The sequence below is a fragment of the Astatotilapia calliptera genome, chromosome 10 (genome assembly GCF_900246225.1).
Source record: "Astatotilapia calliptera chromosome 10, fAstCal1.2, whole genome shotgun sequence".
NCBI lineage: Eukaryota > Metazoa > Chordata > Actinopteri > Cichliformes > Cichlidae > Astatotilapia > Astatotilapia calliptera.
Genome location: NC_039311.1, coordinates 6,393,365 through 6,456,552, shown reverse-complemented (window position 1 = coordinate 6,456,552; position 63,188 = coordinate 6,393,365). Strand labels below are relative to the sequence as shown.

The following is a 63,188-nucleotide window of genomic DNA, read 5'->3' as shown; positions in this document are numbered from 1 at the left end:
GAAACACAGGGCTTAAATACATAGAGGGAGCAATCAGGGAATGGGCAACAGGAGGGAAAAACAGCTGGGGCAAATCAGGCCTAACGAGACAAAGGAAGCAAAACCAGACGCATTTACATGAGACACGGTCTTTCAAAGTAAAACAGGAAACATAACACAGACTGAACTTACAGACACTGGCTGTTTCCCAAGTAAGAGACTGCACGCTTGAAGTACGCGCACTACACGTACTACGTACGGTGCGTACTATAAGTACGAGAAGTGCAGAAGTGAGAGGCCTGTGAAATGGGACGCTTCGTCGCGCTGTTCAGGTTGCCTAGCAACCATGATACGAACCGCGAGACACGTTACATACAGCTTTGTTTGACAGAAATGAAGGAGAAAAATGTTTTGTTGGTCATTCATTTTTGTCATGACATCACTTTAGTTGAGTATCTGAGGCTGAGACCACGGGACTGTAAAACATGATTGTTGGGCTTCATTTCTGTGCTGAACAGTCATTTAAGATTAGTTAGTAAATAACAATTAGTCAATGTTGTTCATGAGACTAAAGTCAACTCACTGTGGCAATGTAAATATAATATGGCCAATATTATAGTATTGTCAGATTATTATGATATATATATATATATATATATATATATATATATATATATATATATATATATATATATATATATATATATATATGTATATATAGTCACTGACTTTCAGCTTGTTGTGTTTGTGGATATATGACTGACTTTAATTATTAAGCATTCGCACATAAATGAGTGACGTCATATTCAGTACTTTTGACAGTTCACTCTTCGGCCGCTCCATCTTATTAGGGAAATTCCACATACATGTCAGTTTCAAAACTCAACCCCATCATTTAATTTGTTTTTGATTGAAATTGAATATTACTTAAATTCTCTTAAATTAACTTCCAATATAAAAGGTTTATCATTGATTGAAATTCATTCAGAAATGTTTAACGAATGAGCTGTCACAACTTTCAAGTACAAAGTTGTTATGAAGTCTGTCACATTCCTCCCCTCTTTTTTTCTTTTCTATCCTTTATTTATTTATCCTTCTTATTTCATTGTACTGTATATTGTTACTCTTATTTGCCTTGTATGTCTACTGTACAAACTGAACTGGAATGACTGACTGTTCGCTTTATAATTTCAATAAAGTTTAGAAAAAAAAAACAAGAAAAACCTCTTCGGCCGCTCCCTTCTGCTGTATTTTGCGGCAAAATTATCCACACCCATCGCCGCGCTATGAATTGTGGGATATATGGGACCATGAAGCGTGCACCAGACCACGCTTGATATTTGGGGAAATCGACGGCGCATTTGGAGTATGCATTTGAAGTATGCATTTGAAGTACACTTCGAATTGGGACAGCCGTCGTCACGTGGCGGTGACGTAACCACACTTAAAATGCGTACTTCAAGCGTGCAGACCCTGAATTGGGACACAGCCATTGTTCTCTAAACATTTAGGTCAAACATAGTTCCATCATCTTTTGTTGCTTGACGTTGAGAGTCCTTACAGTATTCAGGTATTGTGCACAACATTACAGCAATTGACACAGACTTAAAAAAAAGAGAAAAAACTGTTTTAAGTAGACACTTTGATGTACTCTGGATAGCAATCTCCTTCATCTTTGTCATTTGGAAGAATTAATAATTCAAAATCCATATAAATCCACCTTGATGTGACCTTACCAAAGACCATCTTCAATCAGCCTCTCAGTATCTGTAAAGGCCACATAGCTGTATGTAGTCTTGTTGCTCTGATCATTGTCAAGGATTTCAACTCTGCCATGTTGGAATACACCAGCACAGAAGTAGGTGGTCCCAAGATCAATTCCAACTGCTGCCCCTTTGGACAGGAATGTTCTGACACAGTTAAAAAGCTCACAAGATGTATTATTCCAGCAGGGGCTGATAAAGGCCTTTAATGCAAACAAGCCATTCCATATTGGAAAAATTCTGTAAGTAGTAGTGTTAGATTTTTTATTTCTATTTTCTGTTTTAACCCTCTCGAGGCAGGCGTTGCAGATTTGCAACAGTTAAAAACTAACAACCTGATTACCTCAGATACATGTTTTATGAGTTTTTTTTACTCAGAAGTACCACTGCAGGACTTGATTGTGCATTAGCAACAAAAAGTTTAATTTGAGCCTGAGAGGGTTAACAGCAAACACTAATATAAGTTCATTTTGGAATATTTATTTCAATGGGAATCTGTTGATTTCCTTGAATTTTCAACAATGACAGCCATTGTCACCTCTAAGGTGATTGCTGGGATAATTGAATAGGTAAGTGTCTGATGTTCTTGGATTTGAGCCATCTGAGGGATTTTTATCGTTTTTACTTAATGAAGTAGATTTCATGCAGGCTTGTCTTTTCTGTATGGAGCCCCACAAAGAACATTGGAGAAAAAAAAATGCATTCGAGATCTCACAAAATGTTTGCGAGATCTCGCAAAACTTCAAACTGGTGGGTAACATACGTCTCCGAAAATGTCGGAGCACTTTTGCAAATATGTGATGTCTTGATAAACCGAGCAGATATTTGAAGTTCACACAGCTACATTTTCGGCTGAAAATATCTTGAAAGTTTATTTTGTGACCCAGAAAGAATAATATTAAAACTAAGTAGATGCTGCCATGTTGGAAACTGGAATTGGCTGGGCCACGCTATGAATTCCGGGAAAGGTTGGGCCATGAAGGATACACCTGACACATCCTTCAAATTGAAATGAAATGAAGGACGCATTTGTCAGCCGCGTTTGGAGCAGCCTTAGAATTGGGAGAACCTTCATCGCCTGGCTGTGATGTAATCGGTCTACAAATGCAGCCTCTGAAGGATGCAGTCTAGGTTTTGGGACAAAGCTAAAGTTACATTACAAGATTTTATGATAGCATAATGTGCATAATAGCATTAAAAAGAAAGTAGCAAAATTAATCCAATATAAAAATATGTAATCTTTGCTGTGGGTGCTCTAAGGAAATCACAGGAATAACATTGCAATAGAAAGAAAGAACTAACAGCATCTATGGGTCTGAGTGGTTCCTGTATAAATCCAAAAATGCATGCAGGAACTGAGGGGATCAAATGACTGGAAAACTCACAAAGAAAAACTAGTTTAGGCATGAAAATGAGACAGTGTTATCATGGAGGTTGTAGTGATCAGGCGGAGAACTGCTGTGCCAGCTGCCATCTTAATGAGAGTGATCCCACACAGCTAGGTGAGCACCTCACTTGCAGTAGCTCCACCCCTAGCACACCTGCCCACAGAGAAAAAAATAAAAATAAAAATAAAAACAAAATACAAGGACAAAGCCAGCTCCAGTTTGCTTTGTGGGTCTATAAGATGGATTTGTTTTAAACCACTGTGTTGCATTACCTTTAATGTCTATGGCATGGTCTAATCTCTGTAATAGAATACTATGGCTAACAGTACTGAATGCTGCACTGAGGCCCATTAATAGAGATAGGCCGATCATATCTGAAGCAAGACTGAAGCAATAATTATTGGTAAGACTTCTTTGAACAGTCTTATAGGAATGGAATCGAATAGACATGTCGATGGTTTGAAATGATTACCGAATTTAACTCAGAAAGATCAATCGCACAATTTAATTTAAGGACAAAACCACAAACTCTAAATTGACAGTGTAAAATTCTAGTGAAACATATATATTTTAAATGTTAAATTCCTGGAAAACATGGACCAGTATTCTTGAAGAAGTTTCTACTTATGCAAAGTGGTTGCTGTCTGCTTTTGCCTTTTTCACCAGGTATTATAGTTGACCTCACAAATAAGGTTACATTAGATAGGGCATCACAGTTTCTCCACCTCATCCTACTTTTTCCATAAAACAAAAACCCCTAGTGGACACCATACATTTTTTTTCTTGTGCATGGTTGAAAGTTACATACTCACATGAAGATCATGCAAATGAAACAGAAATAGTGGAATAAAAAAAAAAGAAAGACAAATTGGATGCTCTAAAATTCGTATTTGTCAAAAATTCGATGCAAATATTCTATGATGCAAAATTTTAATGCTTTTTCAATTTTCAACAAACATTATGTTTAATCACACCAATTCATTGCAATGAAAAATGTATTTTAATAACATACAAATACTTTAACTTTATATTTATATGCACACCATAGATCTTTTATTAGTTTAAACCCATACAGAAACAGAAAATCAGTCAAATTTAATGAATCATATGTGACATGTGAAAACTTACAGGCATCCTTAAGTCAGCAGGATCTGATGACAAGATATGATTGAAATACACGCTTTAAGCTTTGATTCTATATGTTTAACAAAAGTAATGCATTAACTGTTCAGGAAATGCAGGCATTTTTATAAATAGTCTTCCATTTTCAGTGACTCCAAATTAAAAGGACAAACTAACACCTTTTTCAGTGTAAGGATTCTGCTTGATACTTAGATAACGATCTTTGGCAGATAACAACTGCTGCATTTCCTCTCTTGAGATACTCTACTAGGCCACCTTTAGTTGCTGCTTGTTTGTAGGTCTGTCTGGTTTCATGTCTGGCTTTAATAACTGAAAACCCTGCTCTATTGGTAAATGGGGCACCTGTGCACACTACTTTATACAACTTACCTAATTCAGCTATTCAAACGAGCACTTTTTTCTGTGCTTTTTCTATATACAGTGGTGTGAAAAGGTGTATGGCACCTTCCTGATTTCCTATTTTTTTGTATGTTTCTCACCAAACAAATTTAAATATGAGACAAAGATAACACAAATAAACACAAAATGTAGTTTCAAAATGAAGGTGTTTATTATTAAGGGGGAAAAAAATCCAAACTTACATGACCCTGTGTAAAAAAAAATGATTGCGCGCCCCCATTATAACATAAAAAAAAAACTGTGGGGCATCACATCTTTGGAAACCTGAGTTCAATTTCTCTAGCCACATCCAGGCCTGATTACTGCCATGCCTGTTCTCGGGCAAGATACTGTGGGCCAAGAAACTAGCCCCAAATTGCTGTCAGATGCATCCATTGGAGTATGAATGCATGTCGATGTTAGAAGGCACTTAGAGAAAAGTGCTTGTGCCAGTGGGTGTGAAAGAGTGAATTAGCCAAGCTGTGTAAAGCGCTTTGTCTGGTCAGAGTAGAAAAGAACCAGTACATTTACCATCCAAAAGAAAAAGTCTTTTGTCCATCTTCTTCCGATTATCTGGGGCCGGGTCGCGGGGGCAGTAGCCCAAGCAAACAAGCCTAGACCTCCCTCTCCCCAGCCACTTCCTCCAGCTTGTCTGGGGAAACAAGAAGGCATTCCCAGGCCACCCGAGAGATATAATCTCTCCAGGGTGTCCTGACCCAGAGTTGGGACTCCACCCTTTTCCGAGCCCAAATAAATCCAGTCCATTTCCCATTTACAGTATTTACACCTGCATTCAATTTAGAATCACCAGTTAACCTAGTATGACTGTGAACCGTGAACCCCTCTATGTCGCTACACTGTTGTTAAGTTAATGAGGATATTTAGGCAACACTGAACCCCATGCTGAGTTTTACAGAGTGAATGATTTGTAAATTATGTGTTCTATCCAGTTAACTTTTTTGTCTTTCAGGATTTAACATACTTGATGACTGACCCTAAGACCATTCCTCTCCTGTTGTTCTTTTAAGAGTGGGTAAGAGGCATTTAATTTCTGTGTTCACATACAAGTGAACAGAATGTGATAAATGTTTTAAGTTACTGCTTGATATAACATTTTAAGCAACCTGACTTATATGACACATAGTAAAACCTCCCCAAAAGAAATTCACACAGGTTTGTTTCCACTTCTATATATAGTTAGTGAGTACAAGTATGTTTCTGCATTTGCTTTTAAATTATTCTTCCATTTTCTTCTGGAGACTGTAATGGCACCTAATTACTGCAATACCACATTTTTGATCTGACTAAATTCAGTAAATGTTTGTGTCGAGTCTACAGTGGAAAACATCATAAAACCATGAGGGCTATGGCTTTCATTTTCCCCTCGGTACCCACCTGACACAAGTTTCCAACTCAAACATCTTTTGCTTTAGAAAGTAGCCATTTCCTCTTAGTAAGCCACAGATTGGTGGCAAGTTGTTAATCTTGTTGATGTGTGAGTTAAAACTGCAGTGGCAATTCAACCTGAAGTTTAGTAACTGTGTTCAAACCACAGTTACTAATGTTAGGTACTAGCTGGCTACTTGGTTGATAAAGCATCTCTACTGTTTCCAGAGTTACTAATTCCAGAATTAACATAATTTTGGAAAATAAGGAAGGATAATTTTGTCTCAGGTCTTTTACTATAAATGGTAACTGGACTGATCCTTATATAGTGCTCTTCTACTCTATTTAAATACTCAAAGCACTTTTTACAACATGTCATTTTCACACTTTCTATGTAACATTCATGCTCTGATGAACCACAGCCATCCACAAGATAGATAGTTGTAAATTCAACATTCAACTCATGTTTGGCAGCAAAACTACAAACAGGAATAAAATGCAATCATGGTCAGCTTCCACTTCTACTGTAAGGAGTCACATGAGAATCTCTCAAATCAAAAAGTTAGGGGAAACCACAGAGCTGTGATGTCATGGAAGGTCCCATAGTAGAGTACATATAGATGAGTGATGAGGAAGTGCACCAGAGTCAGTGTGTTTCTTCGTGACAGAGATGGAACTAAAACTTGTGCTTAGCGTCTTTGTGCTGTACATTGAGGGTGAGTGTTTGACTTTTTACACTCTTTGGCAGTGTTCGATCTGATAAGTGCTGAAATAGGATCGTAACCTACATGACTGGAAAAAGCAGATGAACACAGTGAGGATGACTATGCCTTGGAGTAAACAACTTCCTTCTGAGGCTGTTTGTGATCTTTTACATTTAGATGATTTATTATATAGAGAAAATTATGGTACAATTACAAGCTCTCATATTTCACACAGAAAGTGCTTCAATTTTCAGTAAAAGACTCTGTTTCATTAGTTATGCATTAGAGGAATTTGCATTTGGATTTCTGTTTGCTCATGTTCACATCAACTGAACCTAGAAAGTTGGGATGCTGCATAAATTGTAAATATAAACTGAATGCAGTAATTTGGAAATCTGCTAAACCCATATTGTATGCACAGTAGAACATAGAAAACATATCAATTGTTTATACTGAAACTTTGTACAATTTCATAAAAATAATAAGCTCATTTTGAATTTGATGGGAGCAACATTACTTAGGAACACTTCCTATCACTGTGTTTGTGTTTGCCATAAATGCAGGTTAAAGCTCTATCGTGCAATACATTAGTCTCTATGCGTAGCACATCTGGTAAGACACCATTAGTGCTATTAAAAGCATGTAAAACAGCTTGGCTTGATAGGAGGAGGTCTGGGTGAACTGGCCTACCAGGATCCTGACCTTTCACCTGTTGAGAACATGTAGCATATCGTGAAACAAAAAATACAACAAAGAAGTCCCAGGAGTAGCTATAATCCTGTCATAAAAGAACAGGATAACATTCCTCCCCCAAAGTCCAGTAACTGCTCCCTTAAGTCCTCCTATGTTTATGGACAGCTCTTAAGAGAGTTGTATTTTTTTTTTTATTAAAATGATAGATTTTCTCAGTTTTAATATGTTATTGTTTTTGTTCTGTTGTAAATAAGATGAGGGTTTGTGGCGTCAAATTGTTGCATTGTGTTTTATTCACATGTTACAGTACCCTGGCATTGTTGGAACTGGGGTTGTATGTTGAACCAGTTCACAACTTCTCAACTCTGTTAAATGACTGACATAAAATGAAAGTTCTTTAGGACAGTTTCTTCTATGACATAGAGTATATATGTAGACTGACCCTTTAATAGTTGTCAGTAATGGAATGATACAGATGAAAACCTTATAATGAGACAAAATAGACAAAGGAGACTGGCTTTAGCTTTGCATAAGAGCAAACAACGTAACATACACAGTATACAATGTATATATTTTAGTTAGCATTAAGAACTTACTGAGAAATTACATTTTCTGTATTGATCAGGCAATACAAATAAAATTAAAAAAGAAACAGAGACAACCAAAGCCTTGAGGGACATAAAAATGACTGTACTGATGAAAAGTCATCAATACAAATATTGGTGGTTGTCAGTTGATGTAATGGCATGACTAGCACACAAACTGCAAAAATAGCTTTATGACCTCTGCAGTGGTGTCAGTGTGCCCCCAACAAATGTGTTTTCCGTGTGTTATTTGAAACCCACAGAAAAGAAAAAGCCCCCAAAGGCCCCATGAACAACCTACAGCAAATATATATTTTTTCCTCACACCCGCCCTACTTTCTCTTTCACCTTGAAAGCACTGACCACATTACTTCCTGTTAGAACAGAAATGCATCAGATGTATAACAGGGGGGCTGCTTATTTTGTAGCTGCAATGAACAGCATTTTTTTCCTGTCACACCTCCTCCACACACCTACTGTATATATACACAGTGACAGGCCAGTGGCAGAGGTGGTGGCAGATGAGTCAGACTGTGAAAAGTTTAACTGAACTGTTTAAAACTTAACTTGGACATCTGTATGTGTGCCACTGACTTTTTAATTTCAGCAGATGGTTGCTCACTTGTTTTTACCATGTTAGGAAATGTGTTATGCACATTTCGTTCTCAAAGAAACTTTAACAAAGTCAAACTTCCTTTTATTTTATTGCAGTTTCACTTGCAGTATTGCAGCATGTGACGGTCATGGAAGGTGAGAACCTCAGCTTAAGCTGTCCTGTTACCAATGCTGACAAGACCAATGTGGACTGGAAAAACCCTGAAGGATTTGTTATGTTCTTCAATCACAATCAAGGTGAAAATGGCATATTCAGTCACAGTAATGAATGTAAAAACAAAAACTTAAAAAGTGGCAAATGTTTGGGCCAAAATTCAAACAACCTTTGGTGAAAGGCAAACATTAAATAACTTTAAATAAATTGTTTCCAGCCTTAAAGGACAAACGCTACAGAATCGACACACTGTCTGAGTCAAAATTCTCCATCAGTGTTTCCAGCGTCAAATTTAACGATGGAGGCAATTACACATGTTCTCATTATGGAGACCAAATAACAGAGAAGATAGTGGAGGTGACAGTGTTGGGTAAATATTATCTTACGTCTTTCTTTTTACTTTCTTTTCACATCTTTACTAGCGATGGGATCAGACTTTGACAGTTATACTAATTACCAAAACAATTACCACTGTGTTGATCTTGTTTCATAAAACTTTGTCTTTTGTGATTCTTTTGAAGGTTATCCCAAAATGTCAAAAACAAAGCATGAAGGAAAGACTGTCATAAAATGCACTGCTGTGGGGAACCACTTTGCTCCTCAGATTTCTTGGAAAATCGACGATGGGTCAGAATTTCTTGGTAAGTTGGAAGAAAGTGAGAATGATAGTTTGAGGTGTTAGTTAGAAAAATTGCCCTTCAATCAGGATTTTTCCCAGTGGATTTTCCAAAAAGCTGAATTGAGGTGACTACACAAGGGGATGCCATTTTGATATCATTCCCTTGCTGATTACTCATATTTATGTATCATAAAATGTTTTATGATACATAATTGGCAAACAAATGTTTGCTAATTTCTATACATAGATAAAAATAAAAAAAGTTACATGTATATTGTGAACTCAATTCAATTCAATTAAGAGCAGTTAACTAGGAATAAGCACAAAAAGTGAATTTATTTGATACTAGGAAAGGTTGATTCTTTTTGATAATAAATGCAATGTATTCTTCCTAAAACTTAACTACTGTGCTTAAAACCACAGCAGTTAAGAGTGGATGGATGGGTTAGGGTTAGGTTAACATGGGTGTTAACACTTACGTTGCGGAATTTAGACATTTGTAGGTGTATTAAAATTAGTGACAGCAACCAGTGAGTGGGCTCATGTGATGATGATAGCATGACCCACACTTTCTGGAATCTTTGCTACTATGATGAGACTGAACAACGTTCAAATGTTTTTAAAAAAAAAGACTTTAAACAAGGGGGATTTTGAATTTTATTTTGAATTCCACAGAAGAGTAGTTTCCGTTACAAAGGGTTGATTTGATCAAGTGTTGCATTTGTGATGGTGTAAGTTGATGCAATCGATGCTAATGACATCTATCCCATTTTACAGCTCGTAACCAATTCCAACAGGAAGCTAAAAAATACATCTCCACTGGGATGATTGAAATTCTCTCAGTAGAGAAAAGAGTTACTGTGAAGTGTCTTGTTCGTCACCCTGCATTGAAATCAAAACATCTGATGAACTTTGTAAAAATTAGACGAGGCTGTGAGTATATTTCATTCATTTAGTTTTTCAACACCACCACATTATAGCAACAGTTTTAAACATTAAAAGAGTAAAATCATCCATTTTATTATCCATGACTTGTGTACAGTGAATAACTTCTACATAAAATGTTCAATTTGAGGAACAGTGACTGTGTAGTTGTGTCGTCACAGAACAGGGAAAGCACTGGGGTTTTTAACTCATGAACTGCGCCACAAAACAGTCCATAGAACCAGACTGTGAAACTGTCTGACCAAAAATAAAAACAAAAAAAATGGCAAATCCACGTAATTTCCCCATTCTGTGTTGTTAAAAAAATCTAGTTTCCTCTATTCTAATAAAAATGAAGTGTGATTTGCAGATAGTTTTCATGACATCATGAATTTTAACTTTCTCTGAACTGAGTGTTGTTTCTACTCAGTAGTAACACAAGTCCAATTTCTGTCACAGCAAAAGGATCCCACCACACATCCACAGTCAGTCCACATACTGTTAAAGAATCAACAAAAGTGCCAGGGACAACAACCATGTGGATCAGACATAATAGAACAGCAGTGTACTCCACCACAAGAAATGAGAACAAGCCCTTATCAGAGAGCTCAACGGTTCCCTCCAGTCTGCAGGCTTCCACCAGTGACCCAGAGATGTCTATCACTAGATCTCCTCAGATCCCTGTTACAGGCCCTACAGACCCACATCTCAGCACTAGTGGTGAGTGGAAACTGTCTGCATTTTTATTTGTTTTTTATGCCCCGTGGATTTCAAGAAACATAAGGTTTCATATTAGATAACACACCTTAGGATGAGCTTAGGGACACAAAAGAAAGTAGTGGAGAAATGGAAGTTTTAAAAAGAAATACATTTTATTTAGTTCACAATGAATAAAACCCCATTTTACATTTTAAGTTATGCCATACATCATATTTTAAATGAAACTTAAATCCCTCGATCTGCTAAAAAGGAAAGTGAACTTTAGTGGAGAAATTAGCCTACAATACATCTCTTTGTTACTGCTTAGTATTGTGTGTTTAGCATATTACACTAACTGTGAGCCTATGGGGTGGAAACAAGAGTGATCACATACAGTGTCTAAAAGGTCTCTTAACCACTACTGTGGTTGATATAACACCAGATGTGTTTCCTGCAATGGAGAGCTTGAGCTATATGAAACTCTGTCATGTTAGATGTATTCACTGATTGGGAGGCTGCAGCTCTGTGGGCAAACAAAAACTGTTCCGAGAGCATATCTGCTCTGATCGTCAGATATGCTCCAAAAAAAGCAGTTTACGTCTTCTGTCTTCAGTGTTTCAAACCTTGAACACTACTGACATGTAATTGGTTAGAAATGCACTATATATGTGTGAATTTACTCACACAGTAAATTCAGTGTAATATTAAAATTTAAGCAGAATGTGTGCAAAACAGTTATTTGTCTTCCATTTTCGCATGTTACCTGAGCTTTATATATTCAGAAAATTACTGTAAAAAAAAAACAAACACTAAAAATTAATTTAAAAAAAAGTCCTATCGTGTTCAAACAGGGTAAGCAATGACACCATTGAGGCAGTAGGCCCAACAGGTTCTTCAAATATGTGTGTTTGATGCCACCTATTGGTTACTCTGGAAAACTACAAAAAAATGGTTCCATTTGAAAAACATAATAGACCTGGACTGTAGTAGCTTCATAGAGTCTGTGTTAATTATTGTACCTCTTTTCTTTACTACACCTTTAAAGGCTGGACATATTCCCCTGAAACCACAGAGAACATCACCATTGATAACATGGACAGTAACACAACAGGTACATTTACACTCAGCTTGAATAGTTAAAATAACAGTTCCTCTTCTCTGAGAATCACAGAGAACACCATGTGTTTTAAAATCCTTAAGGTTCGGGGTTTTCTCTATTTCCAGGGAATTTTGACTTAAACATGCATAGAAAAGACCAAGAAAATTCATCATTGCTGGTCTTGCTAGTGACATGCCTGATCTGTGGCCTTCTAGTGGTCGTCATTTTTTTTGCTATCAAGCTGAGGAGAGCACACATTGCCTGGAAAAGAGGTAAGCAGGTCACGTTTTCTGTTTGATGTCAGACTAAAGTTGCTGTTATTTACAATTTTACTTGACTATAGTCTGGCTAAAAATCATACATTCTTGCAGCAAGTGTGTTGTACTTTCAGGAATTGTGATCTAAATGTATTTTTATTTATCTTACAAAAGATTTGACAGTTTTTATTGTTACAGAAAATGAAGACTCTAATCCATCAGAGGAGAGCAGTAAATCTAAATCAAGCCATGAAGAAAAGACCTCACAAGCACAACGGAGAAGAGGTACAAAACCTTTTAATTAGATGGTTGTTTGCATCTATGACTGTATTATACCTTCTGTTTAAATGTGAATATTATAAAATGTAGCATTTGCTAAAACATGACTAGGGTCATGTTGGCAGCTTAGAGAAACAGCACACTTGTCAACCAGAGGATAAAGTTCACTTACTTAGGGAACTCAAACTCAAAAATCCAATTAACCTTTACATATTTTGAATCCCAGTTAATGGTCAGGGAGTGCTTTCATTGACACATTTTGCCCAGTACACTGTAAAAACTGCCTTATCCTATCTTAAAAGAGAAAATGGGATATTTATTGGTATTCTTTATTGTTACAGGCCTCTTCAATACAGCCTTCACACAGTATGTTGTTGAAGAACCAGCAAAGACGATGACTTCAGTGCAAAACACAGCTGTGATCACAGCAACAACTTCTCAACATCAAACTACAGCACAAACTTTAGCCAAATGTGATGCGAAGGAGACATCGCTATAACTGTCTTGAAAACACAGTTTTCATGATATCAGCAATTTTCCATTTTTTTCTGCACTTGCATGGCAGAATACAGGGCAATCATTCACTTATTATTGTTAGGAATATGTGCTTACTTATGGTAGGTAGAACCTACCTTTGATCTTCAGCAGCATCAGTTCTTGGTGCCATGAATGCCACAAGATGTTGAAAAAAACGACTTAAAGTATCTACATTATGTTGACATTATTCATCACATCATTTGTCTACTGTACTTTTATCCTTGTTTTCATTCTGTTACATTGCTACAGCTACCGAAGTCCACTGAACTCACTGTTATGTTCATGAGGGTTAGATTTCCTGTGTGTAATGGTCAGTAGAAGATCTCATAAACATATGTGAACATTATATGTAACGCACCTGACCTGTATTTACAATAGTAGATAGCACTGCTGCTATATGACTGGCGGATGACCAGCATCAGCAAGAATAAGCATGTCTGCAGGTGTTCCTAATGAACTGTTTGAATGTCTACACAGGATCAAATGTGGCAACATAATATCTGTAATATATACTGTGTGAATATAGCATATATGTTGCCTTGTATGTATATATTTTGTATGTTTGGGTTGAACATGTAGCAATAAATTATATTTTGCTATAATATATTGTTTTTGAGCATAGATAACAGGCTATGGGAAACATTCATATCATATACATATTATCAGCACTCTGTGGCTTTGTCTCTGAAAACGTGTCGAGCATTAATACGGTAATATAACACTAAGGTCTATATGCATATTTTAAAAAATAGCTCCATAATATATCAATTATGTATGAACTTAAAGAGCGTTATGTAGCTTACAAAAAACAGAAGCCAAATCAAGCACCGAACATGACTGACATACTTAACGGTAAAATCTAAAAAAAAAAGAAGAGAGAGATGATTTGCCTTCTACACTTCACACAAAGCTTCCATCTTATGGCATGCGGGTATTCACAACCATTATGAAGCAGTCACAATAAAGCAGGAAGTGGGATGGATTGTGTCTCGCGTCATCGGTTCACCAAAGCCTCATTGGTGAACCGATGAGGAAAGACTCAGTGACTGCGCCGATTGGATGCTGTGCCGGTGATATAAAGGGTTCGGCTAAAGGTTCAACCTCCTTTCGCTTCTCATACCGGCAGGGTTGAGTCACCGTGGCGCTAGTCCATTCCAGCCCAACAATACCCACAGTCAACCTCAGTTCAGTAACTCGGTAAGTCATTCTGAAATACATTGGTGTTAACAAAAAGTTCTAGTATATTAGTTGAATTTGCTGGCAGGATTTGCTTTATGTATGACTGATGTGCATGTTCACTGGGGAATGCTGAATTTTCTCCTCGTGTTAAATGCTTGACGGTTATTTTATTAACAAATATGTATCGCATAGTGAATTATGAAGGTGAAAGTATTCATATCATTGTTATCGAGGCGTAATCATCGACTCAAATGCTGCATTAAGGCTATATAATGGCGGAGGGGGAGGGGGGGTGGAGAAATCCTGACGCGTTCGAGAATGTTCTCGAACAACTGTTAAGCTACCCGGATACCCAGAATATACAGGCTTCCGGTTTTTGTTTTTTTTGTTGTTTTTTTTTTACTCTAGAGCAAAAGTAAAAGGTTTTGTAAATCTTTTCAGATTTAATTCTTTAAATATTTTCTTGTGCTTTAGACACATTTTAATACAATAGTTTTAGTATCAAAGCACTCTAGCTTTTAGATTTCCGGTTGTACCAGTTTGCTGTGCACGTGATTTATGACTGACGCATGGCTATTGCTTGGCCATGAGCCATGCTCTTTCAAGGCGGGTTCCTTCATTTTTTTTCTGTAAGTGGGTGGGTTGTTGGAATTGGGGTTTGTTAGCCCAATAACGTTGTTAAAATGCTTAATGTTTTATGGCCAAGGGGAAAATAAAAGCTCTTAATCAAATTTATATAATCAATATAAATTTAAAAGACAACTCTAAATTAAACTTGAAGGATAATTAAAGCAAATCAACTAAAACCATATGTTTTTGTTGTACATTCTAGTTCTATTAGTCTAAATTGCCTTAAATTGAATAATTGGGTAAAATGTAGTTGTTCAATTGAATTTGACATTAAGCATGTTATAAAGGATTGAAGTAAAAAAGTTACAGGTAACTAGAAGACCAATATAAATGTAACACTGTTCTTGCATTTCTTTAGGAAACATGTCAAAGGGACCAGCAGTTGGTATTGATCTTGGGACCACCTACTCCTGTGTTGGTGTGTTCCAGCATGGCAAAGTTGAAATTATTGCCAATGACCAGGGCAACAGGACCACACCCAGTTATGTGGCCTTCACAGATACCGAGAGGTTGATCGGCGACGCAGCCAAGAATCAGGTTGCCATGAACCCCACAAACACAGTCTTCGGTAAGGGTTAAAATTTTACTTAACAGTAAAAGTCAATTTGGTTGATGAATACCAATTTTTTTTCAAGGTAGGACACCTTGAAAAAATTGGTATTCATCAACCAAATTAAGTTAACGCCTCAGTTTTACCACCCATGAGCTTGTCTTGAAGCAACTCATCTCTGTTAAAGACCAGTCTTGAGCCTTGTGGATTTGAGGGAAGAATGATATGACTATTGCAGAAGTGTATTGCATCTTTTTAAAAAAAATAACTAAATATAACTTTCTCTTTCAGATGCCAAACGCCTTATTGGCCGGAGGTTTGACGATACAGTTGTGCAATCAGACATGAAGCACTGGCCATTTAATGTCATCAATGACAATAGTCGCCCTAAAGTTCAAGTTGAGTACAAGGGTGAATCAAAATCATTCTACCCAGAGGAGATTTCCTCCATGGTGCTGACAAAGATGAAGGAGATTGCTGAAGCCTACCTCGGAAAAGTATGCTCTGAATTTTCCTTTGTGGAATAGTCGCAAGTTTTCACATGACTCATCAATTTAATGTCCATATTTTTTTTTTTTTTTACATTTCAGACTGTCAACAACGCTGTAATCACAGTGCCCGCTTACTTCAATGACTCTCAGCGTCAGGCCACAAAGGATGCTGGCACTATCTCTGGCCTGAATGTTCTGCGCATCATCAATGAGCCCACTGCAGCTGCCATTGCTTATGGGTTGGACAAAAAGGTAAATGGGTAAAAATTTATTCTGGATTATACTACTTTTTTGTTAACTGTCTGTTCTTAAGCACTATCAAATCTGTTCTCAGGTTGGATCAGAGAGGAATGTTCTCATATTTGATCTTGGTGGTGGCACCTTCGATGTATCCATCTTGACCATTGAGGATGGTATCTTTGAGGTCAAATCCACTGCTGGTGATACTCATCTTGGTGGGGAGGACTTTGATAACCGCATGGTCAACCACTTCATTGCAGAGTTCAAGCGCAAGTACAAAAAGGACATCAGTGACAACAAGAGGGCTGTCCGTCGTCTGCGCACTGCTTGCGAGAGGGCAAAGCGCACCCTGTCTTCCAGCACACAGGCCAGTATTGAAATCGACTCTTTGTATGAAGGAGTTGACTTCTACACCTCCATCACAAGGGCTCGATTTGAGGAGCTCAATGCTGACCTCTTCCGTGGCACCCTGGATCCTGTGGAGAAGTCACTCCGCGATGCCAAGATGGATAAAGGGCAGATTCATGACATTGTATTGGTTGGTGGCTCCACCCGTATCCCGAAGATCCAGAAACTTCTCCAGGATTTCTTCAATGGAAAGGAGCTCAACAAGAGCATTAATCCAGATGAAGCTGTGGCCTATGGAGCTGGTAAGTTTTCAGAGGAGAAAAAAGCTACTGATGATAGCTGCCCTATTATAATCGGAATTTAGTTATCTTGAAATAATTTTTTTTGTTTTTAGCTGTCCAGGCTGCCATCCTGTCTGGTGACAAGTCTGAGAATGTGCAAGACCTTCTCCTTCTGGATGTCACACCTTTGTCTCTGGGTATCGAGACTGCTGGAGGTGTTATGACTGTCCTGATTAAACGTAACACCACAATTCCTACCAAGCAGACCCAAACCTTCACCACTTACTCTGATAACCAGCCTGGTGTGCTCATCCAGGTAAGTGTAGCCTTATTTATCTTGGCCTTTTAATTGAAGTTATGTTAATTTCTGCCATTCACATTCCACTAGAGATTGAGACTCATGTTGTCAGACATTAGCATTTGTGTAGATGTGGAGTGGAAAAATTATTGGCTGACCTCTATTTCAACAGGTTTATGAGGGTGAGCGTGCCATGACAAAGGACAACAATTTGCTGGGCAAATTTGAGCTAACTGGAATCCCTCCTGCTCCTCGAGGCGTTCCCCAGATTGAAGTGACATTTGACATTGATGCCAATGGCATCATGAATGTCTCTGCTGTTGATAAGAGCACTGGCAAGGAAAACAAGATTACCATCACCAATGACAAAGGTGGGTTTTGATTGATGACAGTTTTGATTGATGACATCAAAATTCTGGCACAACTTGTGACTCTTTGCTGTCCTTCTAGGTCGGCTCAGCAAGGAGGATATTGAACGCATGGTTCAGGAAGCAGAGAAGTACAAGGCAGAAGATGATGTTCAACGTGACAAAGTGTCTGCTAAGAACGGCCTGGAGTCATATGCTTTCAACATGAAGTCCACTGTGGAGGATGAGAAGCTGGCCGGCAAGATCAGCGATGATGACAAGCAGAAGATCTTGGACAAGTGCAATGAGGTCATCAGCTGGCTGGATAAGAACCAGGTAACCCCACCCCCAAGCACACACCAGAAAAAAATCACAATAGTATCAATTGCTATGAAGGGCTTATACAATATCTATATTTTGTAGACTGCTGAGAAGGACGAGTATGAGCATCAACAGAAGGAGCTGGAGAAGGTGTGCAACCCTATCATTACCAAGCTGTACCAGAGTGCTGGAGGTATGCCTGGAGGAATGCCAGAGGGCATGCCTGGTGGCTTCCCTGGAGCCGGTGGTGCCGCTCCTGGTGGTGGATCCTCTGGACCAACCATTGAGGAGGTCGACTAAACATTCAGCTATACCAGCTGCTACCTGACGTGTTTTCTAATAAAGTAACCCTCCTAGAACAAGTAAAATGCAGGAGTGAAATTTAATGACCTAAAAACAGGGTTCAGAGATGTCATTTATGGCCATTGTTTGCAACACAGGTGCAAGGGAACAACTTGTAGTTGGCATGATTGAGCAGAGTCTTCAAATGTCAAAGTGTTTTGTGTATGGAGATGTAACTGCCTTGACAATAAATTAATCTTGCAACCCTTATGTGTTGTACATTAACTTCTAACTTGAAACTGGAAGCTCTTAATTTATCTCAAAGTAGGATCTGTAAATATCTTGGGGTGGGGTGGGCACTGTCTTAATGCTCTATTGACTAATTTGTGAAATTCTCAGGATTCTTTGTCAAATGTGAAATGAAACTAGAAATTCCTATGGCTTACCTGTAGGTAGGTTCAAAGTAAACAGGGAAAGTATCCTCCCTGTTACTTTACCACTATGGAACATGAATCTACAGAATGGGCTCAACATTTCTAACAAATACACTCCAGCTTTTTTTTTTTTTTTTTTTTTTTTTTTTTAAGTTTTAAGTGACAATTTATTAAATGGTAAAAGGAGGAAAATAAGCATTTTGTATAACAAATTTACTAAAACAATGTTTTAACCCTTGGATGCACAGCCTACGAATATCTACACTCTTCCACAAATGGGGTCAAAAATAACCCCAAATAAAATCAGTGTTTTGCTGTAAACTTAGTACTTCAAAATCTTTAAAATGAAGAGTTGTAATATTTTTATATTTGAGGTATTCCTCATGAGGCACTTTGCATTTTTATTAATTTTAAGGAACTGCAGTTTTTGTATCGCTTGTATCACTTTTGTATGCTTGTTCGGCATATACTGCAGAAGCTGGGTCCTTCCCTCTGAAAGGCACAAGTTGTTCATCCACTGTAACACAATCACGTGAGGATGAATTTGTGCCTGCAGTTGACCAGGAACAGGCCCCATATGTAGCAGAAAGCTGCCATGTGGTTTGTTTAGGCTCTGGTCCTCTTGTCATCAAAGTGCAAGAAACTGCAAATATCTTCAAATCTTTGAATTGACATAGTGGCCTTGTGCAATGGGTTATGCAAAGAACTCTCAAAAAACACAGACTGGTACATCCCAGTTCTTCTCACTTCCTGCAAGAATGGCCAATCAAATGAAGTCCATTAGCTTATGTTTGATTACATTTTTCCACTCTTTTCCCCTGTCTGTGGCTACTCTTTGTGCCTGCATGTCAGCACCTCTTCTATTAGGCTACGTTCACATTGCAGGCGAAAGCGCATCAAATCCGACTGTTTTGACCCTATGTGACCCATATCCGATCATGGTAGGACAGTGTGAACGGCACAAATCCGATCTGAGTCACTTTCGTATTTGGTACTGAATCGCAGGCACGTGCAGAGCGGGGGGCTGGAGGGGCTTGAGCACCCGCCCCTTTCCTGATGGGTGCCCAAAGTGCCCTTTTGTTGAGGAAACTTTTAAAAAATGTTTAATTTTTTTATGTGTGCGTGCGTGCGGAGTCCTGTCTGTGCCCCTCAACAATAATATATACTATAATCACAGTTTTGCTAAATAAAAGGATCTGGCTTGCATCAGTCACATGATCACATTTAACCAATGATCGCCCTTGACGGCAGAACGCGCTGGTTATGAGACGGGAAAGAGCTCACAAAAAGCACGCGCATTTTTTGCGGTCCAGAGCCGTAGGAGAAACACAAGTTAACTCAGAGATACAGACTGATGCGACAAAACCAGTAAGTAGGTGTACAGCGTACACTGTAGTGTGTAGCACACAGGAGTGTTAGCTTATTACGTACACGTTGGTAAGCTGTCTTGTGGCAACTGACGAACTGAAACAAACGAGCGTGCTGTGTGTGCAACAGCGCGACAAACATTACCTGTCCTTTTATTAACTGCACAAGTAGTGCTGGTCATAGCTGCTGGCTACCTGTGTAAGGCTGTCATGGGTCTGTAGCTCTGTCAGCGTTTTAGGGAACATATTTAGTTTTAAAGTAAGTTACAGAGCTTTTCCTGTCTTTCTGGAGGGATTATATTTCACTAAAAACGATCTAATATGCATGTCCACATAATTATGCATTATTATAATATTTTAAAAAACACACGCTGTATTTTAAAGAACATACATTAAGAAGCAGATTATATTAGATTTATATTTTAAATAAGACAAAATTTGGATTTTACAGCAGTGAAATTATTGTATGTCTACAGTTTAAAAATGTAATAAGCTTTGCCCCTGCACAGAGTGGATAGTGAAACAAATGGAATCATCATAATGACATTATTTCATATTTATTACTTCCCCCTCCTCTTTGCTTTATTATTGTAGCTCTAGTAATAAATAATAATGTAAAGATTCTGGATCAGCACCATGATGCCCACAGTATATACAGTATTCTGAAGAAGGTCTAAAACGTCACTGTGTGTGCGTGCATGTGTGTGTTTTATTTAGATGGATTTTTAAAAAAAATACTCATGATATAACATTGTCCAGACATGGCTGGTAAGGACATGAGGAGGAAACAGTAGAGCTATGTGAGGCTACTAAAGGCAGTGCTATAACATTTTTCTCTCATCATTTTATTATAGATTAAGTGCAAGAGTTGTTAGGTATGGAACGCCAGGACTGCCATAATGAATTAATTAAATACACCATTAAATAATTAATTAAATGTGGCAATAATTAATTAAAATTGGAATTAATTAATTAAATAAATAGTTATGACACATGTAATTAATTAATTATTGACACATTTAATTAATTATTTATGTATTTCACATTTTAATTAATTATTGACACATGTAATTAATTAATTATTGACACATTTAATTAATTATTTATGTATTTCACATTTTAATTAATTATTGACACATTTAATTAATTATTGACACATTTAATTAATTATTTAATGATATATTTATTTATTTCATTTTGGCAGTCCTGACGCCTGGCTCTCGTCATGAAATAATTTTATCTGTCAGCCTCACCCATCAAACTCAGGGGGCGGGGTTAACGCTGCCCATGCAGCTTCTCTAACATTTGATTGGTTGCCGTGCAAAGTAAGTCAAAACAGGTCGATCCTAGAAAATCGATTGCTTGTGTAGACTTGGGGCAGCCAGTTATCCCAGAATGCAGATCAAATCACAAGCAGCAATGGTGGTGGTGTAGTTTTAAAATACCCCGTTTTTCTGTCACCAGCTACACTTTTAACAGTGTTTTAGCCGCAAATGTCGCGACGTATGTCTGGTCAGGTTGTCAACATAGAACATGTTTGCAAAAGTGCTCAGATGTTTTCAGAGATTTCACTAGCTCTGCTAACAGTTAGCATGCAGAGTGCACCGAGGGGGTTACGTTAACCGGTTTGTTTACATATTCCACTCTCCGTGTTCCACATGTTGCATTCGCAGATTCTCATTTTCACCGAACGATCGTCTCTTTCCGCCTGGTCTTGTGTCTCTGTGCTTCTGTAACATAAAGAACGAGCTGACATTTTTCTCACGAAACCAGCGATCAGCTCAACAGACCCTCAGTTTACCTGCATGCATCCTCCTCCTCATCTGTCAGCTGTTTAACACCTGCTGCTAATTCAAGAAACACGCCTAGTTACCTGGTGATAGTCACAGTTTAACTGGGCAGCCGGTGCTCGATATAACGCAATGTCAGCGCATTTTTCTGCACAAGATAAGTAAATATAGTGTTTTCCCCGAGCGCAGAGCTGCTGGAGCTCGTTTCCTTACAGAGCACTTTATAGGCGAACAGCTTTATCAGCGGCTGATGTCCAATCACCGGCACACAGCTTTCAAACCTCAGCTGAGTTTTAGCTCTCAGTGGTTAAACGCTGGACTTCATTCACTCAGGTTCTGTCTGTCGGGTCACGTTTACTTCGCTGTTTTATTTACAACTGAGCAAATCGGTTTGGCTGAGGTTAAAGTTACGTTTCATAACTGCATAGTTTCACAGACGTTTAATGGTTCACTGGCACATGTGTTAGACTGAACTATCATCTAAATATCATCTGTTTTTTAATAGTTATTCAACTGTATTCTAAGCACCAGCTGTCTGTTAGAATGTGATTTTTTTTCTCTCTCTGTTGGCAGAGGTATAAAAATGCGCAGGAAAATCTGACATGCATGGTGAACTTCACCGACGATATTTAGGGAGGAATAAACACACGTCAAACATAAATGAACCATTTGTCTGTCTCCATAATTGAGAGAATTTTGTCTTCTTATGTCAACACTCTCTCTCTTTTTTTTGCTTTTGTTTTGCTTTTTCGGTCATGTTATGTTTACCTGTCAAAGGCTTGTTACAAACTATGAAACACATTGTGCAGACTTCTGGATGTTAGAAGAAAACTAATACTGCTCATGAATGAGACTAAAGGCAGGAAGGTGTCCTTTAAAACTAAACATGTTAATAGGACCTCCCTGTTTATATCATAGTTTATGATATAGCACGTGTATTTCAGTAATAGCCTGCTGAGGCCACTATACGTGCTGGCCTCATATCAAATGTGAAGGCAGACTGAGTCTATGTTTGACGTTTTTTATATCTAATCTTCCTTTTCAAACATTTAAACAGCAGCGAGTCTGCAGCTGAGGGAATACAAATTCAAATTGTCGGAACAGGTTTGCTCGTTTCTTGGATTCATTTGGTGATTTATTAAATGTATAACTGTTATTCTAATCTGCTGCTGAGTCTCTTACACTTTTCTTTATGCTGTATATTTTCACGTCTCTGGAATAGTTAGCAGTTAGATAGTCAGCTGGGAAACTTTGTGTTAACTCATGGAGCTGAGGATATCGTGGATATGCTGACCTCGTTGCGTGGTGTACAGAGCGAGGTCAGCATGATTAATATTCACAATAAAAATATTAGCCGAACATCATGAAGTCTGTATGTGTTTCATAGTGTCGAACAACCTTTGTACAGTTAAAGCCAGCAGTTACTACATGACGGAAACACCAACGTTATCTCTTTTATGTGTTTATACACAGGTCACGCTGATTACTGAACAAAAACCCAAAGATCAGATGTTAAACAGATTTATTTGCTCTCTCTCCTCCTTAAACATGTTTTTAATGTTAGTTATAATTCAGAATTGGCGACTGAAACACGTAGGACACATAAGAACATCAGGAAATAAAACATCGATAAATATAACCTCAGTAAAAGAAGTCAGCGGGGGTTACTACAGCTGTGTACCGGGGCCTGCGCTTTGTCGGTGGGATTGCTTGCGAGGCGAGCGGGTCTATCCCACGCTTTGCCGTGAGACTGGGCAGACATCTCCGAAATCATCGAAACACTTTTGCAAAGAGGCTGTATCTTGACAAACCGACCAGACACATGAAGATTAAACCACTACATTCTCGGCTAAAAAAATATTAAAACGGTATTTGGTAACACACAAACAGGGTTTTTCAAAGCTCAGTTCTGTTAGCTTCCACATGCCGGTTGTTGTGTGCTAGAAACAATGGCCACCAGGCCAAAGCAATGGTTTTGACTCGATCAGCGTTAACCCCGCCCCCTGAGTTTGATGGGTGAGGCTGACAGATAAAATTATTTCATGATGAGAGCCAGGCGTCAGGACTGCCAAAATGAAATAAATAAATATATCATTAAATAATTAATTAAATGTGTCAATAATTAATGAAATGTGTCAATAATTAATTAAAATGTGAAATACATAAATAATTAATTAAATGTGTCAATAATTAATTAATTAAATGTGTCAATAATTAATTAAAATGTGAAATACATAAATAATTAATTAAATGTGTCAATAATTAATTAATTACATGTGTCATAACTATTTATTTAATTAATTAATTCCAATTTTAATTAATTATTGCCACATTTAATTAATTATTTAATGGTGTATTTAATTAATTCATTATGGCAGTCCTGGCGTTCCATAGTTAGGTGTGGATAATTTTTTGTTGCCTTATGGTTCCAAGCGCTGTCACCAATCTTTGCATTTTGTTATTATCTCATGACACTTGTTTAATCAGCTACCATCTCTCCTATGGACTCTTTAATTAAAATGTGAAATGTCTACAGTCTCAGATCAGCACAGCCCTGCCCTCCAGCACGATCAGCAGCAGGAGCAGCAGAAACCCCTCAACAGCAACATTGTACCCATCAGGTAAAACATCGGCTACGTTTGCTTTGCCTTGTTGCCCATATTAGATTCTTGATGACTGTGTGTTGTTGTTATTCAGCCTGGTTCAATGCGCCCCTTTTTAACTTTGAGCACCCGCCCCTTTAAACCTCTCTGCACGGCCCTGCTGAATCGGATACATATCTGATGTTTCAGAAAGTGACTGCTGTTTGAATGGTCATGTCGCATTAAATCCGTCTTTTATGTCACTGACACAAGACAGAAGCCAATTATCAGCGCCTGATAAGACATCGTGGATGCTTCCTGGGCATCCCTTGTAGATGTTAGTGAAGACAACGTTGGAGAAACGTGAACATTTTATTTGTACTGTATAATCTGCAGATTCTGACAGAAATCTGCAACTATCCTTTGAAGCACCGCTCCTCTCTCAAACATCAATAAGGATAATTATTAGACCGTATGTAAATAACAAAAGCAAAATTGGGAAACGTAAAGTCGGAAACAAATCTTTATATTAATCTCCAGTGTTGGGGAGTAACAGAATACATGTACCGCCGTTACGTATTTAAAATACAAAATATGAGTAACTGTATTCCATTACAGTTACCGTTTAAAAGGGTGGTATTCAGAATACAGTTACTTTGTTGAAATAAATGGATTACACTGCGGTACTTTCCTGTTTCATATTGTCGCGGGTCAGGGCTGTTTGGGTTTTGTTTGACAGCTATGTTCTGTTGTTCCAGGCGGCAGCGTTACGGTTGCCATGGTTACAGGGCGACGCTCTCTCTGCGACTGTGTGTTTCCTGGGTGAGAGAGCGCCTTTTCGTTGTTGTTGTTGTTGTTGTTGTGCTAAGCTAACAGGCAGAATGCTACAAGCATAGCTCTAAAGAATGTAGCATCATGGGCAGTGTAGTCCGTGTTGCAGGGAGAATGGACTGCCATACACGTTATGGGTCTGTGAGCGCGAGGAGGTAGATAAAGGGGAGTGGAAAGGTACGAGTTGTCATCGAGGAAAAACGGGAGCTGGAAGCATGTAAATATAATAATAATTATATTTACAGCCTATGGGTGGCTGTAGCTCAGGTGGGAGAGCAGGTCAGCCACTAATCAGAACGTCGGTGGTTCGATCCCAGGCTGCCTCCTGGCTGCATGCCAAATATCCTTGGGCAAGATACTAACCCCGTGTTTGCTTACTGGTGGTGGTCAGAGGGCCCGGTGGCGCCAGTGTCCGGCAGCCTCTCCTCTGTCAGTGCGCCCCAGGGCAGCTGTGGCTACCATAGCTTGCCGTCGCCAGTGTGTGAATGTGTGTGTGAATGTGTGTGTGAATGGGTGAATGACTGAATGTAGTGTGAAGCGCTTTGGGGTCCTTAGGGACTAGAAAAGCGCTATACAAATGCAGGCCATTTACCATTTATAACCACTGAAGCCAAGAAGAGAGCCTGACGAGCCCAGTTGTAAGTAAGTTCGTGTTTTCCTCCGAAAACAATACGTTCCGTTGAGTTGAGCATTGAGCGTTCCTTTCAACGCCTCTCTCTGTCTCTCGCAAGAAAAGTTGACCCACACAACAAAGTAAAGCTATTTTTCGGCTACGAGCCGACAGGGACCCCGCCGTATTAGTCAGAGGTCCCTTTACTACAGTTCGGAGTCGCGGACCTTCAGTAATAGTAATAAATCACACAGCAATAGTACATTCACGTTGTTGTAAAAAGCATGATAATATATTAAGTAATCCAAAGTATTCAGAATACGTTACTGTCATTGAGTAACGTAACGGAATACGTTACAGAATACATTTTGGGGCATGTATTCTGTATTCTGTAATGGAATACATTTTAAAAGTAACCTTCCCAACACTGTTAATCTCAGACATTCACCGTCAACTTAACTCTTTAGGAGCTCCTGACTCTGAAGTAGACTTCCTGGTTCCCCCACTGTCGTCCTGTCAGTGATTTTCAAGCTTTACTCTTCTCTCCATAACTGACGTATCTAATCTCATTAAAAAATCTAAGTCATCCACCTGTCAACTTGACCCTCTCCCTACTGTGTTAGTTAAAGCCTGTCTTCCCTCGTTAGCACCTCTCATAACCAATATTATTCATTCCTCCCTGAACACTGGAATTGTTCCTGAAGCACTGAAAACGGCTTCTGTTATCCCAATTCTCAAAAAGCCTGGTGCAGACCCCAATAACTTTAATAATCTTCGCCCTATATCAAATCTCCCCTTTATTTCAAAAATTCTTGAAAAAGTTGTCGCCGCCCAGCTTCATTTACATCTCAATGACCATAATCTCTATGAACAATTTCAATCTGGTTTCCGCCCCAATCATAGCACAGAAACTGCTCTGTTAAGAATTACCAATGACCTTCTGATGGCAGCTGATTCTGGTCTCCTATCCATTCTCATCCTTCTTGATCTTAGTGCGGCGTTTGATACCATTTCTCACAATATTCTCCTGAACCGGTTAGCTTCCATTGGTATTAGTCACACCCCCCTTGCCTGGTTTACCTCCTATCTCTCAGACTGCACTCAGTTTATCCAACTTAAATCCCATTCTTCAACTCTATCCTGTTTCTGCTGGTGTGCCCCAGGGTTCAGTATTGGGGCCTCTTCTATTCATTATTTATATGCTTCCTCTTGGTTATATATTCTGAAAATATAATATAAATTTTCACTGTTATGCCGATGACACCCAGCTCTACCTTTCTTCATCCTTCCCACCTACTTCCCTCTCAGACTGTCTTATTGAGATTAGATCCTGGTTCTCCTCCAATTTCCTCAAACTTAACAGTAATAAAACTGAAGTTTTACTTGTTGGTACACCATCTATCTTAACCAAATCCCACAGTTTTTCCATTAACATTGAAAATTCTCCCACCCTTCCCTCCCCTCAGGTTAAGAGTTTGGGTGTCACACTTGATAATACTCTTTCATTCCAGTCTCACATTAATTACATAACCTGGTCTGCTTACTTCCATTTACGTAATATTAACCGACTCCACCCCTTCCTTACTCCCCATGCTGCCGTCATCCTTGTCCATAGTCTTATTACATCCCGTATTGATTACTGTAATTCCCTCCTATTTGGTCTCCCTAAAAGGTCCCTTCATAAACTCCTTCTTCAAAATTCTGCAGCTTGGATTATAACCCGTACTCCGTTAAGTGCTCATATTACCCCAGTTCTTCAGCAGCTTCACTGGTTGCCCATCGAAGCCAGGATAAATTTTAAAATCTTACTTCTTACATACAAGTGTATCCATAAATCTGCTCCTTCATATTTGTGTGACCTGCTCCATATCACCACTGTTTCTCGCCCTCTCAGGTCATCATCTGCTATTCATCTTACTGTTCCGTCCTCACACCTTATTACTATGGGGAACAGAGCTTTCAGTCGCTCTGCTCCCCGGCTCTGGAACTCTCTTCCTCCTGCACTAAGAAATATTGACCCCCTCTCCGTATTTAAGACACAGCTCAAAACACATCTGTTTAAACTGGCTTATTCACTTTAATGCTGATTTTATCTGTTGTCATGCTCCGTTTTGTAATTTTAACTTATTTTATCTATTTTATGACTACTGTTCCTTTTATTAATTGTGTTTTTTGTAAGGTGACCTTAGGTTTCTGAAAGGCACCCTAAAATAAAATGTATTATTATTATTATTATTATTATTATTATTATTATTATTATTATTATTATTGAGGGCCGTCAGTCAAACAATACTGTCTGTAGGGCTGCCACGATTAATTGACTACAGCAACTATCAAAATCGTCGATGACTGATTTAATAGTCGACGCGTCATTTGAAGCTTTGTAAGATCACAAAAGACGCAGTAATAAGCAGTAGGATTTAAGAGTGTAATAACGGACTGAAACAGAAGATGGCAGCACTGCATGTACAAGGATGCCAGCTGCCGTTAAACCCCGAAGAAGAAGAAGTAGCTCTGTCCCAGAATTCATAGCGCAGCCCAGCTCAGTTTCCAACAATGGTGGCAGCTAGTTAGTGTTAATATTACTCTTATTATTCTTTCTGGGTTACAAAATAAACATTTAACATATGTTCAGGCGAGAATGTAGCTGTGTAAACCTCAAATATCTGCTCAGTTGATCAAGACGCCACATATTTTCAAAAGCGCTCTGACGTTTTCGGAGACGTCTGTTACCCACTAGCACGATAGCTAGCCGGGGGCAAGGCTCACTAGAGCCCGTGAGAACACCGGACTCCCGGCAAATCGTCTTTCCGTCTTTCGCTACTCAGGTTACTCAGGTCACATTTTATTTGTAGTGTGAACGAGCAGACAAAAAAAATCAGATTTGATCAAAAAATCAGAATTGAGCATTAAGACCTGCAGTGTGAATGTAGCCTTATATTATCAGACATGAACATCTTCCATGCATCTACTGGGGAGACAGTACTACAGGGAGTGCAGAATTATTAGGCAAATGAGTATTTTGTCCACATCATCCTCTTCATGCATGTTGTCTTACTCCAAGCTGTACAGTCTCGAAAGCCTACTACCAATTAAGCATATTAGGTGATGTGCATCTCTGTAATGAGAAGGGGTGTGGTCTAATGACATCAACACCCAATAGGGCTTTGGAGCGTGATGTCACGGGGGTGGGCGTGGAAAGGATTTTGGCCCAATCCGCCATTTTGGGGGTCTAGCGCAAGTGAAAAGGGAGCGAAGTCACACACAACAGCCATGGTTCGTATTTGCTGCAATGTTCGATCACACGACCGGCAAGAGAATAAGGTTGAAAATGGTTTATCTTTTCATTCTTTCCCAACCTGGAAGCAACATGAGGCAGCTCGTGTATCGGATGTTACCAAACGAAGGCGTCTAGCCTGGATAGCAGCTGTGAGACGAGCTGATGTGCAGTTCGCTTCCATCTCCAAATATCTGTTGGTGCTCCAGACATTTTCATTCCGGTAAGTTTTAAATATGTTCATATCACTCTTTATAGCCTATTAGTTTTATTTTCTATGCGCTCTGAGGTCATAGCAAATTAGAACAAACATCCTACTGAGTGATTTTGCAGAACTACCTTCTATTTATAGAGTTGCTAATTATTTGGCATTATTGCAGCAAACCAGCCTATGAAATGGATGACATCGTGACTGGGTTCCAGTGCTACACAAGGGACCTGCTTCAAACATACCACCATGCCAATCAGATTACTTCTTCCATGTGAGGGTGAAGAGGTGACCCTCCTGGATAAGATGGTGAAGGTTTGCTGCGTTTTGGTGAACAGTGTGATAATAAAACCAGGGGAGAATGAAACTTGCTCCTGTTAAATATTCTTAAGTATTGTGCTGTTAAAATTGCTGTATTTTTTCAAAAGATACAGTAAATAATGTTAGTAGTGGGTGATATCATGTAAACACTCATGATTTTGTGTAAACATTTTGTCATTTGTAAACTATAAATGACATGGATTCTACATTATAACTGATGTGATGTTCTTTAAGGTGGTTTTAATAAAAAAAAAAAGAGGCAAAAATTTGTTTGTTTCTTTATTCAACTTTTGAACAGTGGTACTCAGTCAGTATATATTCAGTAAATGCAAATTATTTACACGGCAGTGCACTACAGGCATAAATCTAGACCCCTAGATAAAACATTATGGGTCATTCCCACAACCCACAGCTTTACTGTGTTCCAGCAAAGTATCCAATAGCAGTGACAACTCCTCCAAAGTAGCAGGTGGGATTTTTCTGTTTTGAGGACGGCTCCTTTTACCTGTCAATACGGATGGTCTGTTTATATTTTGATCAAGAGCCTTTTTTTTGGGCAGCTGAAGAGGAGAAGTCTATCTTATGGCCAACCTCTGGCTGTATCTTGGTCATATTACCCAGCAAAACCCAGTATGCAGGTTCATCTGTAACTGCCCTTGTGCCACGGATCAACACTGTTGCTTCTACATTAAACAGAAGAGCAGCAACATGGCTGCAGGTCTCTGCGACTCCGGCTATACAGGTGCAGTGGGCTGCTTCAACCTTCCCTGTGATGCTCACAGTGACCCATGGCTGCAATGCTGGTTCAGTCAGTCTTTGAGAGTGCAGTACCTGAAACACACACAGACAAAGTTCATTTAAAGACAAGAACTATGAGCCAAGGCCGACATAAATGTGTTTTATCTACTTTATCATAAATGTAACAAAGTGTTTAGAAAGTTAGCACATACATGTAATTTTTGATTTTTTTATGTATCCATCTATAGAACGCTGCATGTTATATTCTAAATCTGCCTGTTCTCTGTCAGAAACCTGCCTGCAGAAAAATGAACCTAAAGTATGTAATGCAAGGATGTAATCACTTTCAAGATGGAGAAAGCATAAAGTGACAATTATGAATCACTTAATATGATAAGGAGATTCTGCAGGTCATTAATCAATGTATAAAACTAAAATAAAATGTATTTTTAGTGACACAGGATACAAACATGGAAGCAAGATGTATAATTAGGATTATTTATAATAAATATGAATAAATTAGTGCAATTTCTTTAACCATAAAGAATAACAATCCTTCAGGACAATGTCACATCAATGCACTGAACTCATTATGTTATCCACCTAACAGCCTCCACATGTTCTCACTGTAATTTCCCCCTCATGAATGAATTTATGCTGCACTAATCTGAATGTTTGCAGGGAAATCAAACGCATTTCACACGCAGTACTCAAGCTGACTTACCTTTGTTTGAATGACGACTTGTACGCGCTGACTCCACAGACAAGGTCAGGCTATGTCAATAGCGGTTGGTCTTCAGGGTTTCTACTCCACGGCCGTATTTCATACGGGTCCACATTTCCAATGCACGCTATTTTCTGCAAGTACCACTGCTTTGCCTCTGGACGCAATCGGTCTCTATACAGTTCATTCTCTTTTGAGCTGCTTTTAAGCATCTTTCTTGTAGTCATCATTCCAACACAGTGTGTTTGTTTTGATTCGTAGACCCCGAAAATGGCGCTGCGCTCCCATAATGCATTGCGGCGTGACGTCAACTCCAAAGCCCTATATCAGGTGTGCATAATTATTAGGCAACGTTCTTTCCTTTGGCAAAATGGGTCAAAAGAAGGACTTGACAGGCTCAGAAAAGTCAAAAATAGTGAGATATCTTGCAGAGGGATGCAGCAGTCTCAAAATTGCAAAGCTTCTGAAGCGTGATCATCGAACAATCAAGCGTTTCATTCAAAATAGTCAACAGGGTCGCATGAAGCGTGTGGAAAAACCAAGGCGCAAAATAACTGCCCATGAACTGAGAAAAGTCAAGCGTGCAGCTGCCAAGATGCCACTTGCAACCAGTTTGGCCATATTTCAGAGCTGCAACATCACTGGAGTGCCCAAAAGCACAAGGTGTGCAATACTCAGAGACATGGCCAAGACGACCACCACTGAACAAGACACACAAGCTGAAACGTCAAGACTGGGCCAAGAAATATCTCAAGACTGGTTTTATGGACTGATGAAATGAGAGTGAGTCTTGATGGGCCAGATGGATGGGCCCGTAGCTGGATTGGTAAAGGGCAGAGAGCTCCAGTCCGACTCAGACACCAGCAAGGTGGAGGTGGAGTACTGGTTTGGGCTGGTATCATCAAAGATGAGCTTGTGGGGCCTTTTTGGGTTGAGGATGGAGTCAAGCTCAACTCCCAGTCCTACTGCCAGTTTCTGGAAGACACCTTCTTCAAGCAGTGGTACAGGAAGAAGTCTGCATCCTTCAAGAAAAACATGATTTTCATGCAGGACAATGCTCCATCACACGCGTCCAAGTACTCCACAGCGTGGCTGGCAAGAAAGGGTATAAAAGAAGAAAAACTAATGACATGGCCACCTTGTTCACCTGACCTGAACCCCATTGAGAACCTGTGGTCCATCATCAAATGTGAGATTTACAAGGAGGGAAAACAGTACACCTCTCTGAACAGTGTCTGGGAGGCTGTGGTTGCTGCTGCACTCAATGTTGATGGTGAACAGATCAAAACACTGACAGAATCCATGGATGGCAGGCTTTTGAGTGTCCTTGCAAAGAGAGGTGGCTATATTGGTATCACTGATTTGTTTTGTGTTTTGTTTTTGAATGTCAGAAATGTATATTTGTGAATGTGGAGATGTTATATTGGTTTCACTGGTAAAAATAAATAATTGAAATGGGTATATATTTGTTTTTTGTTAAGTTGCCTAATAATTATGCACAGTAATAGTCACCTGCACACACAGATGTCCCCCTAAAATAGCTAAAACTAAAAACTACTTCCAAAAACATTCAGCTTTGATATTAATGAGTTTTTTGGGCTCATTGAGAACATGGTTGTTGTTCAATAATAAAATTATTCCTCAAAAATACAACTTGCCTAATAATTCTGCACTCCCTGTAAACCCAGGTGCAAGCCCTGGCCGATTATTCAGAATATTGTGGCTAGAGCAGTAAGAGGGGCTCATTCTGTTAGACACAATATCCATTTCCTCATCAGAGGACGCCTCTGTATGTGACTGGCTTTGTTCAGCGGGGGGGGGGGGGGGGGGGAGGACAATAGTCTGGGTCCTCTATATCTGAGATGTCACATTCTGAGTCAATGCCTCCGATGGGCTCTTCATCCCATCCGTCCTGAATCATTTGTAGGGCAAGGTCCACAGGGATCCTAGCTGGCCTCATAACAGCCATGATACTATAGACTCTATAGTATAGAGTCTATAGTATAGACTATTAAGAAGAAGAAGAAAAAAACATCAGAAAGGACAGTGTTTGAAATGTACAGAAAACTATAAATCATGTATGTTATTGTGTAAAAATGAATTCCTGATCCATCACAAGTGTAAGTCAGAGTTGCTAAGAATGAAAGTTTCATAGAAGGCTCCATAGGACCTGTTTGGGGTCATTTCTGACCCCACTTGTGGAAGAGTGGGGTAGTGATACAAAAACTGCATTTTTTTTTAATTAATGAAAAAATAAATAAAAATGCAAACGACCTCATGTTACAAACATATTTTATGAGCAATACCTGGAATATGAATATATTACAACTTTTCATTTGAAAGATTTTGAAGCTAGAAAAACAACCTCACGTGTGCATCTAAGGGTTAAAACACATTTTTAAAACAAATATTACCCTATCACAAACCAAAAATAATTGGGACTTTAACAGAATTATATGGATCAAATTAGTGTTCAAGTGAAATAATTCTCGTTTCCGTAATTATAATGGTGGGTAGGAAGTAGAGCTGGGCGATAGAACGATAACGATATGTATTGCGATATAACTTTTTCTCGATAGAAAAATTTAACTATTGCAATAGACCTCGCTGCTCTTGTCCTCTTAAAAAAAAAAGAAAAAAAAAGGACAGCCAATCCAAATTAAGTAGCGCAGAGCCGAACCAATCACAGCCGCAGCGTCACGTCACGTCATGTCACGAAATCTAGCTCCACCTGCTGCTTTGGCATGTTCATAGCAGCGTTTTCCTTCATTTCTGCCTTTATGTGTGGACGGGATTATTTTTTAAAACGAAAACGGAAAATCTCCGTTTTCAAAAATACCTGTGTACGTGTGGACGTAGCCTCAGTCTCTGACTGGAAGCGCTAATTCGTCATTCGGCTTTTGTCAGACTAAAGTAACTGTTAAAACTGTTTGAAAAGCTAAGCTATACAACAAGGAGAGATTGAGAATTTCCTTTTAGTTCTCAGTTTATTTGATATTGACAAAAGTTAGTCAGTTTTGTCTGTTCTTCTGTAAAACAAACTAAGATTTATTTTTAGAATTAATATTTTGTTTCTAAGTGGAATTGACAATTTAGTCTGTTTCATTTGTTCTATTTTGAAACTTAAACGCTTTAGCGGCTGCCTTTTGTGTAGTTTGCAATATTTGCCTTTATTTATCTGAAAAAGTCTCATGTTCCTTAAGTACATCTACCCTGTTGAACTTATTATGGGAAATAAATATTTAAATAAAAACAAGCTGCTGATTATTTCACATTTTACTTGTGAGCAACGGCACATTTAAATCTTACAAATATAGTTATTTGGCTTATATCATGATAGATATCGTTATCGCCTGAAATGAAAAAAAACATATCGTGATATGAAAAAATCTTATATCGCCCAGCTCTAGTAGGAAGCTATATTATGTAGAGCAGATTACTGTGCAGCAGAATACTGGCATAACAGGATTGTCTTTTTGTCACCTAACCTTAACACAACCTGTCCAATCCCAAATGGGATGGTTGAAATTGTACCTGGATTACGTTATATTTTTTTCAATCGGCCTTTTATTTTGAAAACCCTAAACAGGAATCATTAAATACAACCATATAATTTTATCTTATTCTATGCATTATAAGTTAAAAAGACAGACATGGAATTTTCTGTTTCATAAACTATTTACAGTAGCTTCTCTACCATTTCTTCTTTCATTTGGCAGTTTTACCGTCGAAAAAGACAGCTATTTTTCCTCTGCTGAACTTGACTCTCAGGCCACTATTATATTTATTTAGTCACATATAGTTTTTAAGTGGTGGAAACAAGCTGTTGTAGATTTTACTAATCTCCTTGGGCCCATTGTTCCATTGGAAGACTAAATTTAGGGTTAAGCATTTCTTGTTGGATAGTCGAAATCACATTTATTATACAAAGAAATTCATGGTCGACTCAATGACTACAAGGTGCACAGGTCCTGTGGTTGTTGGCTCCTGTGACAATTACAACTCTTCTGGTAAAGTTTAAGCAGAGGTGGATCGAGTATCCAAAAATTGTACTCAAGAGTAGCATTACTTTAAAATATTATTACTCAAGTAAAAGTGAAAAGTAGTCTTCAAAAATGTTACTCAAGTAAGAGTAAAAAAGTACTTAGTGAAAAGCCTACTCAAGTAGCGAGTAACTGTTTGAAATGTCTGATTTGTTTTATAAATAAATGCTATCAGACAAACAAAAATAAATAAATATACAAATTTTAGTATTTTCAACAGGAATATATGTAAAAATATCAACAATTTTTTTTCCAGATTTCAGTTTTTCACAACATAAAGCTTTTTTCACCAATACCTACAGTAAATAATATAAACATATAAACAGTACAAACAATGAAAAGATATGCTGTAAACTTGCTCCAAATGGCACAGCAGCCTCAGAGAAAACATTAGAACGAGGCCACTTCAACATATGTACATACAAGGCAGCTCAGTTTAACATAAATTGTATGGGTTTGCATTTATTTCTGCATATTTAGGAAAAATGTGCCATTTCTTCACTCAGTGAAGTGATGGTTAAGCTTCAGCAGCAGTTTGCTCTCAAGGTTCTTGCTGTGAAGCTGTAACTGTTTAGCAGTGAACAGGAGTCCTGCATGACTGAGAAGTCCTTCACAAGCTTCAGATGCATGAAGAGCTGTATTGATTTTGATCAACAGCTTCTTGATGTGAGGAACGCCATGCAATAGATCCACACCTCCAGTGAATGGACATGAAAGGTACCTCTCCAGCTTCCCTGCTTCTGGCTTTCCTGACGCCATGGATCCATCATCTTAATCGGTTAGGCTGCTGTTTGTGCTGGTCTCATTCAGCTCGGAGTCTAGGTGATGTCTGATGAAGTTGAGACCTGTGGAAAGATGTATGGTTTTTGAAAGAATTAGGTCTGGTGATTATATTGCTGTATACACTGCCAAGCTGCAGATGTTTGGCAAGAAGATTTGATCACACTGGAGATGTTTTTTACTAACTCTTGTAGAAAAACAAAATCTTGTCATTCATATCCCGCACAAACAGTTTGCAATGAATTCCAGATTAAGTTTAAAATAAGAATGCGTGCAGATGCGGAGGCCCTAGCGGACTGATCCCCAGCTGCCAAGACTGGCAATAGGGACAAGTTACTTTGAAAAAGTAATTAATTATAGTTACTAGTTACTTCTTCAAAAAAGTAACTGAGTTAGTAACTGAGTTACAAGATTATAAAAGTAATTAATTACTAGAAAAGTAACTATTGCATTACTTTAAATAAAAATGTTTAACCCGCTGGGGTCCAGGGTATAATTGGCCATTTTTAACTACTTTTGATGTTCCCTCTAAATTTCACCTTTAAAAACGATTTACTTTGCCTTGTTTGGTATCATCCTTTTCAGCACAACCTCACATTTCTGAATTTACAGTTGTGTTTTCATTTTGACATACTATATTAACACAATTGATCTAAAATCAGACAAAAAAACATAAAATCCGAGTAGAAAAAGTTATATTTTTTACTGTAACAACCACAAACATGTTTAATGAATCACATTTCATAACTTTAAATGCAAATATAAATTGTCAATTTTAAATGGTAAATGGCCTGCATTTGTACAGCGCTTTACTCAGTCCCTAAGGAGCCCAAAGCGCTTTACACTACATTCAGTCATTCACACACTGGCAATGGCAAGCTACGTCGTAGCCACAGTTGCCCTGACAGAGGCGAGGCTGCCGGACACTGGCGCCACCTGGTCCTCTGACCACCACCAGTAGGCAAACATGGGGTTAGTATCTTGCCCAAGGATATTTGGCATGCAGCCAGGAGGCAACCTGGGATCGAACCACCGATCTTCTGATTAGTGGCTGACCTGCTCTGCCACCTGAGCTACAGCCACCCTAAATTCATATGCACAAGTTTTGCAAACAACAACGTTATTTGCAGCCATTTACCTTTTACCTATTTTTTAAATAACCATTTCAAACCATTTACATAACAATCAGCTGTTCTGCATTCATTAAGATGCCACACAAATTATTTGAGCCACTCCAAAAATTTTGGTCCAGTATAAAGGAGAACATCACAAGCCTGATACCTGCAGGTCTGAAGGCAGCAGGTGTATCACTCCTCCTGTTTTCATTCAGAAGTTGCCTCATTGTTCTTCTGACACACAACACAAAACTATCCACAGTAGTTTCCACAGTAGTATTGTCGAGAAGGGAAATTATTTTACTGCTATTGTTAAATAATTGTCATTATTACCATTGCATTAATAATATAATCTGGAGTTTATATTGCATTCAGGGGTTGAACAGTGTGTGTCTTTCAGAAAGGCTAAAAGTCACAGGCTGACAGGAAACAGGCTTGCAGAGAGTTTGCAGAACTCTCTGCTTATGCACACAGTTATTATGTTTAGTAGAGGTTCTTGATTAAAACATTTATTTAGTAAAAGTCATATCCATAGTTTCAGTTCGATTATTACACATACGAGAGTGGTTTCTGTCTCTCTGTCTGGTTAGAGGTCAGGAGCTAGTCGCGAGGTGAAACAGGGTGCAATTGTGGTTAGCACACAGACGCAGACACACACACACTTTTAGTTAGATTCATTTATGGGGGAAAGTTTAATCATGTTTTGCTGGGGTTGCAATAAGAGCAGTTTGTCGCAGAACTGCTGCGAGCATCCGGCAGTGACAGGATGCACCTGTTATGAAGATGGAAGACGATGTTCTTTTAAACTGTGTTAAAAGGTCATTGTGGTTTTGATTTGATCTATGTATAAAATGTATCTGTGACGTATGAAGGGGCGTCAGTAAACAAACCCTGATGCTATAAAATATCTGTTCGTGCTTTGATTAAGTCGAGGACTACTGGCTGTCTGCGTACAGAGTGTCTTCCCACGCGTGTATTCATTAAAATCATCGTTTGACTTCACCCGGCCGGATTGGTGTGGTTATTCTTCGATCACCTCTTGTACCCTTCCTCAATATTGAATCTTAACATTTGGGGGCTTCGTCCGGTTATTGAGGAGGGAGAGTTGGAGGTTTGGACGGAGAAATCCGGGGTCTTAGGTGGTCTGACGGGCAGACATGAATTCCAGTGGTCTAAGTGAGTGGACATAAGCCGGCTTATCCAAAAGGTAAGGCACTACCTGTTGAATTATTTCCAAAGTGTGCCAAATTGGACATGATAAAATTTAAGTCTACTCACTGAAGTTACTGGTGGATGTCTGTTTTGATTTTGATGAAAATCTCATGAGTTGATGCAGTTAGAGTTCTGCTAAGAAGAAATGAAAGTAGTTAAGAGTCTGATAAGAAAAGTTTAAATAATGGGTTGAAGTCCCAAAGAAATTGAGTTAGAGTCTCAAGTAGTTTGGTAGGGTATTTGGTCATTTTGTGGGTTAAAGTCCCGGTTGGTCATTAGGTCAGACCTTTGTGGGTCAATTTGTGGGTTAGAGTCCCCATTGTCCATCAGGGTCGATCTGCCTCAGTTATATACTTGTTTTGGGTGTTGATTGTTGTTTCAAAGTATTATAAATTATTCTAGAACGGCAGTTCGAGTCTGCTAGGAAGCGCAGTGCTCAGAGGTAACGCTTGCCAATGTCAAGGACGCTTAGACATTGTCCTCGAAGAGGGATAGTCAGTTGGTCACTGTGGAGCTTGGGGCACTCCAGAATAACTAGGAGTTAGAGTCTCCTTACCGTTTGGAACGGTATCTGCGCTTTTTTGGGCAGCAAAGGTTGGACCTTGGGTGTTGGACACTTTTAAATTGAGTTAGGGACTTTAGAGATGAGGCCAGAAACTGTTGGACAGATACTGGTTAATTGATTACAAAAAAGTTGGACTTTATCGGTTAGACCGTTAACTGAAATTTGTCAAAATTGGTTAGGCGCTAAAGCTGACAGATCTGACAGTAGTTGTAAATATAAGATGTCTTTGTAATATAAAATAAGAGATCTCTGTGTGAAAGGAGTCTGAGGCAATGCTGGAGCTATTTTTAGACGGTGTGTGTGTGAGTGAAAATGCAAATGAGTAAGCAGTGAACTGTTTAAGCCACAGTTGGTTTTACAAATACTGCTGCAAACATTGTTGAGTGTGTGTTTCAAATGCCATTTATGTTTATTAGAGGACTATAAATAAAGTTTTGAGTTGCCGTAGTGGATGTATAGTAATTGACTGAGTTTGGATGTAGATATATAAATATATTGAGTGCACTGTGTATACTTAAGACTAACACATCACTTTCAGTAGTAACTGTTCTCCAGCATTAGTTGCTGGTGGGTTTTATTTTTTCAATTTCTTGTGTGTGCGGTGAGAATTAATGGAGGTTTCAATTTTTTGTTTGTTTGTTTTTTACTTGCTCTTTTTGATTATGACAAGCATGTCTAAAATACTCTTAGGAAAGTGTGTTGAGTTATATTCCTTAACTCTAGTCACAGTTTAAGTGTGAATGCGGTGACTAGAAGCTTTGACATGATGAATAAAGGTGTGAGAGGTATTTCTTGGGTGATGTAAAGTAGGACGTTTTAAAGTTTGAAAGTGTTTTTAATTTGAGAGAGGCATGAGTGATGTTATAAGAGTTTAGTTTATTTAAAAGGTGTGTGTGAGAGGATTATGAAATCATTGTGTGAATGATGCTACATTTTAGGTCAAAAGTTAGTAGAATTACAGAGGGTTTGTAGATTGTAAATACAAAATAAGTTTGATTAGCCTGGAGAAACAGCAAAGCAGCTTGAGCTGCTCTGAGCAGCTGCGTGCGGTGTGTGTGTAACAGGAAATGGTGTGGGTGACAGGAAGTTTGCATGCCCATATAAGGTGATGTGTGAACAGAGGAAGTCTGAGAGAGAAGTGTGTGTGTAGGCAAAAGGCAGAGTGTGTGCGTGAAATAAGGGAGTATTGTTTTTACATCAAGGTTTAGTAGAACTAAAGTAGAACGTCACAAACAAACAAAAAAGGTAAAATGAAGAGAGAAAATAATGTGGTTCCCTGACCGGGAGAGAAAATAACTGACAATTACATTAATGAATAGAAAACACACATACACAAAGTGCCATAGGTGAAATTATTCTAGGAAGGAGTCAGAAGTGAGATAGTTTAATATAAGATGCAATGAAGGAAGCAGCTTACATTCCTTTAATTCCCAGAGCCAGTGTGTTCCCTCCGAGTATGGAAGGCTGGATAGCCCATGACGGGTAAGATCCCACCTCGAAACCCTGGGACAACCTAAGGCAGGCACAGTCACGAATACTCGGCTTCGGTAAGAAGACAGGACCTGACGGGTAAGGCCGCTGGGCTAAGGTGGAGGTGGAAAGTGGCAAGTGGAGCCCTACCTTCTGGCTGAGGACAAGGAATGCTGCTATTTAAGGTAGGAAATCAGAATTTGGGTTAGTAAATTTGGGGAGGAAAAATTGACTGTTTAAAGGCAAAATTATGAAGGAGTCTGACACACTGCAAAAGCACCATATGCAAATTCACACACACAAACAGGAAATGCATTAAACTTATAAAGACAAGACAAGCTCATGGAGTTTAATGCAGAGATAGAGATTAAACCTGGCTAAGAACACAAACATATGCAATGAAGAACAGCTTGCTATTTTGTATGAATGATACAATGGTGTGAATGTTTAATAAAATACATTTGAGTTTGTAATTGAGGAATAGAAGAAGCCATATGACGAAGGAACTTCCTGAGTGTGTGTGTGACTGTGACTTTCAGGAAGAGGAAGCATAGCAGAGACGAGAAGTGCAGATTGGGGTGGGGAATTTATAGTTTAGTGATTATATGATGTCGTAAGGGGTCTTATGCTGAATTTAAGAGCATAAGGGGGTGATTTTTGTGTGCAAATTGAGTGGTTTTAATGAGACTTTTGGTGTATTGAGGAGGTGAAATTATGTGGTGGCAAGATTTGTGTGTTTAAGGTTGTTGTGGTGATGGGTTGATTCTGTCAGGTAGGTTGTTGTTGGTATTTTTGTTTTTAATAGAGGGAGTTTTAGGAAACATGGACATGTCTGGGAGGGGCCCATTATTTTGTAACAGTGCACTTAAAGAAAACCGGTCAGGTGACTTTGTTTTGTTTTTATGAGCTAACAATCAGCTCTATTTTTCATTTCTGTTTTAAGCAGGCCTGCAACAGTGAATAACGGCGCTGAAAATTCTCGGGAAGAGCAAATATAAGGGGGCTTTCCAGATTACAATTGGCTGAGGAGAAAGCTACCTGTGGGGACTGATCAAGGTCGTAAGTCCCTGTAAAAAGGATTTTATGCGAGTCAATCCAGTCCAAAAGCATAAAGAAATATTTTCCTATGGAAAATAAAAAATGACGGAGCTCATTTTGCTGAGGGTGGAGAATCTGATCGTGCGGGAAGCTCCACTATCAGCAAATACATGGTGTGACTGCATGTGAGTGAATGTGAGACTGTATGTGAGTGAGGATGAATTAATGTGGACAAACAATTTGTTTTTACCAGAAGAAAATTTCTGTTTTGTTTTATTAGGTGGGGTTAGGTTATGGGATTATAGTATATTGTTGGGAGAATGCCAAATGCTAAAGGGGAAATATTTTTTGATGTAACTCAATTACCATTAATTGTAGAAACACATGACTGATAACTGTTCTGTTTTAAGTTTATTTTATGACATACATTGGATCATGAGTGGGGAAACTGAGCATTTTTAAGTTTTGTATAGTATCTTGACACATGAAATGTATCAAGATAAAGGGGGGTTTAGGGTTTAATAATTTAATTGTTTAATAATTTAGGATCATTTTAGGAACTTTTGGGTTTTTGATCATTTGGATATGGTAAAACTGAAACTGTTATTTTTAAGTTAAGGTTAAAGGATTAAAAGTGAACTTGTCACGGTTTGCGAGGCAAGCCGTGTGGAGTTGTAGAAAAGGACCCAAAAGGCGGCAGCTCTGGTGCAGGTGAATATTTATTTACAACGGTGGGCACAAAACAGCACTGGTGGAAAAACAAGAAACCGGAAAACTGGGTAAGCTAATAACACAAACCAGAAACGAGGATGCAGGGAGGTCCGGGGAAATACACACAGAGAACACAGGGAGATTACACACAGGTGGAGAACACAGGTGACACTGATAAACGAGACAGGGCAGGAGTGAACACAAAATTACGCATACGGACGAGAGACTGTCAAAGTAAAACAGGAAGTACACAGAGGTTCAGACAGGAGGAGAGAAAGCACGAGGAGAACACAGACATAACAGGCTGGGGAAAACATGGAATAAACACAAAGAGAGACGAGAGCTCATAAATAGACAGAGGGGCACAAGGGGGTAAGAGTCACAAAGGGAAAAAACACTTAGGGAACACCACAACAGGACACCTCAGAAAACCTGGCCTAAATAAGGAGCGAAAATACAAGGAACCAAGAATACTGGGCCAACATGGCCCAGGACCATGACAGAACTGAATCCTGTTTAGAAGATACAATGCCGGTTTTTCAAAGCTGTGAATAAATCTTAGAGGGAAAATTAGTGAGGGTTGAAGGAGTAGGACAGGTTTGATTTTTTGATCTTTAGAAGAAGTGGTTATAATGTAGGCTTACACATACAGATATTACATAGGAGGTATTTTTAGGATAAAGGGGGAGCTTATAAATAGAAATGATTTTTATACATATTGCATTTTGTGCTTTTAAAGGAGTTGTGGCTCAAATTTGTCTCTGGAGGGTCACGAGCCTTTGGCTAGCGCTATGATTAGCCAATCTACTGTGAGGATAATATGAGTTCATGAAGGATTGCACACGCTTACAGACACAGAGTTAAGAAACACACATGACAGTATTGATTCCAGGCAAAAGGCCTTAAATTCATTTAGCTTTTAACTGAACTTAAAGAAGGACCAAAGAGGAAGGAAAGCATATATTTTGGTTAAGTCTGATAAATTAGAATTAGAAGGTATTGTTACATTAAAGGAGCAAAATGAAATAAAAAAGGCTATACCAAAAACAGGTGATAACATAGGAAATGTGAGGTTTTAAAATGAAGTTAGTGTTAACACATAGGAGTTGTTTCAAGGCAGCATTTAGCTATGATGAAATGTATACAGGAGTAATTGCTTATATGCTTAAACTTAATTGATTAAAGTGGTTGTTTTCTTTTGGAGTAGAGGAACTTGCAGCAGCGACAATTTGTGCACAGGATGTTGATGATCAGATAAGGGAAAATAGAGCGAGCAACCGGACGTAAAAGCAGGGCTTAAAGAGTTTTAAAGTGATGAGTAACGTTGAAGAGTATACATAAATACAAGTCAATGAGTTAAGAAGATAATTAGGATAAGGCTTTTGATTAAAGAGTCCCAAATAGGATAAGTTAGGGAGATGCAGGAAAAGGTGTTTTGTTTCCTTTGCAGAAGATCGATCTCGGCGACCACAGGAGGGGCGAGGATCCTGGAGATCTCGAGGCCTGCAGAGAGGGACCGAGAAAACCTAAGCTTACACATGGAGTGTTCTCGAAGGGGAGCTGGTGTTTATTACCGGACCAATTAGATGACATGAGGTTGTCTGATTTGCTGAGTGAGGACACAATGTATTGTGACCTCTGGTGTTCCAGAGGTCATGAGAGGGAGTGTCGAGAAGGGAAATTATTTTACTGCTATTGTTAAATAATTGTCATTATTACCATTGCATTAATAATATAATCTGGAGTTTATATTGCATTCAGGGGTTGAACAGTGTGTGTCTTTCAGAAAGGCTAAAAGTCACAGGCTGACAGGAAACAGGCTTGCAGAGAGTTTGCAGAACTCTCTGCTTATGCACACAGTTATTATGTTTAGTAGAGGTTCTTGATTAAAACATTTATTTAGTAAAAGTCATATCCATAGTTTCAGTTCGATTATTACACATACGAGAGTGGTTTCTGTCTCTCTGTCTGGTTAGAGGTCAGGAGCTAGTCGCGAGGTGAAACAGGGTGCAATTGTGGTTAGCACACAGACGCAGACACACACACACTTTTAGTTAGATTCATTTATGGGGGAAAGTTTAATCATGTTTTGCTGGGGTTGCAATAAGAGCAGTTTGTCGCAGAACTGCTGCGAGCATCCGGCAGTGACAGGATGCACCTGTTATGAAGATGGAAGACGATGTTCTTTTAAACTGTGTTAAAAGGTCATTGTGGTTTTGATTTGATCTATGTATAAAATGTATCTGTGACGTATGAAGGGGCGTCAGTAAACAAACCCTGATGCTATAAAATATCTGTTCGTGCTTTGATTAAGTCGAGGACTACTGGCTGTCTGCGTACAGAGTGTCTTCCCACGCGTGTATTCATTAAAATCATCGTTTGACTTCACCCGGCCGGATTGGTGTGGTTATTCTTCGATCACCTCTTGTACCCTTCCTCAATATTGAATCTTAACAGTATCTACACCAGGGTTTTAATAGTTTTGCAATTTTCATTAGTTTTTATTTTTATTTAGTTTTGACTTCAGATTTTCAATTTTATATTAGTTTTAATTAGTTTTTACCAATTGTTTGCTAGTTTAGTTTAGTTTTTATTTTTTTGAAAATCATTAGTTTCAGTTTAGTTTTGATTAGTTTCAGTTATAGTTTTAGTTGTGTTTGCAATAATTAAGTGTAACAAAATCCCAGTTTCATCACATCAGTCATTCTCTTCTGCTTATCCTTGGGTATGTTGCTATTCCAGCTACCATACCCTGCACCCTGCACAGGTCGCCTGTCTGTCGCAGAGACAGACAACTCACATTCCCACCTATGGGTTCTTTAAATAAATAAATAAAGGCAGATGAACAACCATTGATACCAGGCAACTATAAAATGTATATCTTGGCCCCAATGAGACTATTAACTCTTGCAGCACCGGGTGTTAAGGCAATTGACTCACACAGTTATGTAGATATCCCAGTCCTGTTGTCTCGGGATGCATCACGCTGCCTTGCCTGGTGTTAGCTTCTGTTTCTGGGGATGAGGGTTGAGTGTGCTCCCTTCTCAAGTTAAGCTAGGTTAGCCTTCTTGTGCGAGCTTTTCAAGCGCACTTTAAGGTTTGTGGGATTTTTTTCCCTTTAGAAATGTCCCTCATAATTTGTCTCTTTCCACTACACTTGCTTTATCCAAAACACAGTCATATTCAAAGTAATCCCAAATTGGACTCTGGCGCTTTCTCCCGACTTTTCCTGACATGATTCTGCGCGTGGACGGAGCAGCGACACAGACGACTCGACTAACGTGCTTGCCACCTGCTGGCATAATTAGACAGCAAGAAAAAAAAATCTGGAAACGAAACTTCTTTTTCACCCTTGACTATTGTATGACACGCACACATCAACGAAAACTAAACACATTTTTGCTATAAATTCAGTTGCCAATTCACTTGCTGTGCGGCAACAGTGCTAACCACCGTGCCACCGTGCTGCCCTAGTTTTCCTTTTTTTGTTTTTATTTTTATTTCCGTTAACGAAAATGTTTTTTCACTTCTAGTTTTCGTTATTTCGTTAGTTTTCGTTAACGATAATACACACACTAACTACACAAGACAACACATTAACTACACACTCCAAACACGCTAAATGTCACAAATTTCTCACATCTCAAAACTTGCTCTCTCTCTTTTCTGCTGTCTTTCTCTCTCTCTCTCTCTCTCTCTCTCTCTCTCTCTCTCCGTCACTCCTAAAACTTCTGACTCTTCCTAAACAACCAAATGTCATGTTGCCATATCATTTTTGATTAGTCGACACGGTGCATTTTTACACAAACACCACAGGCCTGTTTTTTGTTTTGTTTTATCATTTTTTGATCATAAGCAGAGAGTGCTTGCTAGTGCTATCCTTAGACAGTAAACGTGATGAAACTATTAACGAAAAAACACCACGTATATATTGTTTATCATGACTCTGGTTTTACGTGGCCTATCAAGACAATTTGAAAACTGGTATATATCACCTTGTTGCTTTGTCACCTTGAAGTGGTTATGTGATTGGCTTACCGCGACTACTTTATTCTTCCCCAGTCAAACAGCAGCACTCATGCGATTGTTTTGCCCCCTTAGCTCCAGGTGTTGTGCCTAGTGATGTGTCGGTCACGAACAAAATGGCTCTTAAGGTGTGTTCACACTGAACGCGATGGACGCGAACAAAACGCCCCAAATTTGACGTGTGCACATTCGCGTCTCAACGAGTGTCCAAGAAAAATCCATAGCGCATTTTGACGCGCGTGAACTGGAAATGTGGGAGGAATGTGGGAGGAAGTTGTGCCAGACCGGTGTCTTTGCAAGATGGCAGCTGTCGAGCTAGCGCTTGTGTCATGGTCCTGGGCCGTGTTGGCCCAGTATTCTTAGTTCTCTTGTATTTTTGTATTCAGTTCCCTGTTTAGGTTCTGTTTCCCGAGTTGCCCTGTTATGTTGTTCCCTGTGTGCTTTCCCTTTGTGACTCTCACCCCCTGTGTGCCCCTCTATGTATTCATGAGCCCTTGTCCCCTTTCGTGTTTTATTCCATGTTTTCCCCAGCCTGTTATGTCTGTGTTCTCCCCGTGCTCTCTCCTCCTGTCTGAACCTCTGTGTACTTCCTGTTTGACTCTGCCCGTCTCCCGTCAGTGTTATGTTCACCCCGCCCTGTCTCGTTAGGGTTATCTGTGTCAGCTGTGTTCCCCGTGTGTTCCCACTTTCCTCGTTAACCCTCTGTGTATTTCTGTCTGCGTCTCCCTCTGTTCGGTGTCGCGTTCTCCCTCATGCTGTGTGTGGTTCTCCCCGTGTCTTCTGGTATATGTTACAATTAGCTTTTCCCAGTGTAGTTTAGTTTTGTATTGCTTTGGTATCACTGCTTTCGTTTGTCACCTGTCAGCAATAAAGCTGCATTTTGAGTTTATCCCCTGAGTCCATGAGTTTGCATTTTGGGTCCTCATCCTGCCTGCCACACAGCAACCATGACAGCTTGAAGAGAGAGTCTCCCTTCTCTATGTACTGTGGAGAGCAGAGCAGCGGCGTAAAAGACGTCCTCGCTGTACCTGGGTCCATCAGGTCCTCCATAGGCGTGAGCAGTTTGGTGAGTTTCACCACTTGCTCCAGGAGCTGCGCCTGGATGACGGCGGATTCCAGCGCTATCACCGATGTTCACTTGGCCAGTTTGAGGACCTGCTTTCCCGCGTTGGTCCCAGAATCGCCCGCCTAGACACCAATTACAAGCGCTCAATCCCACCTGCAGAGCGCCTGTCCATCTGCCTGAGGTTAGTAAAAGTGTTTAATATGGTAGTCCTTTATTGATACCTGTGCTAATATATGCTAAACTATCGTTTATACACTGCTAACATGGATGTGCTATGCTAACAGTGAATGCTCTTGGTGTTTACTGATAGCAAACTGTGGTACGGAGACTACTGTTTATAATATTTCTAGTGATACTCAGAAGGTCTCATCAAGTCCCGATTTAATTCAATTTATGCTGTTATCTAGGGATGGGTATCGTTTAGGTTTTATCCGATGTGCCAAATCGGTACTTTTGAAACGGTGCCGGTGCTCAAACGGTGCTCAAACCGGTGCTTAAAGAATGGAGAACACAAAATTGGTCCAAAAACCTCATGTTCAGCTGTTTTTTGTAAAAAGATAACAATGTTAGCCTTTTCTGCAGCTATGGGGCATATATGGTATCACTCTTGGCTGGAAGCAGTGCTTAAACAATGGAAAAAACACAAACTTTGTCCAAAACCTCTCATGTTTAACTGTTTTCCACTTTTTCTTTGGTCATTTTAGCCTTTTTGGCCAGGGTGAAGGGAGTATCTGCCATCAAACAAGAGGACAGCCACATGTAGCTATGATGTTTGCTAGTTCACCTTACATGCATTAATGTAATAACGTGGTTAGCCTACTCAACGTAAATTACACTCGAACAACATGAAGCTACTCACGCAGAGAAGAACGGCTGCTGCTGCCATCATCATCCTCATCATTTCTGCTACACTGGCAGGGCTAGGGGCCAGGACTCTCCTCTTCGTGTTTTTGGGGGATGTTGCATAACAGGCAACCCACCCGCAGTAGATGCGCTCGGTGTGAGGTCTCGCAGCAAGCTATCAAATACGGCGCATTTCTGGGATTTAAAAAAAAACGCTATGCGTCGCCAGGTGTTTCATCGGATTCGAGGTGTTACCTCCTTTGACAGTATCACAGTATCAGCTTAAAGCACTTGTTGCAGGCTGCTGAGTTTGCATATTTTGCTGTGAAGTACAGCCAGACTTTTGACCGCTTCGCCTTGGACATTTTTAATCTGTAGCTCTGCTCTAAAAGAACGTACGTACCTGGGCCCGCCTACTATCCTCGGAAACGTAAAACGATTGGCTAGAAGTGTATCACAGCTCAAGAAAAAAAAAGCACCGAAATAAAGCACCGAAATGTGCGCTGCTTTTCGGTTTGGTTACTACCGTTTATGTCAGAACCGGTGCCATCATGGCACCGGACACCGGTACCCATCCCTACTGTTATCAGTGTTTGCAATGATAGCATGGCTGTGGTGTCACATCAATGTATGCGCTCGGTGCTTGCTGATATCAAACTGTAGCATTAGGACCACTGAGTTAACCTTTGTAGTGATACTCACTCCTTTTTATTTAGACCTGGTTTAATTCTGGTATAGTTGAATATTTGTATATAATCCCTGCAGCTGTCAGACTCTATAGCAGGGGTCACCAGCCTTTATTAAAACAGAGTTAGATAAAACTGAACAGTTTGGTTCATCTTTAGTTACATGGTTCTATCTTGATAAGCTATGTCTTATCACAGATTAATTTTTCAAAAAGATTAATGATTTAAGCAAGGAAAGGGCTACATGTCAACATACAACTCTTTATTTCTATTAATGTCTTACTTCATTCCTACCTGATTGACATGTTTAGGAATTGTGAGTGATTGGCACACTGTAGTTGTAAAAGTTGCTACCAATCAAATTATGATATGTTAAAGTTAAAACAAAACACAACTGTTTTAGATATTGTCCAGGTTCCTTGTCACCGGGGACTCCTTCAGGACCATCGCGTTCAGTTTCAGAGTCAGTGTGTCCATGGTGAGCCAGATCACCCCCCAAGTAACGACGGCCATCTGGGACTGTCTAGTGGAGACTTCATGGCTGTGCCTTCACCTGGAGACTGGCGGTCCATCACAGAGGGACTCCAGGAGCGCTGGAACTTCCCTCTGTGCTGTGCAGCTCTGGATGGGAAGCACGTCCAGACAAAGGCACCCCATATATCATATTTCTCTTTTGTGGTGCCCAAATTTATGCACCTGCTTAATTTTGCTTAAACAATTATTGCACACTTTTTGTAAATCCAGTAAACTTCTTTTCACTTCTCAAATATCACTGTGTGTCTCCTGTATGATATTTAACTGACATTTTTTTTTATTGTAACAACCAATGATTTATACAGGAAAATAATGGCTATTAACAATGTTGCCCAAACTTTTGCATCCCACTGTATTAGTATATTTTGTCATTAGTATAATATGAAATAAATTCTACATGTGTCAAGTCGTGTGCCAACATTTGCTGTGTAGTAGAACTGAGACATTAGTCATTATAAAAATTTATTTGAAATAATATTAAAATTCTCAAACAGAAAAACATTAAACATAAATATATAAAATATAAGAATTTACAGAGACAGGAATAAAAAGGACCAGCTGCTCTCCAGAGCAGGAACAAGGCTGAGGAGGAAATGCTCCATTGGAGACTGGTGTGAACGCTTCAGGGACACCAGGATGGCCAGCTCCAGCGCCGATGGACCGTCCTGGGACCCGTCCCTCATCTGCCTCGGAGCCGTCCTCCCCTGTGGGCCTGTAAAACAGCACAAAACACAAAGAAATTAGAAGGCTGCTACTAGATTTTAATTTCAACATGGAAAAAAAAACAAAAACAGGATATAATCAGATTGGTTGTAGATTTTTAGTAAAGGTGATCACAAGGCAATCCCACCGACTAAAAAGGTATCAGTGCTTGCTGTACATACCTGTGGGTGCAGGAGCTCAGGGACTGGGGATGCTCTGCTGCAGAATCAATTGGTTCTATCAATACAGTATTAAATGTTAACAGGTTGAATATAATAATCATAGAGTAGACAGTGGTCCCTCCTTTATTGCAGCAGGGGTTCTCAGAATAACTAGCCCCTGGTCACGCACTTTATACACTGTTTTCCACACACATATGAACATTGGTTACAGTTCTCACAATTGATTCTCAAAGTACAAACCTTTGTAGATTGCAAAACGTAAAAGTATTATTATGCCGCGTTTTGTCTTCATCTGCCTGCCACTTTCGTGCGCCTTTTTCCCTCGCGGTGCAGGTGTCTATTTCCGAATGAGGCTCATAGTTATGGGTGTTCTTGTGCTGTTTTTCCTATTGGATGTGATGGTTATCAAAACCAAGCATGATAAATTTGGCAAGCGCAGGAGACATGACACAAAGGAGATTTGTCAATCAGGCTGCAGAATGCAATGCTGTACTGTGCAAAAAAAAAGAAAAGAAAAAGAAAATCAGCGAAAAAGCGAAGCAGTGACGGATGAACAGCGGGACCACTGTGTACTGTTTATTAATAAACAATAAAATATATTCCTAAATGACAACATGCATAAAAGCAGAACGGTATTTGCACGTCAGTGGGAAAATAGCAGGGGCTTGCTAGTTTTTGTGCGGCTTCCCCGGGTCAGCGAAAACTTTAGAGAAAACTTAAGAGAAATGAATGAACTTACCAGGTTGCCCGATCTCTTTACATATCTTCCTCCAAGCTCGGTCCTTTATATTCCTGTCTCAGTACAGAAAGCAGCTGGTGTCGTACGGCTCCGGGTTGTTTGCTACGGCATTGATTAGCCTTCCCTCCATTGAAGTATGAAGGGCTTTGGCTGGATCTGCCCCTTCACTCCTGTGAGCATGTGAGCCTTGTGCTTTAGCTGGGATGAGGGGGGAGGGGCGGTAGTTACACTCAGTAGCACAGGAACAGAGCGGGAGGGAGAGACAGACAGAGAAAGAGAGCCAGGGACAACAACGTCACATTAGAAAGGTATAGTAATCATCCACAACTATTTTCAGTTGCAGATGATAAAGGATTCAGAAAGTTTATTCATGCAGGTCCATATGACAGAGAATGTGCATGTTCTTTTTGTTTTCATATTTTAATGAATTGAAAAAGCTGAAAATTTAAATAGTTAAAAGTTGAAATGTGAATAGTTGGTTTTTGTATTATATGATTTATTTATTACATTTTATGTGGAGTGAATAAATAAAAGTATACTTACGGTGGCCCCTAGAGACAAAGTACGTACAAACTCCGAAGCACGTAAAAACTCAGAAGCACATAAAAACTCAAAACACGTACAAACGACAAAAGAAGGGCTCCAGGATGCTAGACGTATGAGTGCTTGTGTATAAATACACAAACAATACACATATGTTTTCAATTGTGTAATTTAGCTCTGTTTTGGAAGAAATATTGCATATATTTATATATAAACATATATAAATAAAACCACTTTTTTTTTACATTAGTAATTCCTTTTGTGCATAATTTTATATTATTGTTAATAATAAATTAATGAAAGCAACAAAACAACCTGAAGAGCCGCTTTGGAGCCGAAAGAGCCGGCTCTTTTTAGAGAGTTGAACCAAAAGAGCTGGCTTGGTTCGACTCTCTAAAAAGACCCGGAAATCCCATCACTAGTTGTGCCAAAAAGTGATCGGGCAGAAAGTGATAGCCGTCCGCGGGAGCGCGCGCAGCTGCTTAAAGCTGTAGCGCCCAGATTACCTACAGTTATTTCGGTGCAACTGATATAAGATGCGTTAAACTGAACACAGCTTAAACCGTCTGTTTGTTGAAAAATAGTAACGCGACCGCACCGAATTTTCTTGTTAGTAACGGTAACGACGTTGTAACGATAGAAATAGTAATTAGTTAGATTACTCCTTACTGAAAAACGTAACGCTGTTAGTAACGCCGTTAGTAACACGTAGTACTTTTTCCAAGGTACAAATATGTACTTCAAAGCAATGACACATATACAATGTTAATTGTAAACTATGATCAGCATACTTATCTCTATCATTATACTTCAGTCACTTATACAATAAAGTTAGTTTTTGGTTATTTGGTTGCACTGTTTTACATGATTACCCTGATGCAACTTACTTTTATTAATCACTGTCAACCACACTATTCAGACATGGATAAAGGATTCAGACATTGAAAAATGGGTCACGGATTAAAGATTGAGGAAAAGTGGCGCACTTCTACAGGACTTACAGTTTTAATCAACCTGTTGGTCCTTTTGTAAGAAGACCGAAAGCCTGCCAAACACAGCTAAAAATTAATACTGTGATCAGATTCATACTGTATGCTGTATGTATCCTTCTTATGGTTGGAGAATGCTGACAGCTGACCTCAGCAAGATGGAGGGACTATGAATGAAGATGAAAGGGAAAATGGTTGACTCCCAAACCAAGAATAATTCTGCTTTGTTTGACACTGAAAATTTGAGAGGAAACAAGGTAACTTTTCTTCTTTGTCTTGCAAATAGTAACTAATTTAGTGTGGCAGATAATATCAGAGTATATACAGACAGCTTTAGCAGTGGTCAGAAGTGGTCAGACTGATACATAATGTGTGTGCGCGCGTATGTGTTAGTGGAAAAACATATGACCTGGTGTAACACTGAGTTGCCACAGATACACTGAAGCTGTTTGGCAGATCACGATATGAACTATCAGGCTTCATGGATGAACAATACTTTTTTCTTCTTTTAAGGAAAAACAGAATATATCCATACTTTCCCTGTAAGAAGCATAATATATTCAACTGAACAGTTAAACAGTTTGGCCAGTAGATGGCAGTAATTGACATTTAATGCTCGCTAAGGACTTTGTATTAAACTAGAAGGTGGAGTCTAAACTTCAATGTTGATATTAAATTTGATTTAACAGCATGTTCAAAACAGCATAGATATTGTGCTGGAACACAAGTCTGAAAAGCCTTGTTTACCACAATAAATCTAGAAATGTTTTATAAGCTCAGAGCTCTTTTCATTTTTCTTATTGAACCAGTCTGTCACTTTTACTGTCTGCTCCAAATTAATTAAAATTAAAGGAGATAATAACGCTGCTTTGATTGAATACATCATAGAGACTGGCAAAAGAAATTAAAGTCTTTACTTTAATAGAGATGATAAAGGATAAACGACCTTCATTCATCACCAAACAATAAAATGGTGTCAGCAATTTAATGAGATGCAGGCACCGATGCTTCATATAGTTAGAAAAGGGTATAATTCAGGTGCATTCAGCTTTTATTTGAGTGAAATTAGATTTTTGTTTTGTTTGGGTGAATCACAATAAGTGGTCACTTGTGCTCCATTAGCTAGGATCATTGTTGCTGTAAAAGAGATCTCTTTTTTCTCTTTCTTTCTGTTGAGGGAGCAGGGTTTGGCATCTGTGGTGGGAACAACGCCACATCTGTTTTTGTGTCGTTATTTCTTCTTTTTTCTTTAGACACTGACACACAGTAATTTCCCTCCGAAATAGGGCCGTCGTTTTCAATTTATCCGTCATTAACCTTTGCTGTGTGATGCCTGGCAAGTGTGAGTCATCTTACAAAGTGCATTGTTTCAGTGGAAAATGACCACAACATATTCTTACAAAAGGCTCAATTTCCCAGAGGCGAGGCAGTGGACACAATCTCATTCCCATCATGGTCCTCTCTACTACCTCCCCAAAACATCTAAACCATTTTACACAATACCACGGCATAGTTTATGAATCCAGTGGGCATTCCTCATTCAACCAAAAGATTCCTATTTAGGCAACTCCATTCAGTTCATTCTCTTCACAATATTTTTGCAGCTCTTTCATTTTTCAGTCTGTATGTCCATTTTCCCTCCTGTTTTCTCATTTAGTATCGGTCATAATAGCTTCCTGCCTGTTGTGTTTAGGTGTCTGAATCTTGGGAAAGAAATTGGCTGTGTAGCCAGTGCTGGAAGCATCACCCCTAGCTGCATATAATTCATTTTCTAACTTGTTTGAGTCTGAGTCATTAAACAGACATCCCTTACCCTTTTTGGCCTCATCAAAGTGAAGGGCCCTACACCTAGGCAACCCTCCCTTACAATGCACAACATCATGGCGGGAGAATTAGGCTCCCCTTGTCCTCCCAGTAAGCACAACAAAGAGGCTCTCTACTACCGGTATTTATTTTAATGAGATCTTTTCATCACCATCAGAAAGAGCATTTTAGTCTGCAATTTTCAAGCTATTTCATAAGCTGAAAATTGCCATTTGTGAACCACTCTCCTGCTAGTAGCTCTCAAATACACTCTCATTAGTGAGCCTGGAGGTGAAAATACGAAAATTATCTGTAAATACAGGCTCATAATCCCCCTCATCTGTTTCAATTTCAGAAGTCTCTGATAAGGCCTAGCTCTTTTTGTTTGAGGGCATCATCACTCTAATAATTGTGTAATGCCTCTTGTTCCTTTGACCTCTCTTGACAGACATATGTGTCTGTCAGGTAAAACTAAACCTTCTTTTTTTTAATAAATGTCATTAAAAAAACTACTACTAATTAAATCAACAATGGAGACTACTTTTAGCCCCTGCTGAATTTGTAAATGTACTTGCTTATGTGGCAAATTAAAAGTCTCTAATTTTTTTTGTACTTTAAATTTAATGGAGAAAGACACGATATCAACAAAAAAAATCCAGAAATAACACAAAGTTATACATTGATTTGCTTAACTTCCTTCATCAACTTCCACTATTTAATCCTTGGCTCTACCTTCACTTGCTTCCTCTTCTTGATTTCCAAAGTTGATTTCAAGTCAGTTCTATTCAAATGTACTTATATAGCAACAAATCAGAACATCAGTCGCATATATTGTAAAGACCTTACAGAGGAACGCCAACAACCAGATGACACTCTATTAGCAAGCACTTTGGTGACAATGGGAACAAAAAACTCCCTTATAACAAGAATAAACCTCCAGCAATGCCAGATTCAGGGAGGGGCAGATGGCTCCTGGGGGTGAGGGTAAGAAGACAAGGCAAAAGACATGCTGTGGAAGAGAACCAGATATAATAATAATAAGCCACAATAAAATGCAGAGTGGTGTCTGAAAATGGGTGAGAGAAGAAGAAACGCTCAATGCGTCATAGCAAGCCCTCAGCAACCCAAGTCAATTGCAGCATAACTAAGGGTGGATTCAGGGTCACCTGATCCAACCCTAACTATAAGCGTTTTTAAAAAGGAAGGTTTTAAATCTATTCTTAAAAGTAGAGAGCATGTCTGTTTCCTGAATCCAAGCTGGGAGCTGGTTCCATAGAAGAAGGACCTAAAGGCTACTACTTTTGAAATACGTATTTGAACCACAAGCAAAACATGACTTATGTGATGGAGAATCCCTTGTTGGCCTGCACAATGGTAAGATGTTTCTTGTAGCTGGTCACCAGGTTGGCACACACATTTCAGGAGGGATTTTGGCCAACTCTTCTTTAAAATTCTCTAAATCTGCTGCTGCATGGCACATCCTGCAAGTTTCTACAACAAGAAACTTACAGGATGTGCCATGCAGCAGCCAAGAAATTTCCTCCACAGACACTTGCTCCACAGATTTTCTTTAGGACTAAGGTATTTTGATTGGCTAGGCCACTCCATAACCTTAATGTGCTCCTTTAACTGTTTCTTTGTTGCCTTGGCAGTATTTATGGGGTCATTGTCATACTGGAAAACCCACCTCTACAACCCGTTCTGGCCGAAGGAAGGTTCTTGTCCAAATTACACATCACATATTTATGAAATGAGAGGAATAACTGGATTTGTTTTGGTTCTTAGCAAAGTAGAGCTGTTTAGGTATCACTAACATAACCAAGCAAACACTGCTTCAGCCCACTCATTGGTAGAGCCTGGTTAGGTGGCGATCAGTGGTCATGACAGTTTGCATATTAATGATCATGAAACTAACCTCATGGCCCATTGTTTGTCAGTAGTGCTAGTTTCAGTAATTATGCAGATTTATTGTTTTTAAGGTTGGGGAAATCTGCATTCAACCAAGACTGATGATTGAAGAAACGTTTCTTCCACCTCACCAAGCTTCTTTCTGATGGTTTTATAGCGTGTTCTGGCCTTATGCAGGTCTGAGTTGAGGGGCACAACACCAAAATACCAAACTGAAGGGAGCTAGCTGCTACAGTGATAGTCCACACATTTCTATCAATGAGCATCAGTGATATTCAGTGAGGTGGTCACCACGGGACTGCTAATTAAAGTGAGTGTCTGATCACTCCCACAGTTGAGAGCGGCCACACTGCTCACTCAACCATGGTTTAAAGCTTACATCACCTCTTAGCATTTCTGCTAACAAACAATAAAAGTCACAAATTTGTGAATAACTGTGACAGTGTTGGTGAAAATAATAATAAGTGGCCAGATCTATCTATCTATCTATCTATCTATCTATCTATCTATCTATCTATCTATCTATCTATCTATCTATCTATCTATCTATCTATCTATCTATCTATCTATCTATCTATCTATCTATCTATCTATCTATCGAGAGAGAGAGAGAGAGAGAGAGAGAGAGAGAGAGAGAGAGAGAGAGAGAGAGAGAGAGAGAGAGAGAGAGAGAGAGAGAGAGAGAGAGAGAGAGAGAGAGAGAGAGAGATTCTACTGCCAACAAGAACAAGGGCCACATACACGTGAGAGCTATTCAAACTCATCAAAGGAGAGCATCATTGTTGATGAGTCCCAGGTTTTTATCAAACAGAAAGCTTGGAAATCTGATGGAGGACACAGTGGAATGCAACATAATAACCCTGGGGTATAATGAATCCAAATGTTGCGCTTGTGTGAAGGCACATGCACTTAACAAAAAAATGCTTCACAGTGTAAAAAAGGTGGTTCCAAGAAATATTGCTAAACCAGAAGCATTAGCTTACGGTTAAAATCACGGAATCATAATGTTATAAATGAAATGTGTCAGTGGACTCTGTCACAGCTGTCACCTCATTCAGAGGAACAGGCCTAATCTCCAAACCAATTGCAGTTATTGGGACCAACACTAGGAGCTGCACGAGCACTGACAATGAATCTTGGACCGCTAAGCTATTGTTATACTTAAATGACTGGGGACAGGCTTTTTAAAAAAATATGGAATGAGAGAGTTATTATTTTCTAATCCCAATAAAAGGTGTATCAGTTCACACTTGATTTGCACATTAATTGCTTTCATCATTTTATTTAAACAAAATGCAGAAATGAGCTTCTAATTATAATGAAACACATTCTGTTGTTTCTTTATACTGTTTAGAGATCTGTATTTAGATGAAATAGGATCTCATCATACCTCTAGTCTTGACACTTTTAAGGCTCAGTTTTTTTTTTAAGGCTCAGTTGTTTTTTCATAAACAGAATATAAGCCAAAAATTTGTGTTGTGTGATTAACTAAGCTTATATTCATCTAGTAATGATAGTGTGCCTTTTTTTTTTTGCCATCTCAGACAATAACTAAGAGAATATTTTGTGATGTTTCCTTTAGTATAGTCTGTGAAATTAATTTGGAAAAGGAGCCTTGCTGTTTTTATCTGCCTTGTTCACTATACAGAAAGAGACATGTCTGGCTATGTAGTGCTTATTATGAATTGATGTGTACAACAAGAACATCAGAGCCACATGGTTAGGCTCTTAGAGATCCCTGCACCTGGCACAGTGGCATAATTGGTCAGGATGGCCCACATTCCCCATTTGTCGGGCCACAAGACTGTTTGCTGGCTATAATACCCCTAGCCTTGTTCACCCATCTGAGCCCCAACCCTCTACAATGTCTCATATCATCACCATTTACATAGTCAAGAGCCGTTAGCTTTGTGCAATGGTAAACAGAGACAGAGCCCTTCCCTCTCCTGAACCCTTGTTTTTTGTCATCTTCCCTGTGAATTTGCTTATTAGTTTTCCATTGCCAAATCTCCCCAAAGACATGTCTTACTTATTGGGGGGCACGGGGCATAAAAGAAAGGGCAGCAATTTGCATGAAGTCTCTTTGCCATTTCAAAGGATCAGTGTTAGTTTTAGTGTGTTCAGGGAACAGTTATATCAAAGCTTTACAGACCTAGGCCTAATTGAAAAACCCAAAACAAATTGTAAGCTATCATAATATCAAAACTGCCATTGATATCATCATTGTTATTAAAATGTTTATATGGACTGAAAATGTTTATTTGATTTATATGAAGTCAAACAGTCAGATATGAAATGTATGCTTCTTGACATATAAACATGCACAGGACCCTGTTAGCCATTGTCACGGGATCATTATTTACGAGGCTAAATTAAATTACACTATGGATTATGATCAATGTCAATTTCATCGTTAAAAAAACAAAACTGAAACAACATCATTAGAGTAGCTACAGAATATTTATCCGACTTCTTACTGCAAAGATACGACCACTCTTTGTATAAACCGCATCAGTTTCACAAATTAGTACAAGTACAGACAAGCTAGTTGTTACCATCCTCTTTAAAATAGCCCATTTGGTCTTTTAAGGAGAGCAGCCATCTGAAGGCAGCCTATGATAATTAGAAACGTTATTAAATGTACACAATTTCCTAATGCAGCGAGTGCTTAGCCCGGCCAAGTGCCAGAGTGGCAGTAGCGATGATTGGCTTCATCGGGGCTTGTGCCTCCTTTGATAGAATACAGAAGTAGCAGATCAATCTTCTGCTATTGCACTCAGCCCTCAGAGTCCCTACTCCTCTTGCAGGCCCTTACTTCAAAGCCAGGGGAACATAATGTACAATCTTTTAATAGCTTTAGACCAAAGCTCTGGGGAGCTCTTGGCCACTGTATACCCTGCCTCAGTCTAAACACCTAATCAAGATTACCTGGGCTGGCCACAATAGCAGCTAAAATGCAATTCAAGATCTACAGCCCCTTTGAAGTCTTCATTGAGAAAAGCAGATGTTTCCTGGGTACAGGAGGTAATACAGCTAGCTGCAATTGCCAGACTTTGTTGTGACATCGTCTCACAGAGAAGCAATTACGGGCCTCCCAATTTAGTAGAAAAGATATTACACAGCTTACCGTGCTCAAAATGCAGTACATATTCGATGATTTGGTCCAGCTGATTGGGATTTTTATAATGGCTCACAAAAGGCAATGCAGGGAAATGGGTAAAGGTGAGAACTGCACAGCATTTGTGTGTGGGTGATCTTTTATACTGCTGGACCTACTGTGGTTTGCTGACAACTGCACTGTGCGTATAGATCAACAGCACCCAAATGAGTATTGTGAGTGAGTTCAAATGAGTTTCAGTTAATTACCAAAGACATAGAAAAAAAACAGGTGTACTCAGTGGCGTGTCCAGCGGGGTGGCCTGGGGGGGGGGCGGCACAGGCCACCCCTCCCAACCAGACTGGCCACCCCGAAGCAATAAAATTTAATGAAATATCAAATGTACGATTATGGTTTCACAGTGAAGCTCAAATATCCGAGGGTAAGTGAATGCAGCACCGGCTTCTGCACTATGAGCATCATGTTAGCAAAGGTAGGAGAGCCAAGCACGAAAGACAGCACCGCAGAAAACATTTTTTCGGCAAAAGATTAACAAGTTAACATAGCTGGAGTAGCCATCGGACGTTTGCATGGTGGGCTGATGACTTATTTATTTATTTATTTTTGTAATGGCATGAACAATGAAAGGTGGTGGATTGGCCAGATGCTGGCCGATGTGTAAAAATAACTCAGTTGTTTGGTGGTGGCTGTGGCGGAGCTTCCACAGAGGCAACAGGTGGATGAGGGAAGGTGAGGCAGGAGGAGAGACCTGAGGTGGCCGCCGGTCCAAGTGTCAGGTGAACTGAACTTCAGGTAAGAAGTTATGACCTGCAGTCTATCTGGGTCAGATATAAACCAAGTTTAGGTGTAGTTTATTTTCGTTGTGCTGACTTTTTATAGTCACTTACAATACCTCATACTGCGTGAGCTAGCATGACGAGTTTCTATACAGCTGTTCGGTTGCTATGATGTTACTGATAGTGAACTTTATTTTATTCATAAGGTTAGTTAGTAGAGTTGCCAACAGCTCCTTAAAAAATGGAATGGTCCCTCATTCAGAGAAAATATTACGCGTTTCGTATTGAGCTGAGAAGAGACGCAGTTTGTCCCGGACTTTAGCTAGAATGGAAAAAGACACAAAGCTGGAGTTATTCTGTCTTTACAGCTGCCTCTTCTATTGCTACTTCAATCATGAAACTGATCAATGATCAGCTGATCGTCTCTCTTGTTTGTTTATCGCCCACTTTGCGCCAGAAACAGGAAACCAGCAAATGTCGCGCTAAACAACAGCAGCACGTTTAAGCTTGATCAGCTGTTGTTATAATTTATTCAACATTAATTTCTACTATCAGCTGATGTTTGCTGGAGCCACAGCTGTAAAGCTGCTGGTCATGATGTCGGTTTGGATATGTGGTGAGAGGGAAACATGAAGATGAAACCAGGAGATGTCCTTACTGAATCATCAGAGCTGAACAGTGATGGAGAAACAGGTTTACCTTTTAGGTGACATGAATGAGTTGAAGGGAAGTTATGAACTGTTGCTGAGAGACAAATAACACCAGGATCCTTTTTTAGGTAGCTGACAGCTGGTAACTGTGCAGGGGCGGATCTAGCAAAGTGTTGCCAGGGGGCCAGGTAGGGCATTAACAGGGAGAGGGGGGCACAAAGAAATATTTTTCTTTCTTATTCTCAATTCAAATATTTAGCTTTTATTAAATAATTATCTGAATCTTGCGAACAAAGTTTTTATCTGACATAAAATGTATAGAAATCATACATATACCAAAAAGACAGTGTACATCACTGTCACAACAGCATTTGTTTTCATTCAAAGGCTTTATGGCTTTAATACCTGGTGGGCCGGTCTGTAGTCAAAAGCCCGAGTTTTTGTCCCAGTCCAGCCCTGCAGGTTAATACTGGCAGTGTCACCATGCCAGCTGACTGTATTTCATCATCAGCCAGTGTTGTTCTTTATACATCAATATTACCAAAGTTTACCATAAGGCAGCATATAAAGTATTTACTTGCTTTCAGGTTTTATTCAAATGTTAGTCTTTTCATTTGTTTCCCCACTTTTTTCCTGTTTCAAAATCAAACACCAGTTTGTGAGAAGATTATCTTCTTTTTTTTAACAGGCATTGGTTTTGCATTGGCATTGGCTAATTTGGCAAGGCAAGGCAAGGCAAATTTATTTGTATAGCACAATTCAACAACAAGGTGATTCAAAGTGCTTTACAGAGACATTAGAAACAAAAACAAATAAAAAGCATGATTTAAAATTGATTAAAACAAACAAACAAATTAACTAAACACACACATTTCACACCTGTTCGCACGATCTGAACCCTTATCGTAAGGGGAGCTACCAGTCCTTCTGTGGACGAGCTACTTTCTATTTTAAATTCCCTGAATTTAAAATACTCTCTAGACCCAGTCTAGACCCAGTTGGGGAGCTACCCAGAGCTCTAATCCCACACCTGTTCGCGCGATCTGAACCCTTATCGAAAGGGGAGCTACCAGTCCTTCTGTGGACGAGCTACTTTCTATTTTAAATTCCCTGAATTTAAAATACTCTCTAGACCCAGTCTAGACCCAGTTGGGGAGCTACCCAGAGCTCTAATCCCACACCTGTTCGCGCGATCTGAACCCTTATCGTAAGGGGAGCTACCAGTCCTTCTGTGGACGAGCTACTTTCTATTTTAAATTCCCTGAATTTAAAATACTCTCTAGACCCAGTCTAGACCCAGCTGGGGAGCTACCCAGAGCTCTAAACCCACTTAACAAACAAACAAACAAACAAACAAACAAACAAACAAACAAACAAACAAACAAACAAACAAACAAACAAAACAGTATATAAAATCAAAACAGATAAAATCAGAACAGTAGATAAAATCAGTAGTTAATGTAAGTTTTGAAATTTAAGCTTAACGAACAAACAAAACAGTATATAAAATCAAAACAGATAAAATCAGAAATAGATAAGATCAGTAGTTAGTGTAAGTTTTGAAATTTAAGCTTAAAAGTGTGGATTTGGTGCTTTATTCAAATGCAGCTGAGAATAGGTGAGTCTTCAACCTGGATTTAAATAAACTGAGTGTTTCAGCTGATCTGAGGCTTTCTGGGAGTTTGTTCCAGATATAAGGAGCATAAAAGCTGAATGCAGCTTCTCCGTGTCTGGTTCTGACTCTGGGAACTGATAAAAGACCAGATCCAGATGACCTGAGGGATCTGGAAGGTTCATACTGGGTCAGGAGGTCACTGATGTATTTTGGTCCTAAACCATTCAGAGCTTTATAGGCCAGCATCAGAACTTTAAAGTCTATCCTCTGACGGACAGGCAGCCAGTGTAAAGACCTCAGAGCTGGACTGATGTGGTCCACTTTTTTGGTCTTAGTGAGGACTCGAGCAGCAGAGTTCTGAATGAGCTGTAGTTGTCTGACTGATTTTTTAGGTAGACCTGTAAAGATGCTGTTACAGTAATCAAGCCTACTAAAAATGAATGCATGGACTAGTTTTTCCAGGTCCTGTTGAGACATCAGATCTTTAATCCTTGAAATATTCTTGAGGTGATAGTAAGCTGATTTTGTTATTGTCTTAATGTGTTTTTCTAAGTTTAGGTCTGCATCCATCACTACACCCAAATTTCTCGCCTGGTTTGTGGTTTTTAGATGTATAGATTGAAGTTCTCTGGTGACCTGTAATCGTTTTTCTTTGGCGCCAAAGACTATTACTTCAGTTTTGTTTTTGTTTACTTGGAGAAAATTGTGGCACAACCAGTCATTAATTTCCTCAATGCATTTACCAAGAGCCTGTACAGGGCCTCGGTCTCCTGGTGACATTGTGATATATATTTGTGTGTCATCTGCATAGCTGTGGTAGTTTATTTTGTTGTTCTTTATAATCTGTGCCAGTGGGAGCATGTAAATGTTAAACAGAGGGGGTCCCAAGATGGAACCTTGGGGAACTCCACATGTGATACTTGTCTGCTCAGATGTGAAGTTACCTATTGATACAAAGTATTTCCTGTTTTCTAAGTATGTTTTGAACCAGTTTAGTACAGTTCCTGAAAGACCTGCCCAGTTC

General features: G+C 39.2%; 2 protein-coding genes across 3 annotated transcripts; both read left to right on the top strand.

The window, feature by feature from the left end:
• Window positions 1-6,695: 6,695 nt before the first annotated feature.
• crtam (cytotoxic and regulatory T cell molecule) lies at window positions 6,696-13,774 on the top strand. 2 transcript variants are annotated; one of them, XM_026182286.1, is made up of 10 exons: window positions 6,696-6,753; window positions 8,730-8,870; window positions 9,005-9,157; window positions 9,309-9,428; window positions 10,184-10,339; window positions 10,790-11,050; window positions 12,075-12,140; window positions 12,254-12,400; window positions 12,584-12,670; window positions 13,006-13,774. In XM_026182286.1, the coding sequence occupies exons 1-10, from the start codon at window positions 6,708-6,710 to the stop codon at window positions 13,161-13,163; spliced, it is 1,335 nt and encodes a 444-aa protein (XP_026038071.1). In that variant the 5' UTR covers window positions 6,696-6,707; the 3' UTR covers window positions 13,164-13,774. The 2 variants fall into 2 exon arrangements, with proteins under 2 accessions (XP_026038071.1, XP_026038070.1); XM_026182285.1 differs by having other exon boundaries at window positions 12,230-12,400.
• Window positions 13,775-14,285: 511 nt separating this feature from the next.
• On the top strand, window positions 14,286-18,438 carry hspa8 (heat shock protein 8). The gene is made up of 9 exons (XM_026181659.1): window positions 14,286-14,398; window positions 15,369-15,578; window positions 15,852-16,057; window positions 16,151-16,303; window positions 16,386-16,941; window positions 17,034-17,236; window positions 17,391-17,589; window positions 17,669-17,901; window positions 17,989-18,438. The coding sequence occupies exons 2-9, from the start codon at window positions 15,374-15,376 to the stop codon at window positions 18,184-18,186; spliced, it is 1,953 nt and encodes a 650-aa protein (XP_026037444.1). The 5' UTR covers window positions 14,286-14,398; window positions 15,369-15,373; the 3' UTR covers window positions 18,187-18,438.
• Window positions 18,439-63,188: the final 44,750 nt, after the last annotated feature.

Excerpts from the sequence above, each read along its gene's own strand:
- crtam (XM_026182285.1), top strand. The coding sequence starts at position 6,708 with ATGGAACTAAAACTTGTGCTTAGCGTCTTTGTGCTGTACATTGAGG. Across the intron at positions 10,340-10,789 it reads TGTAAAAATTAGACGAGGCT|CAAAAGGATCCCACCACACA; the intron begins GTGAGTATATTT and ends TTTCTGTCACAG. Across the intron at positions 12,141-12,229 it reads CATGGACAGTAACACAACAG|GTTCGGGGTTTTCTCTATTT; the intron begins GTACATTTACAC and ends AAAATCCTTAAG.
- hspa8 (XM_026181659.1), top strand. The coding sequence starts at position 15,374 with ATGTCAAAGGGACCAGCAGTTGGTATTGATCTTGGGACCACCTACTCC. Across the intron at positions 17,237-17,390 it reads AGCCTGGTGTGCTCATCCAG|GTTTATGAGGGTGAGCGTGC; the intron begins GTAAGTGTAGCC and ends CTATTTCAACAG. Across the intron at positions 17,902-17,988 it reads GCTGGCTGGATAAGAACCAG|ACTGCTGAGAAGGACGAGTA; the intron begins GTAACCCCACCC and ends TATATTTTGTAG.